Source organism: Pan troglodytes, chromosome 8 (genome assembly GCF_028858775.2).
Source record: "Pan troglodytes isolate AG18354 chromosome 8, NHGRI_mPanTro3-v2.0_pri, whole genome shotgun sequence".
NCBI lineage: Eukaryota > Metazoa > Chordata > Mammalia > Primates > Hominidae > Pan > Pan troglodytes.
In genome coordinates, this window is record NC_072406.2 from 55,824,558 (window position 1) to 55,888,560 (window position 64,003).

At 55.5% G+C, this 64,003-nt stretch overlaps 1 protein-coding gene across 2 annotated transcripts; it reads left to right on the forward strand.

Moving 5' to 3' along the window:
• The first annotated feature begins 6,981 nt into the window (after positions 1-6,981).
• RET (ret proto-oncogene) lies at positions 6,982-60,234 on the forward strand. 2 transcript variants are annotated; one of them, XM_016963075.4, is made up of 20 exons: positions 6,982-7,244; positions 30,244-30,507; positions 32,130-32,417; positions 34,763-35,004; positions 36,173-36,368; positions 38,819-39,018; positions 41,000-41,258; positions 41,901-42,026; positions 42,654-42,764; positions 43,357-43,476; positions 44,281-44,537; positions 46,395-46,542; positions 48,184-48,291; positions 49,351-49,565; positions 49,962-50,084; positions 51,828-51,898; positions 53,557-53,694; positions 54,769-54,868; positions 56,458-56,605; positions 57,995-60,234. In XM_016963075.4, the coding sequence occupies exons 1-20, from the start codon at positions 7,172-7,174 to the stop codon at positions 58,150-58,152; spliced, it is 3,345 nt and encodes a 1,114-aa protein (XP_016818564.4). In that variant the 5' UTR covers positions 6,982-7,171; the 3' UTR covers positions 58,153-60,234. The 2 variants fall into 2 exon arrangements, with proteins under 2 accessions (XP_016818564.4, XP_054515452.2); XM_054659477.2 differs by having other exon boundaries at positions 59,401-59,621.
• Positions 60,235-64,003: the final 3,769 nt, after the last annotated feature.

The window sequence follows — 64,003 nt, forward strand, 5'->3', positions numbered from 1 at the left end:
CATTATTTTAAATTCAATAAAATTAAACATTCAGTTCCTCAGTCGCACTAGCCACATTTTAAGTGCTCAGGCAGCACAAAGTTTAACATGGTCACCGTCGCAGAACCTTCCCCTGGACAGACAGAGCAAGCAGGGAGGGGCCTCTCTGGTTTGTATGAGGGGTCCAGGCATGGCGGGAAGCCCTGGGCAGGCCTCAGCTCAGGTAGCGCACAGGGTGGTGCAGGGGCTGGAGGGGAAGTCCTGAGGGCTCTGCCTGCAACCAGCCCCAGGGCTTCCAAAGCAACAAAGGCCTGTGGGAGAGCCGGAAGGGGTACCAAGTGCCTGGGCCCAGTGCAGTACCTGAGCAAGTACCAAGTGCCTGGACCCTCTGTAGACACAGGGGCTGGAAACCACGCACGACCTGCACCCTGCACCCCACACCCAAGGGCAAGCAGGAGGGAGGAAAGGAGGGTAGCCGGCAGGCAGCTTACAGTTCCCTCCTGTCCCTGCAGCTCACAGCAGCTCCCGAGTGTGGAGCAAGGCAGGCTCCCCTGTGCACCCACAGGCCTGGAGGGCCCTGGCAGATACACACGTCGCCAGAGCCACAGCCACCTCCATCCTGGGCCCATGGCAGCCTGCAGACACCACTGGGGCATTCAGTCACTGGCTTCCTGTTTGTCAGCATCCCAAAGCACCACAGGGTTTTTTGGCTCCAAAAGACCTCCTGGGCCAAAGTGAGCCTCTGAAGGTCCTGCAGGCAGGACCTCTCTCAGAGGACGGAGGGCACACTGCAACTTCCAGGGAGGCCAGCCAGAGGCTGCTGAGAGGATGCTCTCCGGGGAGGGTGAATGCCTGCCTGTTCCTGCTGGGGCACTGCGGGGAAGCCAAGGCTGGCTGGCCTCCCACCACCTCCCGGTGTCTCCAGGGCAGCACTGTCCCCCAGCACCATCTTCTTTGCCCAAGGTCAGCTCCCGGGGCCGCCCAGGCCTGACAACCATCACCTACATCTCTTCTGCCTTGGACCCCTGCACACATGCCTTGAGTTTGGGAGACTGTCCCCTAGATGTACGGGGAATGGAGGGACTTGGTTTTCTTCACTGCAACGTCTCTGTTTCCAAAAATGGTGCCTGGAATATAGCAAGGGCCCAGGAGATGTCTGTCAAATAAATAAGTGGGCTTTTCAAGAAGGATGAAGGGCAATTGTGCAGACTGGGGGAAAGAGAGATTCTCCTACCAGTGTTGGAGCAAAAAACAAATCCTCAGTGGTCATTTTGGGTTTGGCGACTGAAGAGGAGAAATGCTGAGAACACTGGGAGCAGGCGGGGGCACACTTCCTCCCTGGAACCCCGCTGAATGGCAGCTCATGGTGGCCTTGGATGCCAGGGTTCCTCCTTCGAAGTGGCTCCTCTGTGGCCCTTCTGTAGCCCCTCCAGCTCAGACCTGGTTGTAGTTGAGAAGCCCAAGGAGAAGTTGTAAATAGGTTTTGCAATGGCAATGGTGAGCTTAATTTTTCATTGAGCTTACCTCCAGCTGATAACGAATCGGGGGGCGCTCTTTCACTCACAGAAGCAAAACGGAAAAGAAAGGGCTTCCTAGTGACGAGATAATTTGTCAGAAAGTTATGAGTGGGCACGGCAGGGCTGTATAGGAAGTGTGTATTGAACAATACGACACACTGGCTTCTAATTGCTGCTGCCTTTCTGATCAATAATACATGTTTTCAAAAAGCCTTCTGCTTGCATTTACACAATGGACTGTAACTACTGCAAAGATCCATTAAGGCCTATTTTAAAAAGCGCATTCGTAAAAAGTTGTCTAAATCTGCATTACAAGGCAGATTATGAAACTGCCTTGGGAGATGTTTTGTCTAAAAAGCATTCAGCCCGTATCTGCTGGACAGCTGACTCGAGCTCCCACTCTCCACGTTGCTTGGAGCCAGGATGCCTTCTCCAGAGGATGCACCAAGCAAGGCACCGGCAGGCCTGAGGTCCTGTCCACAAACCAGCCGGCCTCTGAGCCCCTCGGGCTGGGGCTGCCTTATGTGAGCCAATCCCCCAGGAGCCTGGGTGGCCGCAGACATTAATCAACCCACCACTCCCGAATGTGTAATTCAAGGTCAGATAAGTGGTCCTCTGCGGCAAATAGGACTCTGGGGTCCCAGGTCCCTCCAGCACTGAGAAGGCTTCTGGTTGCATGGGGAGGGCTCAAAGCCTGTGGCCAAGCCAGGATGCAGAAGACAGGTGTGTGCTCTGGCAAGCCAGTCTCGTTGACCACCAGCCCCACACAGCACACAGGTGCGTGCTGTCACCTGTGCAGGTGGGAAGCCCGGACTGTTTGGGTCCAGGGCCCCGTGGCTTTCTATGCCACCCTAGCACCATCCAGTGACTGCTTGGGCCTCATGGCCTCAGCTCCTACAGCTGACAGGACAGAGGCTGATGACAGCGGCAGCTCGTGCTGATGGCCAGCGTCCCTGGGCTAAGGACTCTGTGCAGACTGACTGTCTGTATCCCCGCGGAACTTGGGGAGAAGGAGCTCTGCCTTCCCACTGAGGCACGGAGACTCTGGGTAACCCGCCAAGGACATGGGGACAAGAGACAGAGCGAAGACACACTCAGAGCCCCCTGCAGCCTTCCCACCATGCTATTGCCCCAGGCCACACCTAGACAGCCCCCTGTAGGAGAGAAAACCCTGGCAGAGGGGCAGGAAACACTGCCACTGTCTGCTGAGCCCACTGATGCATCATTAGGCTTTACCCTCAAGGCAGTGCCCAAGTTATTGCTCTCATGTCACAGAGGATGACACCGAGGCCCAGAGAGGACCACAGAAGCTGCTGAGTGGTGTGGCTAGCCTGGCTCTGGTGCTGAGCGAAAAGGATGGAGATTCCTCCAAGGGAAGGGGAGGAGAAGAGGAGCAGAGGGGAAAGAAGAAAGGAGGGCGAGGGAAGGAAATTCACAAGAGAACAAAGTGTGGGGACATGGAAAACTGAGGTGGGCAAAGTGATAATGATAGGTTAGTGGGAGTAGGTGGGCAGGCTGGTGGGAGGAGGTGGGCTTTCTCTGAACCCCCCAGGGTCTCTGATGGATATGTAGGCCCCTGTTGCTTTTGTTCGGGCACCCGGCTCCTAATCAGGCCCCAGGAAGGATGCAAAAGGGGTCTTCTCCCAGGCCAGGTTGAGGGCTCTTCTGTAAACACCCCTGAGGGCACCTGAGGCCCACAGGCAGGCAGGACCTGCACAGTTAGGTAAAGCCTGTCCTGCACAGCCACACCCTGCAGGCCCAGGCCAGGTGTTCTGTGAGCATGCTCATGGAAGCAGCATATTTGGCATAGGGTGGGCTGGCTGAGCAGCCCCTCTGAGTGCCCTGAGAGCCAGCTGGTGGTCACTGGCTTCCTCCTCGCAGCTGCCCTGGAGGGCACCAACAGCAAGGCCAGGGAGGCAAACCGTGGGGAGCAGTAGACCTGCCCCTCACCTCAATAGCCCGATGGGGGAGCAGAGGGCAGTGGCAGACAGATGGGAAACTGAGGCACCGACCACTTTGCTAACAGTGCACACAGCCAGCCTCAGAGTCTGTGCTTCTAACCACCATGTCACACTGCCTATGGGAGGGACCTGGACCCCTGCCCACGCCCACTCTGAGAGGCCTCGGTCAGCAGTTCCAGGAATGCCACCCAGCCTTCCAGTGTCACCAGGACCGAGCTGCGCTCTTGAATGTGTTTCCCCCTACCTGCAAGTCACGAGACACCCCCAGAGCCAGAGTTTCCTGTCACTGCACTCAGCCTCACTCCAACCAAGCTTCTCAGTGCAGGCAGAGACCCCCATGTCACCTGGGTCAGAGGACACAGAGCATCCCGCCCGCCTCCCGCCAGGCAAACCTGCACAGGCATGGCCCAGATCTCTGTCCATGATGGGCTTGCCCTCCTCCCTCCCTTCCCTGTGCTGCGTTTTGGTGCTTTGGGGTCAGACCTGAGGGGCTCCAGGTAATCTTCACCTGCTCAGAAGCAATGAATGACCTCCAAGTTCTCACATGCTACAGGAAGATGGTGTGAGCCGCCTGCCCACTGAGCATCTTACCCTGCACTGGGGCAGAGCCTTGAAAATACCATCTCCTCACAGTCACCAGGGAAGGACACTGTTTCGGTCCCCATTTGAGAGATGACAAAACTGAAGCTGAGGAGTAATGTATGCAATGTCACACAACTATGAATGGCAAAATTCAAACTCAGGTCTAATCACTCCAAGCAGATGCCTGCACCAGAACCTCTTGGGGAATTTTTTTTTTTTCTTAGAGATAGCGTCTCACTGTGCTGCCCAGGCTGGTCTCGAACTCCTGGCCTCAAGTGATCTTCTTGCCTTGGCCTCCCAAAGTACTGGGATTACAGGTGTGAGCCCTTAGCCTGGCCCCTGAACTTTTTTTTTAACATGGATTTTTAGGGAGCGGGCGACCCAGGATGTGTGTCTTCATAAAAGCTGCCCTGAAGATTCTCCAAGGGGACCTGCGGGCAGGGACAGGAAGCACTGACCACACTGTGATGTGCCCTCCTCCAGCTCCCAGAGAGCCCGCGACCCTCAGCAGGGCAGTGTTGCCAGGGTGCCCGAGCCCAGGCCCAGGAAGGCCCAATGGCTACAACTTATTAAGGGCTTCCTGTTTGTCGGGCACTGGGCTCTACCCTCACATGCACCCCTCTTTCTAGTTTCACCCCTTCTTCTGAAAGGGAGATGTTTATAGCTGGGGAAACTGAGGCTCAGAGAGATGACTAAGGGGAGTCAAGAAAGAGAGGCAGAGCCCCCTGCAGGCCCTCCCCACCCCATGGACTGAGAGAAGCCAGGGCCAGGACTCCTGGGCAGCCAAAGACCGGCACGTCTGCTTTGCACTTCACCCGGCCCCCACCTCCCCTTGTGAGACCTCAGGGGGTGGCCTCGCTTCCCCTCTGCTGGGCAAGGAGCTCCTTCCTGCTGCCTGATGTTCTGGATACTGAGCCTACACCCAGGCAGGGCTGAATCTCCTTTCCCCGCAGTCCCTGAGGCCAGCAGGCTCTGGGCCTCACAACTGTCCTCTGCTGAGTGACCCTATGGTCAGATCCCTGGGCGTGCACGTAGCAGGGAGGTATGCATCTGTGTGCGTGTGTGTCCACGTATGGGAACAGGTGTATGCATGTATGCATGTGTACAGGGTACACCCATGTGAGGGCCCCCCAGACCTTTTTCCAAGGAGTAAATGACACCCTCTCATGGTGTCAGGTGTTCACTCAGGACCCCCAAGGGTGAGGGTGGAGCGAGAGCGTGGAAAGGCCTAAGGTAGGCTAGGCAGGAGCACAGCCCCAGATGGCCCCTTAAGATGGCCACACAGAGCCCAACCAGACATCAATGTCAGCCAAGGGCTGGCCAGGGTGGTCCCCGGGAGGTGCGGGGGTGGGGCTATTTAAGCCTACCACTTCTCTCTTCATTCACCTAGGAGGCAATCACAGGAGCTTGTCTGTAGCCAAAAGATGCCCCCAGCCCCTCCCTACCTATCAGGTCCCTTCCCTGGGCACAGGCCTGAGTGTGTAGCCTAGGTAGCCACTGGCACCAGAAATGGAACCTGTCTGAACCCAAGGGAGCCCCTTGTGGCCAACTCTAGCTCCATAAACTGGAAGGGTGTGGCAGGCAGCCGGAGTCCAGTGGCCCACAGTGTCTCTCCTGGGCTGGCAGGCCTGTGCCCCGGCCACCTACCCCTCAGCAAGCCAGGTCTGGACATCACGGTTGGCTGAGTGCAAGCCAGCCTCTGTCTTGGCAGCTCCCCCTCCTGCCTGTGAGGGTGACTTCACTTTGACTTCATATCTGCAGTGATGTGCAGATCACTTATTCAGCCCTGAGCTCAGCCAGGCAAGAGGGCGGGGTTCTGCACACAGCAAGCAAGGGAGCGGCTGGCTCAAGGGTGCCCTGGGCCCAGGTTCCCTGGCTCTTCCTCCTCAAGGGCCCATGGGCTTCCCTTCTTCCATCCCTCTGCGCCTAAGTGCAGGCCAGACCTCAAAAAGCAGCCGGGGATGGGGCGAGAACAGAGGACTTCCCCACTGAGCCCACATCCAACCTCACCCAGAACCCCTTCTCAGGTCCAGTTGCTGCTCCCTATTAGGGGTAAATGTGTTTATGCGCATCATTTCCATCATTTCTTTGGGGGAAAATTGGATTCTTTCCTCCTCGCTACTCGCTCTCCGACTCTGCCAGCCCATCTCCTGAGAGTTCTCCTGTGTAAGGGATGCAAGGGCCACCAGCACCAGGTCTCTGAAAGGACGCCGGAGCCAGTTTCCGGTTTCCAAGGGTTGGACCAGTACTGGAGGGGGGAATCACAAACTGCCCTTCCAGGACCCTACCCTCTCTACTACCCCAGGATGCTGAAAAAGGCTATTCTGCCTCTCTTCCCCTGCTCAGCTCTTCCCCGCCTCCTGCCTCCGGCCCCAGCAGAGGCCGCGCTCCCACTGCGCCTCCCGCCTCTGAGAAATGGCGCAGCAAGCGCTCCGCGGAGAGCCTGGAGGCGGGGCGCCCTTCTCTGAGTCCGCGGGGTCGCACCCCGAGCCAGTCGGCCAGACCTGCATCCCGCGTAGCATCCCTGCCCTCTCTATGCAGCGGAAAGGGCAAAAGGCAGGGACTGCAAGCGGGCGCGCACCGGGTAGGAAGAGCGGCTCTGCGTAGGTGCGCGGACCCAGGCTCCTGGGTTCCATCCCCGCCGCGCACCTCGGGGTCCGCACCCGGCTCCTGCCGGGCCCTTTTCGGCCGCACCCCGCTCCCGCACCCCGCTCCTCCCCAAGCCCCACCCGGCCCAAGCCGCGCGTCCCGCACTGAGCTCCTACACGCGCCGCGCCCCGGCCGCACCCCGCGCAGCCAAAGCAAGCACTGGAGCCCCGCCCCTGCCCCTGCCCGCACCCCACCCGCCTCCGGCCCCGCCTGGCCCACCCCTGGACCGCCCCCGCACCGCCCCGCCCCGCCCCTACCCGCTCCTCCGGCGCAGCCGGCGCTTGCCTCGCTTCAGTCCCGCGACCGAAGCAGGGCGCGCAGCAGCGCTGAGTGCCCCGGAACGTGCGCCGCGCCCCCAGTGTCCGTCGCGTCCGCCGCGCCCCGGGCGGGGATGGGGCGGCCAGACTGAGCGCCGCACCCGCCATCCAGACCCGCCGGCCCTAGCCGCAGTCCCTCCAGCCGTGGCCCCAGCGCGCACGGGCGATGGCGAAGGCGACGTCCGGTGCCGCGGGGCTGCGGCTGCTGTTGCTGCTGCTGCTGCCGCTGCTAGGCAAAGGTGAGTCCTGCCGGCCGCCGGCTCCCGCAGGGGCCAGGGCGAAGTTGGCGCCGAGCAGCGGAGCGGGCGCGTTCAGAAGCGCCTTTCTGTTTGCCGTGGGCAGCGGGCTGTGCGGTCGCCGGCCACCCGGCCTCGGCTGGGAGCGCAGTGGCTGCGGCGGGCGGCGGGCGGCGGGCAGGGCGCCTCGGGCCGGGCGCCTCGGGCCGGGGCTGGGCGCGTCTCGGGCGGGAGCGGAGCGCGGGCCGGGCCGCGGGGGTCGGTGCTCAGAACCCTAGCCATAGCCGCAGGTCTCAATCTGGCCGCGCCCTGCGCCAAAGCCGCGTCCTGGAGCAAACGGGACAGCCGTTTCGGGGCCGACCTGGCGGACGGGTCAGGGAGCCCCGAAAGCCCGCGATTCGTGCGGAGAGTTATGTTTCGGCAGGAGACGGCTCCGTCCTGGTTTCCTTTTCCCGCTCAGCGTCCGTGCGTTCCTCCCCCAGCTCTGCCGTCCTGGCCAGCCGAGGGATTCGGAGACTGTTTTGAAAAGATTGCTTTTCCCTCGTGCGTTTTTGCCGCCCTGTCTTTAAACACCTAAAAACCGTGGTTTCTGGGGTGGCTCCCCCCGAGGGGCCGCCGTGATCGGCGTCCCACCCGGCAGCCCTGGAGTCGTGTGGCGCTGCCTGGCAGAGATGCTGAAGATGCGGCCACAGGAGGCCCAGGGCTTGGGGTGGGGCAGGGGTTTGCGCCGCCAGCCAGCGTTGGTGCTGGGCCTGGTGAAACCGCAGGTGCCTTAGGATCCCAGCATTAGGTGTGGCCTTGCAAAGATGGTCATCGACCCCACCCAAACTCTGGCAGAGTGAGCCGCAAGGCTGTGGAATCTTTGGCCCCTTGGCACGCGTTTTAGTGTCCCTCAAACTGGCCCTGACTTGATCCCCTCCAAGTGCTTGTGTATGAACCAAGTTTTCCTCTAAGAAGGAAGGAGCCCTGGCCATCCTCCCTCACTCCTTACAAAGGGCTTTCTCTCCCCACAGCCTTCGGGAACAGAAGAAGCCATGGTCAGTCACCCTGTCTCTGGCCCCAGGCCCTGCACAAACTGAGTTTCCAGGCCTGCCTGAGACTTCATTTGTGTGACCTGCGCCTCAGCTCAGCATATGCTGAGGCCAGAGCGGGTCCCCAGTCCACCTGGCGAGGGACAGGGGAGAAGCCCTTGCCTTTCTATCTTTTCTGAGTGTTAGGACTTTGGGGTCCCAGTGCTGCAGGGGGAAGACACGGGGCAGAAGCAAACAAGGCGCTCTGACGCTGTCTTGGGATTCTGGGCTGTGGCTTTGGCTTTGAGGTTGTGGGCAGGGGGCCAGGTGTGAACTGCTGCTGGTGTGCTGGGCAGGGGACTTCCCCACACCCTTCCACAGCCTTGCGTTCAGTTGGGGTGGCCAGTGAGGCTGTGGGGGCCAGGCTCTGGGGGCCGGCTTGTGGCACTCAGCAGGCATGCAGGTAGCTTTCCGTGCCCAGACCCCTGGCCCACAGACAGCTTCCCCAATCCAGAGATGGTGAGCCCCTAGCCCCTGGGATAACCCGGACACCACAGTTGGAGGCACTGGGAGTGAAGAGGCAGCCCCACTCCCTGGAGTAGACAGCTGGGGCCTTTGAAGAGGCTGCAGAGCTCTTTCCCAGGAGCCACAGCTCCGGAGGTTCGAGCCGCACTCTTGGAGCTGCCAAGGACCGCCCCAGTGAGCCCCTCGGTGCTCCCCAACCACCCCAAGGGGACAGCTCGGCCTCGAGCGCCCTCTTGCGGACGCTGCACTTTAGTGGCTGGGCCTGATGACAGGCACAGACCGGGTCTCTAGAGGATGAGGGTTCTTCCACAGCTCACACATGCACACTCACACTGGATCACCAAGACACACTCCTGCCCCTTCTCACAGCACTTGCTGCCAAGGCTGTGGACATGCACAGCGTGGTTCCTTCACACCCTGCCTCACCCACGTCCACACAGGGACCCCAGCCCCTCTCATCACTCATACACACAGGGACGCCACGTGTGTATATAGGGACACACACTCCTCATACCTGCAGGGCATAGCCTGTCAGCCCCAGGTATGCTGGAACCAGAGTGAGAGAACCTCCATCTAAAAGTTACATTCATTTAAAAGTTGCTCTTAAAGGTTTCTGGCATTTCACTGCTCAACACAGATACAGCTGTCCCCGTTGCTTGGATGAGGAAACTGAGTCTCAGCTTCTGGGGTTCCCCCCAGGTCCCAGGCTGACCCTGCACCTCAACCTCCCACAGCTCCTCAGCAAGCCTCTTGTCTCTTGTCTTCCTGGCCTGACTTCTTGGGTCCTGTTTTGCAGCAAGGAAGGACATTCCCTCTCTGCCCCTGGGCCCTGGGGCCTTCTGTTCCCAGCATGGAAGAGCTGGGCACTGTGACTTGGCAGGGCCCGGATCCAAGCTGCCAGACCACCCTCTGCAGAGGGCCTAGGCAGCCCACCTCTGCCTGAAGCACCAGGTATCAGCGCGGGCAGCTCAGGCCAGGGGTACAGCTCCCCCTGCTTCATCCTTTTCCTTCTCCCCTTTCTCTGGCCAGAGGCTTTACCAGGTTCACCTGGGCCTGGCTTGCTTCCTCCTCCACTCCAGCTCACTAACCCTCTCTGGCCTCCAGAAGCTGCCTGCAGCCCTCACTGGTGGGCTGTGCCTGCTGGGGGCCTGCAAGCAGAGAGCAAATGGGGAAGTGCATTGAGCTGATTCACTAAACAGCCTTTATTCTGCAGAATCACCTTAGGGACAGGCTGAGGAAATCACTGTTTCCTTGGTGGTGTGAAGAAAATGGGATGCGATCACCTAGTGGGGAGCTAATAGCCTTTTAGCCAGGGGAGGAGAAAACCAATTAAAAATTATGATATCTGTTAAAATGGAACCTGGGGTGCCAAGGGGAAGGGAAGGCCCGGAAGCTGCCATCTCTCCTGAGACCTTCCCCCTCTGCAGCCTGGCTGAGGACCCTCTAGGTCCCCTCGTCTTAACTGGATAAGGCTAATACCAGCAGTAGCAGCCCATGGGGGCTTACAGTGCACTGCCCCTGTGCTGTGCCTACTCGCTTCATCTTTTCCAACAAGTCTGCAAGGGTCGTGGCCTTGGCCCATTTCACAGGTGAGGAAACAGGTTCTCATAGCCTATGGACTCCAACCGGTAGAGAGGATGCAGGAGCTCCCCAGCCCTGGCCCTCTGGCTTGCTCCAGCCCGTTCTCTGGGCCAGTGGTGTGGGTCCAGGGTGGGGCTAAGGAGGGCTTCCAGGGAGGTTGCCCTGAGCCTGCCCACCCACTGGTGAGTCCCCCCACCTCAGGCTCCAGGTGCCCTCAGGACATCCCAGCCCAGATCCCAGAGTAACGTGTGGCACCATGCACAGACGCTGAGATACTCTCTGGGTCTCGTCAGCTTTAGTTGATGTCTGGGAGTCCTATGGGTCTGGGGAGGAGCACCAGGCATGGCTGTGCCAGCGGAAGGGCCGACTGTGTGTGCTCTGTGGATGGCAGGAAGGCATCTTGCTGCCAGTGGCGGTGCAGATGTTCGGCTGGGACACCAGGCTGTGGCCCTTGCAGCCAACATATGCCTGAGGCCCTGGCATCGGATGGAAGCTACTGCTCTGAAGACAAGGGTGCAGGGATGGGGTTTGGGCATCAGGGATGGGGGTACAGCTGTGTTTCCTCATGCAGGACAGGGCCTTCCTCCTCATTTTTCCCATCCTCCAGGACAGCCTGGGAGAAGAAAGCCAGGGAATAGGGGCAAAGCAGGGTGCAGCCCCCCATGCTCCCTGCTCCCCTCCTCCCCTCCTGCGGAGGCACTTCCTTTCCACTTCAGGAGCCCCTCCCCCAGAAGTGGGCCCCCCCGTCCCCCTTTCCTTCTTTGGAGGCTGCTTCCTGGTGCCAGGTTATGCTCCCTCCCTGTTCTCTGCTGTGCCCTCTATCTCCCCACTCCTCTGCAATTATTTTTCAGCAGAGTGACTTAATAGTAACAATAATAGTAACAATAACAGTAACAATAATAGTAACAACAGCAGGCTGGGAGCACTCCTGAGGGAGCCTCGGCTCCTGCCCTGCTGCTCTAGGGCTGGGAGACTCTCCAGAGCTGTCTCATGGCAGGGAGAGACCGTAGTCAAGGAGACCCTGTGTAGTGACTTCCACATGCGTGTGTGGCAAGGGGCGGGGACTGGGCAGTGACCACCAGGCAGGGAGCACACCTCAGTCATGGTCACAGAGAAGGTGATGATGGCACCAGGGCTGTCTCTCCCTGCCCGTCTGCACCTGGGCCTGCCAGAGCCGTCTTCTGTGCCCCATGGGGTAGGGGAGCACCCCATGGCCCCTGGGAGGCTGCCAGTCAGTGGGACTATGAGGTCAAATGGGGAGGTCCCTTGGGGTCCATGACCCAGGCACTGCACCCCTTGGGGCTGGAAGGGGAGAAGGCCCCAGGCCCACCAGAGCCCCTCTGGCTCCCCCACTAGAACAGCAGCCAGGGCCGGCTCAGGGATTGAGGCGAAGCCTTGGTGATTGATTCTTTGTCCCCTGAGGCAGGCTCTACCTCTCATAGGAGAACTTTGGAGGATGGGCCTTCTCCTGACCAAGGCTCTGGGACACTTGGCAGCCCCTGAGGTCCTGCTTTACCTCTCTGCTTTCTCCCCCCTTCTCTGAGCTCTGGGGCCAGGCCTGGGCACTTGGATTGGCGCTGAGACAATGAGGCCTGAACCTCCATGGAGCTCTGGTCCCGCAGCTGTGTGATCATGGGGGCCTCAGGGACCCCGCTCCCCTCCATTCCCCAAGCCTAGAGGCCATGAAGCCTGTGGGTCCCTGAACTGTCCACCCTGAGACTGCAGGCAGGGCAGGGCTGGGGAAGAGCAGGCAGCAAGCTGTCCTTGTTCCCACAGCTCCTCCTGGCTGGGCTCTTGGCCCCTGAAAAGCCTGGGGCAGGGAGATGGTGCCAGCAGGACCTTAAGGACAGCAGTTCAGGTAGCACCTGGCCCTGGAGGGAGCAGGTGGCCAGCTCCAAGCAAACACCTTTGTTTGCTTTTGCCTCAAGGAGTGGCTCCACAAAGTATAGCAGCCCAGGCACCACCACAGAAAGGTCACCGCTGCACCTGGACAGGTGTGCGCCTACCTGGTGGACCAGCGGGCATAGGCTTTCCTCCCTGATATCAGGGATACCTGGAGGGCCTGGTGCTGGGGTTCTGTGCTCAGGGAAGAGCCTGTGGCCCTACAGCCCCAGGTTCTAGACCCCCTCCCAGATTCGGGTGCTGCAGCTGCGCTTCCACTCCTGGCCCTTGCTCCTCTGTGCTGCTGCTCTCCATGCCCTGCAGGAGCCAGGGTTCCAAGGAAGCACCTGAGGGGCAGTGTGGCCCCAGGGCAGGAGCAGGACAGTGGCCACCAAGCTGTTTCCAGTTCCCTTGTGTGCCTGTGACTCCAGAGGATTCTCGCCCTTGTGTTCCTGAGAGGGAAAAAGGAAACATGTATTTCCTAGAATTTAAGTAATGACTGGGGAGATGTGTGCTCTGGGTGCTGGGACGAGGGTGGGTAAGCTGGGGGTGCAGCATGAGCTGGTGCAGCTCCGGAGGGAGGGAGAGGGCTCATTGGTTTCTTCCTCATACTACTTGTCAGTGCAACTGGCACAGACCCGGCAGCTGTTGCTGGGCTAGGGGCCAGGGGCTTCCTCCTGCTCTGTTCCCCTTCCTGCTCCACCTCCATTGCCTATAGGGCATCTGCCAGCCCCAGGAAGCCTAACACTTAGCCCAAGTGAGGCTCCGGGCCTGGCCCTCCTCACCCAGGGAAACAACGGGGCTCATGGGCGCTTGGTGACATGGGCACATTGCTCTGCCATCGTGAGGGGCCAGCCTGGCTATGGGACCCAGCACCGGTGGGCAGCCCACAGATTGTCTCTGCAGGAGACTCTTCTGGCAGGTCCCATACAGGATGCCCCACAGCACCTTGAAAACTCGTGACCCGGGAAAGCCTCAAATTGTCTTTGCTCCCCTAGCCTCCCCACCACCTGTATCTGCAGGGGCATGTGAGACTGTACTTGGTGACAGGAACGCCCCCCAGTCTCAGGGGCTTAACGCCATCTACTATGTCCTTCTTGTGGCATAGCCTAGCATGGCCCTTACCCACTGGGTGGCCACACCTCCCAGCCCATGTGCCTGGCTGTGTGCACAGGAGGGCACAGAGCTTCGAGAAGCCTGAGGCTTAAGGAGCTTTGAGGCCTGGGAGGGGGCCACCGTCACTTTCCCTGTGTTCCATGGGATCCTGTCACATGGTCGTTCTCACCCCAGGAGGCTTCAAGTACAGAGGACACGGGGATGGGGGCATGCAGGGGTGTACCTGCACACACTTCTGCCTACCGGCTCTCCATCCCTTGTCCTGGTCCACATAGCAGGGGCTGGTGGCGGTCCCAGCAGCTGAGGGGGACGGAGGGGGAAACAGGGTAGCAAATAATTATGGTTTACTCTTTTTTAATTGTGAAATTTATGTAACATAAGTTTAACCATTTATAAGTGAACCATTTGGTGGCATTTAGCGCATTCACAACATTGAACAGGCATTGCCTTAGTTCCAAAAAATTTGCATCACCCCAAAAGGAAACCCCATAACCATTAAACAGCTGCTTCCTGTCCCCGGGCAACCCCCAGCCTGCGTTCTGTCTCTGCGACTTGGCCTGTCCTGGAACATTTCATCTGCATGGACTGTTGTCTGGCTTCACTCAGCATAAGGTCTTCAGGGTTCCTCTAGGCTGTGGCACGCGTCAGCCCCTTCCTGTGAGGGGTAAATAGTGTGCCGTCACCCATTCATCTGGGGATGGACACGTGGGTGCTTTCCACCTTTTGACAGTTATGAAAAATGCTGCCAGGGACATTCCTGTTATAAATACCTGAGTTCGTGCTTTCAGTTCTTTTGGGTACATACCTGGACATGAAATCGCTGGGTAATTCTGTTTTATATTTTGTGGAGCCGCCAAACTGTTTTCCACAGTGGTTGAATTGTGTTACATTCCCAAGGGTTACAATCTATCTACATTCTCACCACCACGCATTATTCTCTGTTATTCTCTGGTTCATGTCTCACTCTGGCCCTGCAGCCAGTGCACAGTGCTAGCTCATTGTGGCTTTGGTTTGCCTTTCCCCGGTGATGGCGTGCTGGGCATCTTTTCCTGTGCATGCTGGCCAGTTGCATGTCTCTTTGGAGAAGCATCTCTTCGAGCCCTCTGCCTGTTGTCTAACTAGATGGCTGTCTTGCCATACAGCTGACTTTGCTGTTGCATCTGCATGAAGAGCTGCAGAGAAGCAGCTTCATCCAGGGCCGTCACTGTCAGTGATTGAGCCCCAGGTCCCTTGTGAGGAGAGTATGGATTCGTCTGATTCCTCACATGGGCATTGAATCACCACTGCCCTCGAGGACCTTGAGGACATTCTTGGAAGACCTGGACTCTGAGGCCACATTGAGCACAAACATCTGGAAACCATGGTGTCACTGCTTGTGCATAAGAAGGGGCCTCTCAGGAACCGCCCTGTGAAGGATGGAGGAAGGGGAAGGTGCAAGGAGCCAGCAGATCCCCACCCCACTGACAAGACGAGACTCAGCAGCAGGGGAACCAGGGCCGCCCTCTCTCGCTCATCCTGAACCCTGACTCTAAAAATAACCAGGCTGATAATCGGATCCGCTGTAAGTTGATTATCATCATTGCCGTGGTGTGATGTCATGCTGCCAGGCCCTGGGGCAGTTTTCTCAGGACAGCGGTGGATGCACCTAGGCAGCTCTGGAGGCCAGCATGGAGCTGGGGGGCCCTGAACCGAGGGTGGCAGGCAGCCTCTGTGGGCTCCTGCAAATCTGCTTGGTGGGGGTGGAACACTGGCATCCATAGGCAGGCACTCTGTGCTCCCAAGGAGGAGTTCCTGTCCCCATTCGCAGCTAGGGACAGAGCCAGGGAAGCCAAGTGCCCAGCCCTGGCAAACAGCGGGGAAGCACAGGGGCATGGGCTAGGCCGCTCTGCCCTGCCTTTCTGCTCCTTCCTGCTGCTGAACTCTCTCCTTTGGACTAGGCCTTTGTCTTCTTGCCTCATCGTCAGTGGCCTGGGAGGACACTTGCAGTCTTAATCCTGTTTTGGCCCCATGTCCCTCACCCCCCAGGGGCCACCTAGGCCAGAGCCTGTCCTGATTTCCATCTCGGCCACCGTCTGCCCCTCGGCCCCTGGTCAGGAGCTCATTCTGTGGATACTCCTGCACAGACATCACGTGGACTCAAAGGGCATGAGGACCTCGGCTGAGAGGAGCTTACACATCAGTGCAAACCTCTCATTTTACACATGGAGAAATTGAGGCCCTGAGGGAGGTGTGAGTTGTCACACATGGGGGTAGTGTCAGGTGAAGACTTGGCACCACTCCCCTGGGCATCCCCTTCCCTGCATGGCATCCCCAGCCTTGGGTTTGGATTCTTCTTCACCCTTGATGTTGAGGTCTTTGCTCCCAGGACCTGGATAACAGCATCCAGATGCAGGTGGTGCCCCCGCATCGGGCTGCCTGGCTGTGACCTGGGGCATCAGGATTGGCAGCTTGTCTGGCCCCAGGTCTGTGCTGGGCTGAAACCTACTGTCTCAGAGGCTCCTGACTCTCTCTCCCTCTGCTCTCCACTGCTCTTGAGAGCAGACCCTCAAGCCATTTTTGTGTCCTCTCTCCAGGGAGAGCCCAGCTTCTACTCTGCAGCCCAATGCAGAAGGGGTGGTAGCTCACGGTGCCTCGGATTCTCTGCATGCCTGTCACTGAACAGAGAAGCCCAGGCCAGACTGCAGCTTAATTCCTAGCCTCTGTGTGGCCTCCAGCAGGGTACCTAAGCTAGTGCTGCCTCATTTTCCTCCTGTGTGAGATGGGAATCCTCATGGTCCCTACCTCTGACAGTTGTTTTGATGCAGTGGGTGATGCAGATGAAGCGCCCGGAGCAGACCTGCTCATGAGGAGCACACCGTGGATTCCTACTGATTAATGTTGAACAGGGATGAGAAGGGGCTGGGGTAGGGCGAAAATGGGCAAGACCGTCTCAGCTTGAGGAACATGAGCTGACAGATTGACTTAAATTTGCACATGGACATGCTCTGAGTCACTGCCTTGCTGAGTGCATGGGGACAGTTGCCCAGGCCAGAGGCACCAGGGTCAAAGCCAGTGGTGATGCCCTGGCCCCGTTACCCCAGGCCAGGGCCAGTGAACAATGTAATCAGCTGGGGCAGACTCTACAGCCCTGCAGCCAAGGGGGCCAGTGACCCTTACACGGTCATCCACAGGCCACTTGGGTGGCCAGTCCTGTTCAGCTAGGCCTTGCCCTAGGAAAGAAATTAACTATAACCTAATTGGCAGTTTCCTTTGCATAGAAGCCGGAAGCAACTGCCAGTGAGGCTGGTGATTAACTCTGCAGCAGCTGGGAAATTGCATTTGGGCAGGAGCGCCCATCATCTTGGCCAGGCCGCTGCAGCTGGTCTGGGTATGGAAGTGTGGGTGGTGGCCATCGTGCAGCTTAGGGCCTGGGCCCCTCAGAGCAGAAGGCTGGGTCTGTGTGCAGAAGGTAGCCTTGGGCTGCCAGGTCCCCCAGTGCCCAGTTGCGGACCTCCTTCTCCCAAACCTCAGCCATGCCTGGACCCCTTCCCCACTCACGGCAGAAGGCTGCATGGCTTTTAGGGGTGTCAGGAGGCTCATGTCCTGGTTGCAGTTCTACCATGGGTGTGCAGCGGGAATTCTGGGCTTCTGTTTTCTGGCATGGGATGGGGTGAATGATATCTCTGTTCTACAGCAGGGGCTCAGACTGGATGTGTGAGAAGAGCCTCAGTTAAGGAGGGCCATGCTCGTGCATGCAGGGATCGTGGTGCCTCCCAGGCCAGGGCCGGGCCCCATCTCTCCTACTCCTCAGCTGCTCTTCCAGCTACTGGCCACCCTGCCTGGCTGGAGGTCCAAGAGGAGAGGTATCTGAGGAGATCCTGCACTCCACACCGGGTCTCCTGCCCAGCATTTTGGAGGAACCAATTCTTAAGTCTGGTACTGAGGCCGCACTGCCATGATGATAACTGGTGTCACCAGGATACCACGGAAGGAGCTGCCCTTGGTGTTTACTGAGCGCCCGGTATATGCACTGAGCTGTCCATCATCTGCAGAGACCAGTGTTTTCTTGATGGTTTTACAGAGAGATGCTTAAACCCAGTGAACTAAGAATGGGACAGGCTGTCAGATTTTTCTCAAAGGAGGTATTGACTTGTTAGCGGGTACAATTAGGCCGAGGAACCAGGGGCTGATACAGTGTGCTCCCGAAGAGGGGCTTCTATGGACTCCAGTTACCAGAGCCTGCCCCAGGATTTTCCTTCACACCTGCTCTTTGTGCCAGGGATCAAGCAGGGTTATAAATACAACAGCGGGCAGGATGAGCCAGTGGTGGCCCTGTGGGTCTTTACAGCCCAAATTTCCTTCCATGGTTAGTATAGGTTAAACCTGGCAAAAAGCTGCTTTCATTTGGAAGTCTCAGGATGCCAGCAAAGTGATGAGAGTGGTAGGGATAGAGGTGAGATGGGGGTGGTGCTGGTGATAGTGATGGTCATGGTGTTGGTGTTGGTGTTGGTAGTGGTGGTATTGGTGATGGTGATAGTGGAGGTAGTGATGATGGTTGTGGTGGAGGTGATGGTAATGTTGATGGTGGAAGTCATGATAGTGAGTGGTGGTTGTGGTGGTGGTGCTGATGGTGAAGACGGTGGTGGTGGACGTGATAGGGATATTGATGGTGGAGGTCATAATGGTGAAGGTGGTGATGGTGGTGGAGGCGATTGTGGTGGTGATGGTGCTGGTGGAGGCAACGGTGATGGTGGTGGTGATGGTGAAGACGGTGGTGGTGGGAATGGTGGTGGTGGAGGCAATGGTGGTGGTGATGGTGGTGGTGGAGGCCATGGTATTAGTGAAGGTGATGGTGAAGGTGGTGGTGGAGGTCATGATGGTGAAGGTGGGGATGGTGGTGGTGGAGGCAGTGGTAGTAGTGGAGGTGATGGTGCTGGTGGTAGTGGTGAGGCAGTGGCGGGTAAGGTGGAGGTAATGGTAGTGGTAGAAGTGACGGTGATGTTGATGGTCATGATGCAGCCATCTTCTGTGAGCATTTGCTTGGTGTCAGCCACTGTTCTGTGAACTTCATGTGCATTAATTCCTTCTAGCTCCCAACACTCCTGTGTGGTGGGAGCTCTGAGTCTCAGTGGGTACAGAGGAGAAACTGAGATACAAATATATGTCCCTTGCTCCAGGCTCATTACCACTGCAACACACACTTTCTCTACATCACCCAGATGGAGTCCACAGCCTTGCCTGGAATCCACAAGCTTGCCCAACCTTCCTCTTCTTCCTAAGTTCATGCCCTCATGGCCCGAGGAGCTGGCCTCCTGTCTCCAGCCAGCATTTACCTCCGGCCCTGTGCTGTTGCTGCTCATCTGAACTGCCTCTACCTCCTGCTGCTTTTCCCCTCCTTTCACTCTGGCTCTGCCCCCAGCCCTCCCGTCCTGCTGGGCACTGGCTCCTGCTTGTGGCTGCAGTCCCTTCCCTTTAGCCTCCACTTGCCTGTCTGTGGCTGTCTCTTGGTCAGGCATCTTTTCAGAACGGGCAGCGTGGGGCAGCCCCCTTGGCCCCTCAGCCTGGGCTAGGCACTCTCCTCCACCCAGTGCTGGGCCCTTTAAACAGGTCAGGCAGCGTCTGCTCAGCAGAAGCGTGTGATGACTTCCCCAGCCGGCTGACCTCAGGGAGGGTGCACATGGGTGCCCCCAGTCAGCTCTCCTGACGTCCCTGCCGGGGTCAGGTGTCCCAGGGTCTCCAGCCTTAGGGTCTAACACATTCATCTCTCCAAAAGTAAGGATTCCTTGCCAGGGAAAGGGCTGACAAGCTGCCTGTTTTCTTGGCCAGCAAGCATCCTCCCCATGAGCCCAGGGCTATGTGTGACCAGCAAGCCGTTAGCATGTGCGTGTCCATCTGTCCTGCCTGGCTGGTGGGCTGCCAGGATAGCCGCTCCTTTTGCTGCCCAAGGAAGTACTCAGGACCCAGTTACTGTCACCTCTCCCGAGGCATGCAGGTGGCGTAGGAAGTGCATGTCCGTTCTTTCTGGACACACCTCAGGACCCCAGGGGACATTGTCAAGAGGCAGAACCAGGGTGCTCCTGCTGTGTACCAGGGCCGACAGCATTGTGTTGGGGAGCCCGCCCCCACGTGCAAGGACACACCACACACTGGGAGGCGTGGAGCACATGTGGCCTGTCCCACCTGCTAACAGGCCGGCCATCGGGGCCCTCCTCTGGCTCATAGGCAGGGCATCTGGAGGAAGCCGTCCCTGCCAAGAGCAGGTTGAGTGTGTGGGCACTGTCTGTCAGCCTCATACTCTTGTTATCATCAGACAAGAACCCTGAGAGTTAAGGGAGGCAAAGGCCAGCAAGGTCAGGACTTGGGGCAGAGATCGGGGCTGGGACAGGAGCTTGTTCAGGACAGTGGGCAGGACTCCCACAGGTGGAGAGGACAGGGATGGCCATGCACCTGGGAGCCCTGGGCCAGGCTGAGCGAGCGAGCACCAGGGCCCGGAGTGAGGGGCTGATGGCAGGGGCATGCAGGCAGCTGCACATACCAGGCTCTGTGTATGAAAGGGAAACTGGACATGTGTGAGTAGGCCCAGGCCTGGCAAATGGCTCAGAGAGACACCTGTGAACAGCTGTGTGTGGTGGCTGCCCTGGGCAGGGGTGAGTCTGAGAGCCCACTGAACCTCCTGAGTCAGAGGTGATGAGAGCCACCCCCAGGTGCAGGGAAGACACAGGGAATTTAGGAAGAGAGCAGGACGCCAGGCAGGGTGCACTTAATCGTCACTTGGAAACCAGTGTCCAGTAGTGGCTGCCCGGGAGCCTCTTGGGTTGGCACTGGGCTCGTGTGAGGAGGAGGCGTGGCAAAGGGAAGGGCTCTGTGACAGAAGGCAGCTGAGACTGGGCCGCCTCTGGGCGCTGCCTCCTCTGCTGAGGCCTCAGATGGGTCCCTGCCTTGCTCAGGGCTGTGTGCTCCATGCTAAGCCTTGTCCTCCTGGGGGCTCAGGCACAACCAGGTGACTCTCAAGCCAGGGCCACATGCGTGCACCATGGGCCCCTCCCACATCCAAAAGCAAAATTATATTCTGCAACTGTGTTGGTATAAGACAAACACAATCCAGGCCACTTTATTATTATTTATTTCTTATTATATTTATTTCATCCTTTTGATTTTAAAATGAATTAAAACAAAAACCTTTTTTGCGCACCCAGGCGCATGCAGCAGTGGTGCCGGTCAGGAGCAGAGGTTCCTCCTCTGCAGGCTCCTGGCCCCCTGGGACCCTGGCACCGAGGGCTGGCCCTAGCGGCCCAGCCCTTGTGAGCCCTCACACCTGCCTAGAGATGGCGCGCTCCCTAGCCAGTCAGGGCGCTCTCGTGCCTGGATGCTGTGGTCTCATGAGTGGACAGCAGCTGAAGTGGGAACTGCAGCAGATACTGGCCGTGCCCAGGTGTGTACCTGCCCCAGGCAGGTGACCAGGGCAGCAGGGCGATGCCAGATGGGGCCAAAAATTTCATGCTTCTGTTTGACCTTGGTTCTAGCTGAAGATTTAGCTGTGTACACATCTTTAAAACTGGAATCCCCCTATAAAAACCAGATGCACAGGCAGCCGAAGAAAGAATGGATGAATTGGGCTACATCAAAATGTAAAACTTTTGTGAACCAAGGCCACAATCAGAAGAGTGAAAACACAGCCCATGGAATGGGAGAAAAACTTGTAATTCATAGATCTGATCAGTGTTAATCCAGAATCTGTAGAGAACTCCTCACACTCAACAACAGCAACAAAAAAACCTGATTCCAAAATGAGCACAGGGGGCCAGGTGCGGTGGCTCACTCCTGTAATCCTAGCACTTTGGGAGGCTCACGCAGGCAGATCACTTGAGGTCAGGAGTTCGAAAGCAGCCTAGCCAACATGGTGAAACCTTGTCTCTACTAAAAATACAAAAAAATTAGCCAGGCGTGGTGGCAGGTGGCTGTAATCCCAGCTACTTGGGAGGCTGAGGCAGGAGAATCGCTTGAACTCAGGAGACAGAGGTTGCAGTTAGCCGAGATCGTGCCACTGCACTCCAGCCTGGGTGACAGAGTGAGACTCCATACAAAAAAAAAAAAAAAACCCAACAACAACAACAACAAAAATGAGCACAGGGCCTGGATGGACATTTCTCCGAATAAGATTTACAGATGGCCCCAAGAAGCACATGAAAAGATTCTCAGCATTGCCACTCATTAGAGAAATACAAATCAAAATCACCATGTGATACCACCTCACACCCATTTGGATGTCTACTATCAAAAAAAAAAAACCAGTGTTGGTAAGGATGTGAAGAAACTGAACCCTTGCGCACTGCTGGAAGGTAAATAGTGTAGCTGCTGTGGGGAACAGCAGAAAGGCTCCTCAAAGGTTAAACCTAGAGCTGACTTCGGCTCCAGCACCTCCACTCTGGATACATACAGGAAAGGAAGCAGGAAGCAGTCAGAATACATTTGTATGTCCCCATTTTCAGCAGCATTATTCATAGTAACCACAAAGAGGAAGTTACCCAAGTGTCCATTGACCAATGAATGGATAAGCAAAATATAATACAGACATACAATGGAATATTACTTGGCTTTAAAAAGGAAAAAAAATTTGCCACATCCTATGCCATGGTTGAACCTCGAGGGCATTATGTCACAGAAGGACAAGCACTGTATGATTCCACTTATATGAGGTCCCTGCATTCGTCAAATTCGTGGAGACAGTAGAATGGAGGATTCCAGGAACTGGGAGAGGAGAGGAGGGGGAGTAATTGTCTCATGGGTACAGAATTTCAGTTTTACAGGATAAAAAGAGTGCTGTGGAAGGATGGTTTGCATGGCAGTGTGAACGCACTTAATGCCACTGAATTGTACACTTAAAAATTTTAAGATGATAAAGTTCATGTGTATTTTACCACAATTTAAAATAACTTTTTAAAACTAGAATCTCTCTTTATGTACACCTCCAAATTTGTTATTTACAGTACAGCCTCCCTTGATCCGTGTTTTTTCCCTAAATGCAAAGTTAGATTATATTCCCAGGCAAAAGCAGCCTCCAGCTGGGACAGAGCCCAGGACCCAGGTTTGTGCAGCATGCTGCAGGTGGTCCTACCCAAGCGAGTCTGGCTGGCAGCTCCAGTGCCCAGGGCTCCTCAGGCACCGATAGATCATTTCCTGAGCTGAAAAGGAGTGGTTTTGTCCTCAGCCTCAGGCTTGTTTGCTCAGCACAGTGGCTGGCCCCACAAGGCTGCTGGTGCACTAGTGGGCACTGCACGTGTGCATAGGGTGCATCCACACAGCTCTGTCCTGCCACTGACAGCCTGCCCGTGGCTCCAGTGCCCGTGAGACCATGTCACAGTATCTCCCCGTCCCCTTACTCCCTTCCCCTTCCCAAATTCTGACCATTTCCCAAATGTGCCCAGCCCTTTCACACTCCTGTTTATGAAACCATTGTACTGGCTCGTTGATTCATTGATTCATTCATTGGTTCATAAATTTATTCATTCAGCTCACAGAAAGTGAGTTGGCAGATGTGGCAGGAAGGTAGGCACCCTGTAAGAGTGAGGAGGAAGTGAGTTGGAGGGCAGAGGGGGCCCTGGGAGCCCTGATGAGGAGCTATGTTTTATTCTGCAAGCAGCGGACAGTTAACACAGGGCTCCACAGAGGGTGCCATGATTCAGTGGACCCTGGCTCCTCTGTGCGAGATTGCCTGTCCTGCCCAGCATGTGGTCCAGGGTTGGACAGGGGTGGCAGAGGGGACTTGGGAGGTGGGGTGAGGGGTGAAAGAGAAAGGGATCTGGGGACTGAGGTGTGTGACCTGGGCAGTGAGGTGGGGCCATACCGTGATGAGATGGGGAAGAGTTGGGGACAATTTGGGGTGAGGAGGGGCCAAACTGAGGCAAAGGAGTGGAGAGAGCAAGGCATGGAGATGCCCAGGCTGCTGATCAGCATGCTGCACACCAGCATAGAGACAGGATTAACAGCCCAGGGCCTGGATATGGCTGGCGAGTGAGCCACTGCCACCATCTGGAGGACAGGGTGCAGAGGAGGAAACCAGCCGAGGGGGTGAGCAGCCTCGGTAGCATCCCAGCGATGCTGGACAGCACCAAAGACAGAGGAGGTCCTGGGAGCAGCTGGGAGAAAGTGGGTTACCCAGGAGGGGCCGGCTTGAGCATGGGCCCTCAGCAGCAGCAGTGAGGCTGAAAGACGGGAGCCAGACCTTATGTAGAGTGGAGGAAAATAGCTGTCCACATGGAATTCTCCACCCAGCAAAAATGGGCCTTCCATGAATGACGTCAAAAAATGAGGCAAGAAGAAGGCCAGGCGCAGGCTCCTGCTGGTGGGGGTGGGACACAGTGGCAGGTGGGGAGGCGGGAGGAGCAGCAGTGTGGCCAAGCATCCAGTTCAGCAGGGCCACGGGCTCCAGGGTGTTTGTTCAGCGTAAATGTTCTGTGAAATGTATTCGTTGTACATGTCAAATATTTGACTATAGTAAGAGAAAACATGAGTGGGAAGTGGGAGGGAAGCGGTGGGGGGGTGGGGGTGGGGTAACAGGTCACATCCTGAGAGGATAACAGTGCTCAGCATGGGGCTGGAGGGACCCCCATAGGGACAGCTGGCCTGGGGAGGCGGGGACCGCCTCTTTCCACCCCCAGCTCCCAGGGAGGAGCCCTGGGGCCTGTTTCCCATTCCCAGGAAGATGATTGCATTAGGAAATCGTCTCTTAAGGAGATTCTGCTGGGCCATAATAAAGCTGTCATCTGCATCATCTGCCACCCATCAAGGGCAGGCGTGGGGCTGGTGTCACATGAGGGGTTCTGCAGGAAGGGCCTGCTCTACACACATGCCCTACGCTGCTTCTAATTCATGCAGTTTTTGGATCATATCGTTGTTATTGTTTTCTTTTTTGGAAGTCCCAAATTTCGGCCCTTGTGCTGCCATCCTAGGGAAGTTTTTCATCGTCTGGAGCTCCATTTGTGTTTCTGTGGCAGGGTCACCATGCCATGGCAAGGGTGACCTCACAGTGCCCCATCAGAGCTGCCAGGTGGTCGGCAGTGGGGGAGTGAGAGACCAAGGGCCACAGCCAGGAGCCTGTGGAGAGCTGGTGAGCCCCTGCCTCCACAGACAGGGCCAGGCCACGCTTAGTATGTGTGCACCAAGCGTGCAGGAAAATGTGTGTGCTTGTGTGTGAAAGTGGGTATATACCAGTATGAGCAAATACATGTGCTTGTTAGAGCCCTATTGGCAGTGTGAGAATGTGTGAGCATATGGGCGAACAAGTGTATAACAGTGTGTGCCCCCGTGGTGTGTAATGGTATGCGTCTGAGAGAATAAGTGTGTGTGAGAGAAGGAATGCATGTGTGCAATGTGTCCGCCTGAGTCTGACCAGGAGACAGCCCCACGTGGTCCCTGAGACAGGAGCAGTAACATCAGAGGCACTAAGCTGTGATGAAAGAGGGATGAATGGGGGTGGGGAGAGCTCTGTGGGGCACCCTCAGCTGCAGGTTGGCACCAGGGAAGGAACCCCTTCCCAGCTGGGGTCAGAGCCTGAGGGAGGAGCTGGATGCTAGGCTGGGGCTGCTGTGCAGGCTCAGGTCTGGCAGGAACTATCCTTAGGGCACGGGAGCTGAGGCTGGGGGCTGCAGGAAGCTGATGGCTAGGCTCAGGTGTGGGCTGCATCAGTGCCGAGGGATTGCATGCTTTGGGTATGCGCTAGGGTGGAGCACATAGCACACCCTGTCTCGTGGACTGCCCGGGCAGCAGGACCTAGAAAAGGCAGGTGTAACAACCAGAGACAGGAGCAACCCCTGGCCTGTCCCAGCATCTCTCCAAAGCCCTCCACCGATGAAGCTTGGTCTTGTGCTGCCTGCAAAGTAGCCTGCTCCAGGCCTGCCTGGGCATGAGAATGTGCACACCTGGACGGAGTGTGTGGATTGACAAGGTGTGTGCACATGCACATGTGGGACGAGGGGGCTCAGGACTGGTCCCCTCTGCATCCAAAGATGAATAATTTAAACAGCCCAGCCAAGTGTGGAACATTGGAAACAGTCTAGCACTTCACTCTGTCAAACACTAGGGCAGACTCTTTCCTGCTGAGCTGGGCAGGGTGGGAGCAGATGGGGTCTTAGGTGGGCGTGCCTCCATCTCTTTTTCTGTCTCCTGCATGCCCTGTGCATGCATACATATACACACACTCATGACACACACTACACAGGCCTTGAAGGTTTCTGAGGTCTCTCTGAATGTGAGCAGCAACTTGGGTCTTTGGCAAGTGTGCTGTGAGCAAGCAGGACCTTCCCCCACCCCATCCTGCATGGTGCCTGGGCACAGCCAGCCTGAGGAACCAGAACCACGGTGGCGGGGGTCATTGAGGGTTGATGTGGGAATCCTCTTGGTTTCTCAGACAAGCGACACTGCCATTTGCACCGTCGGTGGGTGTGGTGTGTGCCAGGCCACCGCTGTGCTGCAGAAGTACAGGGTGGGCCCAGCCCTGGCAACCAAAGCTGTCCAGGCAGACACCTGTGTGCTAGGTTTGGGGGAGGATTCTGTCACCACGTGGCATTTGGGCTTTGAAGGCACGGGGTGGGAAAAGCTTTGTAAGTCCTGCTGGTGACCTTCCCATGGTGCCAGGAGTGGGAGTGGCTGTCACCAGACGTGGGTCTCGACCCATGGGCCTGGCCTTGGTCCACAGGCCAGGCGGCCCTTCTAGGCAGAAAGGCGGCAGCAGGATGGGAAGCCAACCAGCAGGGCACTGGGCCTCCTGGCAGGCTCAGCACCTGCTGGCACCTGACTTCCACCATCACTTTCTTAGCTGTTATCCTAACCCCCAAGACACAAAGCCTCACAGCATGTCCAGCTATTTCACTTGGTCAGGCTTCTCGCCACCCAGCCTTGCTGTTCTTATATGTGAAATGGGCAGTGAAGGGATCTGCACCCAGTGGCTGAGTCTGCAGTGAGAGCCTCATGATGATACACCCCTGTGCAGAGGTGCACGCCTGGCTGCACCTGCACTGGCCGTTCCTCCTCTCCTTAGCATGCCTCCCCCACTCCGAAGCTGGGGAAACTGAGGCCCAGAGGAGGCCAGTGTTCTGCAGAGTCTGCACAGTCCGGTGGTGCCTGATGCCAGCAGCTGTTCCCCAGCTCTCCCCCGTGGCTGACCCACCACGATTGGCTGCATCATTTGTGGGCCCCCTGTTCTAGAATTATGAAGAATTTCAAGACTGTAGCAAAGAGCATTAAACCAAGCGTGAGACCTCTGAGCAGGGCCCACTGGGACTGCCCAGGCTGCACTCCGCTGAGGCAGGTCCTGCACCCACCTCCTTCATTCTCCCACCTTGGACCATGTGTTTTTCCATCTAGAAGTGTCTGTGACAAGCGGGAACCTTAAGACAGCTGTGCCCAGCTGCAGAGACCACCTGGGAGGCATTTTAAGTGCATTTAAGTCTGTTTCTGCTCGCAATCATTGCCTGACCCACAAATCCCTTTTGGCAGCAGGGAGACCAATTGGGATTGGGCCCCCCACGATCCTGTAGGGGTGGGCTCTGCCAGATGGGAGCAGGAAGGCCCGTTCTCTCCTGCACATGTGGGCTTTGTGGTGGGGGCTTTGGGAAGCCCAGGCCTGTCCTACCTCTAGTCCCTGGACCACTAAAGGTGCTTGCACATCATGGAGGCCCCAGAGGAGCACCTGTGGGATTCCCAGACTGGATCTGCTCCTGCGACAGATGGGGTGCCAGGGCCCTACCCACTCTTCTGCAGCCTGGGCATCACCAGAGCCACCCCACGGCCACCCAAGGGCAAATGGTTCTTATTGGGAAGACCAGGGCCAGAGGTGTGTGTCCCAGAGAAAACTAGACCCAGCTGAGCTGCATTGCCTCTCCCCACCTGAGCTCAGTCAACCCCTAGCATCCCCTCTGGGGTAAGAACATGGACCCCACCGCCTGCATGGATAGCCCAGACATAGGATGCCACATGGGACTGGGAGGGGGCTCATCGGGGCCAGGGCATCTGGACCCTCCTCGCCCTGTGAGGCCACTGTGAGTTACAATCTCTCACCCTCTGTCGCCAGAAATGCAGCACCCCCCTCCCACCCCGAGGGCACTGTCATGGGAGCAGTGTTCCTGATGTACAGTGAGCACTTCAAGAGAAGCCTTCTCCTGTTCTATTTTCCCACTGTGGGACTCCAGACGTCTCACCTGTTCTCTTCCAGGCTCCCCTTGGCACTTGATTGTTTCCCCCAGGTGTGTCCTGGAGGAGCCCAGCGGCCCTGGGGGCGTTCTCAACTGCTGCTGCAGGCCCCGCCCTCCGGACCCCTCAGCAACCTCAAGCAGCAACCGTCTGGGTGGGAGCAAACTGATCAAAAAGAGAGATCGATTACATACAAGTGCAGTATTCCTAATGTCTCCTTTGGATGTTGGTATTGTTTGGGCATTCTAGAGTCTATTTGCAGGTTCTTAATGGATTTTAAGCATTTTTTGCCTATGTATCCATCTCTTTAAAAATTCATACTATTTTTTATTGTGGAAAAATATACACAAAAATGATTTACAATGTAACTATTTTTAAGTATACATTTCAGGGACATTAAGTACATTCACATTGTTGTACAGCCATCACCACCTCCATCCCTGAACTTTTCATCTTCCCAAACTTAAACTCTGTCCCTATCAAACACTAACTCCCCATCCTGTCTCCCCCAAGCCCTAGCAATCACCATCCTATGTTCTGTGTCTGTGAATTTGACTACTCTAGGGATCTCACATAAGTGGAATCATGCAGTGTTCATCCTTTTGCAATGGGCTTATTTCACTTAGCATAATGTGCTCAAGGGTTATCAGTGTTATAGCCTGTGTCAGGATTTCCCTCCTTTTTTTTTTTTTTTTTTTTTTTTTTTTTTTGAGACAGGTCTTGTTCTGTTGTCCAGGCTGGAGTGCAAATGGCACAATCTCGGCTCACTACAACCTCCGCCTCGTGGGTTCAAGCCATTCTCCTGGCTTAGCCTCTCAAGTAGCTGAGATTATAGGCGCCCGCCATCATGCCCAGCTAATTTTTGTATTTTTAGTAGAGACGGGGTTTCACCATGTTGGCTAGGCTGATCTTAAACTCCCGACCTTAAGTGATCTGCCCACCTAGGCCTCCGAAAGTATTAGGATTACAGGCGTGAGCCACTGCGCCCGGCCAGATTTCCCTCCTTTCTAAGACTGAATATTCCATTGTATGTATAGACCATGTTTTGTTCATCCATTCATCCATTGATGGCCACTGAGGTTGCTTCCACCTTTTGTCTACCGTGAATAGTGCTGTTGTGAACATGGGTGTGTAAATATCTATTTGAGACTTGGCTTTCAATTCTTTTGCGTATGTACCCAGAAGTGGGATTGGTAGATCACATGGTAATTCAATTTTTAAGTTTTTGGGAACTACCTTCTTGTTTTTCATGATAACTGTATATTATTTTCCATTCTCACCGACAATGTACATGAGTTCCAAAAACTATTTTAAAAGCTTTCCACTGTGGGAAATGTTGGCCACACACAGTCAGCAGCATAGTGCACTGTGCCCCTGCTTGGGCTCACTCGGCCACAGCCGAGGCTAGCATCCTGCCTTCTTCGAGGAAGCTACGCCTCTGTCCACAGCGCCTTCAGTGATTCATTTTTCAGTTATTTAGGTAAAAATTACATAGATAGGCCGGGCACGGTGGCTCATACCTGTAATCCCAGCACTTTGGGAGGCCGAGGCGGGCAGATCACTGGAGGTTGAGAGTTCGAGACCAGCCTGACCAACATGGAGAAACCCCGTCTCTACTAAGAAAATACAAAATTAGCTGGGCATGGTGATGCATGCCTGTAATCCCAGCTACTGGGGAGGCTGAGGCAGGAGAATCGCTTGAACCCGGGAGGTGGAAGTTGTGGTGAGCCAAGATTGCACCATTGCATTCCAGCCTAGGCAATAAGAGCAAAACTCCATCTCAAAAATAAATAAATAAATAAATAAATAAATAAATAAAAATTACATAGATAAGATGCATGGACCTTAGCTGCACAATACTGACAAACGAATATGCCCACGTGATCTGCACCCCTCTCAGGATATGGGACCTTCACATTCCCCAGAAAGTGCCCTGTGGCCCTTCCCAATCTGTCCACCTCCCCCACACCCCCGCCTGCCACAGGCAGCCAGTCTGATCCATTGCCTAACATCCATCCAGAATCGTGCCATGTGCGTTCTCCTCTGCCTGGCTTCCTCACCTTGGCATGGTTTGTGTGTGTGACCCATCCAGGTGTTTGCGTGTATCCATAGTTCATCCTTTTTCATTGCTGGGCAGGATTCTGTGGCATGGCTGCACCATGGTCTGCCTGTCCATCCACCTGCTGAAGGGCCTCTAGGCTCTTGGCTTCTGTGAATCATCCTTCCATTTCCAACTATGGCATTTGATAGACGTATGTTTTCACTTTTCTTGGATGAATGGAGTGGAATTGCAGGGTCATATGGTAGGCGTATGTTTAGATAAAGATTTATGACTTTCCTGTAAAGTGCTTTCTTCATTTTTTGGCAACTGTTGCCTGCCCCACGTGGCTGGCAGTGTCTCCTGCCCTTGAACACTCTGGCTCTGGGTGACCTGTTGAGAAGTCTGTATGGTTCAGGTGCCCTTCCGGCTTGGATGATTGAGAATAGGCTTGTCACTGAGGATACTGCTTCCCCTGTTTCCTTTTCTTTTTCTGTTTTAAAGCAGTTCTTTTCTAGCCCGTGTGTAACTATACAAATAATTGAGTGTTCATGTTCTCAGGAACAGAGATGAAAAACTCCTGCTAAGATCGGAATTTTAAATTAATGATTTTTTTTTTTTTTTTTTTTGTCCTTGAAGAAGCCTTATTCTCACCATCCCTCACTCACTTCCCTACTTCCCACAGTGGCATTGGGCCTCTACTTCTCGAGGGATGCTTACTGGGAGAAGCTGTATGTGGACCAGCCGGCCGGCACGCCCTTGCTGTACGTCCATGCCCTGCGGGACGCCCCTGAGGAGGTGCCCAGCTTCCGCCTGGGCCAGCATCTCTACGGCACATACCGCACACGGCTGCATGAGAACAACTGGATCTGCATCCAGGAGGACACCGGCCTCCTCTACCTTAACCGGAGCCTGGACCATAGCTCCTGGGAGAAGCTCAGTGTCCGCAGTAAGGGAGCCGCCCCAACACCCACCCCGTGCCCCACCCCACCCCTTCCTCAAGCCGCCCTTATCACAGCCGCTGACACTGAAGCTCGGCGTGGCTTCCTCCCCACCGCTGGTGTGGAAGGCGTCAGGGGTTAAGTGAGGCTGGCCTGCCTCTGTGTCCAGCCTGGAGAGAAGCCAGGACAAGCTTCAGGGCTGCGTGAGGCTGTAGGAGTTTGGAGACACACGGGAATCATCCGGGTACACTCTTCTGCCAGACCCGAATCCCTCTTCCAGTGGGGCTAAAAAGGATTAGGAGGTTTCGAGAGAGGGAGTAAGTGGGGCTGGAAAAATCCCAAGGTTTTGATTTAGCAAATGACCTGCAACTCTCTGGAGAAGCGGCAGTTCCCAAGGAAAGCCTGACTTCTTATCGGCAGCTGGCTGCCCTTGTACCTGGCAGGGACTTGGGCCTGTCCCAGGTGGCCAGGGAGGAAAGAGGAGCAGTCAGAGCCAGAGTCACGGCCACATGTGACATTGGTAATGGGAGGGGTGGGGGGGAAGCAGAGCCCCTGTGACAGGAAACGGTGATGCTGCACCTGGTAGCTCCCATCCCTAGCACCCCTGCAGGGCCACGGCTTGCACAGCCCTCACAACCACCCTGAGCCCTGTCTGCTGGTGAGAGGCAAGCCTCAGGCTGTGAATGCAGAGCAGGCATCCCTGCCCTACCCAGGCCTATCTGCCAGGGACAGCCAGGGTGCAGGGGAGGGGGAGGGGACTTGGGTGGGCAACTCCCTCCGGCGCAGCCCAGGCAGTTCCTGGAGGAGGCAGCATCTGAGGTTGGTCGTGGTTCTACGCACTTAGTTGCTGCCCTCTTCATCCTGAGCCTCCAGGGTGGAGCTTGAGGAATGGGAGTCCCTGGGTGGGGGCCAGTGTGGAATTTGCCCTGGGCCTGCATTTCCTAGGAGGCCTAAGCCCTCCAAGGTGGGGAGAGGCTTCATGCACAGCCAGTTCCTGTGGAGGAAGAAACCACAGGGTAATTTAATAGGGAGAGTTTGTGTAAAGAATTAATTACAACAGGGGATTGGAGCAATGAGGGACAGGCTAGCAAAAAGCAAAGAGAATGCCAGAGAATATGGGAAGAGCAGCTCTGAGGAGCAGCCGCCCACCTAGGGCTGAGATGGAGGCTGGGAAAGCCCTCGCAGCCCAGCTGAAATGGCTATGGCGCTTCGGTTATGGAACTTGCCGGAAATGCCCCCTCTAGGCATTGGGGAAGTATGTCTGCGGCCACTCCAAACCTCCTGAGGAGGGTGTGGCGGGGGGGTGCTGGTCACCCCTTACTGGAGAAGTTGCCACCATCAGAGTTGGGGAGCCTTAGACCCAGTGCTCAACACACCTCCCTGAGGAAGGGGCCTCTAAGCCGAGAACTGAATGATGAGAGCTAGGCCTGTGGGGCATTGGTGCTCTGGGCAGCAGGGCTGTGCAGCAGAGGTAAGGAGGTGGCAGGCGGAGCTGGAACACCAGTCTGAGCCTTGTGGACCTTGGTGGGGACCAGGGTTTACACCAGCCCTGGAGCTCCTGCCTCCTCCCCATTCCCGACTGCCTGGCAGGTGTGGCCGATGCCCCCACAGACCTGACTTCTCTCTGCAGACCGCGGCTTTCCCCTGCTCACCGTCTACCTCAAGGTCTTCCTGTCACCCACATCCCTTCGTGAGGGCGAGTGCCAGTGGCCAGGCTGTGCCCGCGTATACTTCTCCTTCTTCAACACCTCCTTTCCAGCCTGCAGCTCCCTCAAGCCCCGGGAGCTCTGCTTCCCAGAGACAAGGCCCTCCTTCCGCATTCGGGAGAACCGACCCCCAGGCACCTTCCACCAGTTCCGCCTGCTGCCTGTGCAGTTCTTGTGCCCCAACATCAGCGTGGCCTACAGGCTCCTGGAGGGTGAGTGCCGACCTTGTGGGGCCGCCCCACAGTGCCTGCTACTGCTGGTCTTGCTCTGCGAGCCCTTGACACAAGCCATCTGGTTTATTCTTCACCTTCATGCCATCAGTTCATTCAATATTCCAGAAGTACCTCTTGCACGCCTGCCAGGGGCCAGGTACTGTTCTAGGAGCTAAGGATATAACAACGAACACAACGGGTTGGAATCTTGCCTACCTGCAGCTTTCATTCTTGTGGGGCAGACAGAGCATCTGAGCATGCCAAGGAAATCAGGTGGCTTCTGGAAGGAGCTAGCTGGGGAGGAAACTGGGAAGAGGGAAACGCTGAGGAGGAGGGGAACAGACGAGGAGACCTCCATTCCTCCATTGTAAATTGGGTGGTCAGGGTGGGGGCTAGCAGAGCAAAGGTGGGAGGGTGCCGGGTAGGCAGGCCTAGCCCCTTGGAGGGCACCACAGTGTGACCCTCGTGTGCCTGGAGTGCACTGAGCGACAGGGAAGAGCTGAGGCTGATGGGGCAGAATAGTTCCTGGGGCAGGGGGCAGGTCTGGGAGCGGCTTGCAGGGCTTTCTCCGGAGGAACATGGGGAGCTATGGAAGACTTTGGAGGGAGGGAGTGCTGGCAGGACCTGACTTAGTTTTAAAAGGATTAGTCAGACTACTGTGTTAGGAATGGTTTGGGGTGGGAAGGTTCAGGGGCGAAGCTGGGAGACAATCAGAAGGCTACAGGAGAAACCTCTGAACAGGAGGATGTGGGGTGTGATGCCGGGATACGGGTGGAAGCCAAGGCATGGCGAGAAGCAGGCAGCTGCAGCCAGTCAGAGGGTGGGATGAGCTGGATCCCAGTGGAGAGGGGAGAAGGCAGCTGACCAGGTGCAGGGAGGCCCCATTTGACCATCAGAAAGTCAGGAAGTGGGGCTCAACCAGGTCACAGAGGCTGCACCGCTGGCAAGTGTGTCCTAAATTCACACTAACTTTATCACACAAACATGGCAAGAATATTAAAATCTCAGTAAAGGAAGAAAAGCCATCACTTATGCTTCCCCAGATTCCTTTCATTCTCTGGGGCAGGGATAGATGTCTGAACCAGATGGTTGATGGAGCACTTGGTTTTTTGCATGCTGCCCTTTTTCACTAAAAATTATGTGATTAAATTTAGTTTAGTGGGGGGTTTTTTGTAATCACACTCAACAGAGGAAAGCATTATATGATAAGCATTTCCCACATACGTAATTCATGCGCAAGGCATGGTTCTGCCTGGGAGGCTTGTGGAGTTGCCCCCGCCTCCTTGGGGTGGGTTGTGGGGTCTTCAGCGGTGACCTTCCGCCTTCAGCATGCCCCCTTTTCTGGATTATTTCTGGAGGACAAATCCGAGGTCAGGCTCGTTGAAGACTGTGTTGTGGTTCCTGGCCCTGCTTCAGGGGCGATGTAGTCTAGCGCGAGCTGCCGTGCAGGGCACGGAGCATGCGCTTTTGTCTCGACATCCGGCCTTCAGAGGATGACCAGCCTGGCGACGCACTGGACAAGGAGGTGTAGAGTGGAGATGCACACTAGGCGGTCGGAAATCATTATGCGTTAATGTCACATCATACCCCAGATGTCCACTGTGTTTGTTTTCAAGTGGTAGAATCGTGGCTTTCTCACGTTCTCTAAAATGAACACATATTGCTTCCATAATTGAAAAAAAAAAAAAAACCTAACAGTTTTTAAAAAGCAGCCAAGGTCACCAATATGGTGAAAGGCCGTCCCTACTAAAAATACAAAAATTAGCCGGGCATGGTGGCGGGCGCCTGTAGTCCCAGCTACTCGGGAGGCTGAGGCAGGAGAATCGCCTGAACCCGGGAGTTGGAGGTTGCAGTGAGCCGAGATCGCGCCACTGCACTCCAGCCTGGGCAACACAGCGAGACTCCGTCAAAAACAAAAAAAAAGCAGCCAAGGCCAGTAGCTGGCTCTCTAGGGCTGCAGTGCAGCTTGGGCTGAGCCAAAGCCACCCTTCCCCACACAAGGCCACTCCTGATCAAGGCCAGGTGGGCGGAGGGGTGTCCCAGTCCCTACTGGTTGATCAGGGTGCCTGGTCCTGGCTCTTCTCAACCAGCACGAGTGAGGACGCAGCTGCAGCAGGACATAAGCACGGTCATCGCTGCAAACTGCAAACTCGTAAGCACAGTCATCGCTGCAAACTGCAAACTCGTGCTCCGAGCGCTGCCCTCCCCTGTGGAGCGGAGGATGGGAGGCCTGGGGCCGCGGCGGTGTGCGCCCCGCTCTGACCGCAGAGCCCCCTTCCCGAGAAAAGCGGCTGGCCCGGTCCCGGCTGGTGATCACGCGGGGCCCCTGTCTGCTTGGTGCGCAGGTGAGGGTCTGCCCTTCCGCTGCGCCCCGGACAGCCTGGAGGTGAGCACGCGCTGGGCCCTGGACCGCGAGCAGCGGGAGAAGTACGAGCTGGTGGCCGTGTGCACCGTGCACGCCGGCGCGCGCGAGGAGGTGGTGATGGTGCCCTTCCCGGTGACCGTGTACGACGAGGACGACTCGGCGCCCACCTTCCCCGCGGGCGTCGACACCGCCAGCGCCGTGGTGGAGTTCAAGCGGAAGGAGGTGCTTGTCCGCGCGTGCTGTGGTCTACCCAGTGTCTGTCTCCGGCCGCAGTTCGTTTCTCGGTCGGTTTAGTGTCCGTGTAGCCACCCAACCGTGTGGCCGACCATTCGCGCTTTCATTTGTCCTTCGCCTCCGTCTGCGCCGTCTGTCCTAGGGGGAGGGGAAGGGGGAGTCCTGCCAGCACCCAGCTGGGCCTTGCCTCGGGAGGCAAGGACCAGGACGAGGCCCGAGGGCTCGCGTCTGGGGCATACTTGTGCCGCTGCAGGCGGGCGCGGCGCGCTGCCCGGGCGGGGAGCATCTGCCGGGAGGGCACTCCCTCCCACCAGCAGTTAGCCCCCAACGGGAGGGCCCTTGAGTGACCAGGAGCAGAGCCGGGGATTGGAGAGGGACGGGAAGGCGGATCACCTCCGGCGCCGCCCGCCCCGCCCTTCTCCGGCTCGCGCTGGTGGAGCGCGACCGCCACCTGCTGGGCCTCGGCCTTCCTGCAGCCGGCCCACCCAGCAGGGGCCGTGGGAGAGCGGGCGTGGGGACTGAGGTAGTACGTTGCCTTGTTCCGCTTCTCTGGGCACACCACGTGCAGGTTTGGCAGGGAAAGGAGGTCTGGTCGAAAGCACAATTTGTGAGTAAAGGCTATGTGGGCCTCCCTGGGGTGACAGCAGAGGCCTGGTGGGCAGAGCCATCCCAGGTGCCCAGCGGCTTTCCTCACAACCCCCTCCAGCCTGGGGTAGGAGGATGCTTGGAGCAGAGCGCTCTGATGTACACCTGGCCTCGGATCTCGGCTCTGCCGTCTGTTCCTGTGTGACCTTGACCTGACCTTCACCCTGTGGGGCCCAGCTTCCTCAGGGGAGAGTGGAGGTGCTCATCCTGCTCTCTGGGGACCTGGATGGGACCTGCCAGCAGGGTGCCTGGGCATCGGCTGTAATTCTCCTTATAAGAGGTCTGCATTGTACCTGTTACACAGGCGAGGCTCAGTGGCTCAGGGAAGGCTGGCCAGTGACCCCGTGGGAACTTGAACCCAGATCAGACTGTCCCCAGACCTGGCTCTGACAACACACATCTGGTCCACCTATGGGCTGTGTGGGACGTGCAGCATCCTAAGGTCTCTGGTTTTGGGGGGTCTGAGGGGCCCATCTCGCCTGCACTGACCAACGCCCTCTGCATCCTGCAGGACACCGTGGTGGCCACGCTGCGTGTCTTCGATGCAGACGTGGTACCTGCATCAGGGGAGCTGGTGAGGCGGTACACAAGCACGCTGCTCCCCGGGGACACCTGGGCCCAGCAGACCTTCCGGGTGGAGCACTGGCCCAACGAGACCTCGGTCCAGGCCAACGGCAGCTTCGTGCGGGCGACCGTACATGACTATAGTAAGAGGGGCTGGTGGCATGGCCTGGCTAGGCCCCCAGGAAATGAGGTGCTCGCTCTTCATGGGCAAGCAGCACCCTACACACATGCACACCTGGCATGGCCCTCTGTGGCCCAAGCCACTTCCCCTCCACCCTCTGCCCAGCACTTCCTGTGTCTCTGCCAGGCCTGCCCTCCAGCCACCAGCAGGGCTTTCACCATGGGACCTCTCTCCCTGAGCTGCTCCATGGCCGACCCTGGCAGGGCCCCACCACACCCCCCTGCTGACCTCACCAGGGCTCACCACCAACTGCAAACACACATGTCACCTGAGGCTTTCCTCCAGCCCCTGGCACTCCATCGTTGCCCCTAAGGCGTCCCAAGTGCTTACGGATTATTGCTCCAGCCTCAGCAGCTCTCTGCTAAACAGGCTGGTGTACGGAAGCAGCCCCGAGCCAGGTCAGGGCTTCTGAGCCCATTATCCTGCCTGACTGCTGACATGCCACCATGCTTACCTGCTTGCAGGGCACCTTTCAGCAGCGGCCTTGCTTCCTGCCTCCCTCCGCCACCTCCTGCAGATTTCTCCTGGGATCGCCTTCCAAATAAACCACCTGCATTTGGGGTCTGTGTCTGGTGGAACCCCAGGCCATGGGTCCTTCGCCCCTTTCTGCCTGGCCTGGTCCTGTTCATTCCTCAGTCCTCCCCACCTCACCAAGCCTATGGAGGCCCCACTTGTCAGAGGGGAGACAGCCTCCTTGCCCTGGCACTGAACACCCTGTGTGCCAGAGTGCCCCTCCCATCATTGTTTCCACCACATGAGATCCACAGTGGCAGCACGCGGCAGGTACACCGATGGCATGACTTCCAGGGCTTGGCCTGCGGGGTCATTGGGTCTGCTGGAGGTTCCTGCAGTGGAGGGTAGTTCTGCCATGCTCTGGGGGAGCTGTCTGGAGGGCTCTAGTGTGTCCTTCCCAGGGCCTTGGTAATGTAGACCTTTAACCCCCCATGTCTCACACACACACACACACACACACACACACCCTGTTACCCAAAAAACAAAACTCTGTAAAACATTTTAAAGAGGTTTATTCTGAGCCAAGATGAGTGACCACAGCCTGGAGAAAACACAAACCCAAGAAGCCTTGAGTAAGTGGTCCCCAGGTCCAAGGTGGTGGAGTTACAGTTTGCTTTTATACATTTTAGGGAGACAGGAGTTACAAGCAAGGACATAAATCAACACATGGAAGGTATACATTGGTTTGGCCCCAAAATGCAGGGTATCTTAAAACAGGGGCTTACAGGTTAGAGGTAGATGCAGAGATTCTTTAATTTACAGTTGGTTGAAAGAGTTAAGCTTTGCCTAAAGACTTCAGGTCAGTACAAAGGAATGTTAAGGAGGCCTGCTATGTGTCGCCTGATGCTATACAGGGTCAGGATGGAAAGTAAACCATGTTATACCTGGGTAACTTTAAAAAAAAAAAAGGTTTTTAACAAGATTTTATGGACCAGGCATAGTGGCTCACGCCTGTAATCCCAGCACTTTAGGGAGACCGAGGCGGGTGGATTGTTTGAGTCCAGGAGTTCGAGACCAGCCTAGGCAACATGGTGAAACCCTGTCTCTACAAAAAAAAAAAAAAAATACAAAAAATTAGCCAGGCGTGGTGGCACATGCCTGGATTCCAGGAACCTGGGAGGCTGAGGTGGGAGGATGGCTGGAGCCTGGGAGGTCGAGGCTGCAATGAGATGCAACAGAGCAAGACTCTGTCTCAAAAAAGAAAACCAATGTTATGGTTTGTAGGGTGTTTCTTAACCCTTGCCTGGCATGGCCTTAGGTCCTGTTTATAATTTGGTATCTTACTGCCACAAAGAGTCCGATCTGTCAGTCTTATGATCTCTGTTTTAATGTTAATGCTAGTCAGTTGTGTCCAAACTCCAGCAGGAAGAGGGCCTAATAAGGCAAGTCCACCCTGCCTTCCTGTCATGGCCCAGAATTCTGTTTTTAAGGTTTTTCTGGTGTCCCTTGGCCAAGAGGGGATCTATTCAGTTGGTCCGGGGACTCAAGATTTTAGTTTCAGTTTACAACTCTATACACAAACACCCCATACACACAGGCACAAATACCCTATGCACAGACACCACACACATGCATACTACACACTTACACATACCACACACACGCATACCATGCAAGCATATCATACACACAGACACCCCATACAATGCGTGCACATGCACACACACACAGGCTGCCTCAAATTGAGAAGGGTTCCCTGGACTTTCAGTTCAGTAAATCCCAACATTTGAACATTGGTGCTAACTTAGGACCAGCCCCAGGCCTGTCGCATGGCACTGTATGTGTGAAAGTGCGTGTTTGCACCAGTGTGTGTGCAGGGCTGTGTCTGGGAAGAGGTGTGCTACACATGAGGAAGCAGCCAGAGCAGCTCGGTGGTCATTGTTGTGCCCCTACCTGCAGGGCTGGTTCTCAACCGGAACCTCTCCATCTCGGAGAACCGCACCATGCAGCTGGTGGTGCTGGTCAATGACTCAGACTTCCAGGGCCCAGGAGCGGGCGTCCTCTTGCTCCACTTCAACGTGTCGGTGCTGCCGGTCAGCCTGCATCTGCCCAGTACCTACTCCCTCTCCGTGAGCAGGAGGGCTCGCCGATTTGCCCAGGTGAGCCCATACCTATTGCCTGTCTGGGGAAGATTGAAGGGCCAAGGGACATGGGGGCACAGGGAGGCAGGTGACACTGCCTCTTGGCCCAACCAGCACAGAGTAGACTGGGTGGAGTCCTGAGCCCAGGGCCAGGAGGTACAGCTGTGTGCACAGAAGAGGCCTGGGAGAGCTCACAGTGGGCAGGGCTGGGGGCTCCTTGGGCCTCTCTTTTTTTTCCCTTTCCATTCTTGGTATCTTTAAAATGTATTTTCAAAAATGCAAGAGCAATGCTGGGTAAATCTGCATATGGTGACTCGGAAGAATCTTCCTGGTGGATTGGTGAGAGTGGCTTGCAGAGATGTTGGTCCCACGTGACTCCCTTTGTGCAAAAGCAGATCTTCCCTGACAGAGATCTGCAAGTGTGCAGAGATCACAGTGCTGTCCACAGTGGTGCCCTCAGGGGGAGGCAGGAAACGCTTCCACTTTTTACTCTTTGTAACTAGGTTTGCTAGAAAGCGTATATTTATATTTGTCTTTGGAAAATAATGATTAGAAATAGAAGAAATAAAAGTAATAAATATTCATTAAAGAAGATGAGGCATGAGGCATGAGGCGTGATCCCTTCTACCCATAGGCGCCAGTGTTGCACATCGTGGTGTTCTTTCTGGGATGTTTCTCGTAAGCACTTATTAAGTTGACTTGAAACTGCAGCACGCATGTTCTCACATGCCGCTCTCCCTTGCAGAGCAGCCCGTGGCACCTCCTCTTCAGGGGCCATCTGCCAGTTCTTTCGGGTGGTTCTGTGCCCGCATCAGCTCCTGGCAGCCACCCGTGTCCAGCCCACGAGGGAGCCCACCCTTGGACATATCTAAGCTCCCTGACCACCTCCTTGGCCTTTAATGGGAGTGGGATCAGAGACAGAGGGGTGACAAGACAGAGGGCCCCGGGGGGTCTCATGGGGGGCGGGGCAAGAGCAGGCATTGCTGAAGTTGGGTCACCTGCCCTCTGTCAGGAGCAACGGGGGCCTGAATCCCAGTCCAGCCTCAGCCTTACTGTGGTCTCACCCTTCTCCCCAGTTTGTAAAGCTGTGAATTAGGGACAGGAACCCTGAACAATTTTGAGAGTCACATGAGAATTTGGAAGTGGGCTTTGTAGGGGAAAGTGAGGAGGCCCAGGAGGCTGGTTTTTGCTGTGGTCACGTGTGGGCCTGGGAGAGCCCAGCCCTGCTCTGGCCCGCCCCCGTCTCGCCATCTGTGGAACTTTTGGTTTCAAGCAACTGCAAGAGTTGCCAAGAGGTTGAAAGAATTCAGCTGCCTGACTCCAGGACCTGGCATCCCCAGGAGAGGCCCCTCTTTCCCAGGGGCTCTGGTCAAAGTCCCAGAGCCTGGCATCCCCAGGAGAAGAGGCCCCTCTTTCCCAGAGGCTCTGCTCAAAGTCCCAGGGAGGCCCCCTGGTCCTGCATGGGCTGGGGCAACCATGCTCCTGAGTCTTGTGGCTGGGGTTCAGTGCTCTGACCAGGGGACACCAGGGCAGGGTGGACCTCTAAACCCTGTGCACTGAGGGAGGAGTGAGGGGTCCCCAGAGCACTGCTGGGGCAGCTGGGAGCAGCCAGGGAGGAGCCTGGGAGACATTCTGGCAGCCTTGGTGTCTGAGTGAGGGAGGAAAGGGGAGTAAAGGGTTGAGTCAGGGCCTGCCTGGGGCTTTTCCTGCCACCAAACTGAACCTCGAGGCCCTGGGTTGCCTTGACCTCCAGCTCCCAGGAACAGGGGCAGCTGGTAACATGTGGCCTGAGTGGAGCGGGGCGGGGCAGGGCAGGGCCAGGGCAGGTGGGTGGGTATGCAGGCTCTGAGGGGTGGAGGACAGGGTGCTCGGGGGGGCTGCTGTCTCCAGGCCCAGTTGGGGGCTGTTCCAGGACTTAGGCTGTGTGGGAATCTCTACCCTCAGGCCATTACAGGCCGGTCCAGCTGCCTGGCTAAGGTGTTCCCCTGTGCCCCCCTAGATCGGGAAAGTCTGTGTGGAAAACTGCCAGGCGTTCAGTGGCATCAACGTCCAGTACGAGCTGCATTCCTCTGGCGCCAACTGCAGCACGCTAGGGGTGGTCACCTCAGCCGAGGACACCTCGGGGATCCTGTTTGTGAATGACACCAAGGCCCTGCGGCGGCCCAAGTGTGCCGAACTTCACTACATGGTGGTGGCCACCGACCAGCAGACCTCCAGACAGGCCCAGGGCCAGCTGCTTGTAACGGTGGAGGGGTCATGTGAGTGCCTGCTCCAGGGAGGGAGGGTCGGGGTCCTGGGGGCTTCTGGAGCCTGGGCCTCCTGCCCTTTGAGAAAAGCAGTACAGCTGCAAGGCTTAGCTGGGGAGTGGGGAAGGCATGGACCAGCTTCACCCTGAGTGACCCAGCAGTAAATGGTTGCTCCTTCCAGATAACATACAGGACCTTGGTTAAATTTGAATTTTGGGTAAACAACAAGCAGTTTTTTGGTATAGGTGTGTTCCATGCAACTTTTGCAGCTTCTCGAAAGACACACCTCTAGGTCCATCCATGCCCTCTTAGGAACATGCTGACACAGCTGCCATTCATGCCATTCATTGTGTATCTGAAATGTAGGTCCCACAGGGCGTCCTGGGCATCGTTGGCCGAATCTGGCTGCCCTCACATCCTTCCTCCTGTACTTACCCCAGCCCAGGTGACCCCTGCTTTGTGACCATGATGTCCTGTACCCTGCCCTGCGCCCTGTGCTCCTGGCACTGTCTTTGCTGCCCTGGGTCTGTCACTCCGGTCCCCTTGGTCTCCATCCGTGGGCAGCTCAGCTGGTGCTGTTCCCTGTCCTTGGGCACTAGCTGGACGCTGGGCCCAGGCCAGCCCCCTGTGACCCTGCTTGTCTGCCACCTGCAGATGTGGCCGAGGAGGCGGGCTGCCCCCTGTCCTGTGCAGTCAGCAAGAGACGGCTGGAGTGTGAGGAGTGTGGCGGCCTGGGCTCCCCAACAGGCAGGTGTGAGTGGAGGCAAGGAGATGGCAAAGGTAGGCCCTGGAAACGCCCGAGGGAGGCCTGCAGGGGCGACGGCACCGGTGGAAATGGGGTCCTGGGGCCCTGCCAGCCTGGGGTGGCTCTCCCTGCTCCAGGTCTGCTTCTGGCACCTCATCCCCCATGTGGCTCTCGATGCCAGCATAGCAGGCAGCAGTGCAGGGCTTGGGAGAGGGCTTGTGAGTACAGTGAATGGTCCCCAGGCCGGATTCACTCTGGACTTGGGAAGGTCTGAACCAAAGTTGGGATGTGCTGGGGACAGAATGGCCTTTTCTGGGAGGTCCTCGGCCAGGGGATGTGGTGTGGGCAGGGGACTCATTGTCTGCATCAGCCAGAGGCCAGCCTGGGTGTGCCCACCACCATGAGGGGCCCTCACCATGCAGCCCTGAGAGGGTCCTGGCCTCTTTGCTGTAAGGGCCACCTGTGTGAGGAACCCCCCATACCTCCTCTCCCATAAGCCATGGCTCCCCAGGATGCTTCCGCTGGCAAGGCTCTGTATATGGTGTTTCCCTACTCAGGCCTCCAATTGCTCCTCCCTAGAGGGGCAGGATCTGCCTAGGAGGTGGTGGGGGCGTGTGGCGGGCCTCCCACATGGGTGACAGCCTGCTGTGTGTCCTGTGCAGGGATCACCAGGAACTTCTCCACTTGCTCTCCCAGCACCAAGACCTGCCCTGACGGCCACTGCGATGTTGTGGAGACCCAAGACATCAACATTTGCCCTCAGGACTGCCTCCGTAAGCAGGGTTTAATCAGGGCATGGGAACAGGTAGGAGATAGTAGAGGAAACCTGGATCCCACAGGCACTTCAGCCAGAGTTGCCAGGGCTGTCAGTTTTATGCATCAAGCTGAGCCTCCTGTGCATTTCAGCATCACCCTAGCCATGGGGAGGGAGCAGGCAGGGTCAGGGACAGGGGGAAGGCAGGGACCCACAGACTGTCCAGGCCCCTGCTGAGGTCCCAGAAGTCGGCACACACAGATTTCAGAAGCAGAGAATGGTCAGTAGGGACACTGACAGGGAAAGTGCGGCCCTGAGCCAGACGAGGGACACTGCAATGTGCGGGTCAGGCCACCAGGCTCCAGTTTTGGAGGCAGAGTCCTTTGTTCAGATGAAATGTTAGGAGGGGGCCTGGCTTCACCCATGGCTTCAGAAAGGCACTGTGACCAAGCCCTGCCCGGCTAAGCCAAGCTGCTGGGCCCCTGGCCTACCTGGGCCTATGCTTGCGACACCAGTTGGGGAGGGGGCTCCTTGGGACACTGCCCTCGAAATATGGGCGCCTGGGGTGGTCAGGCGCCCCAGGAGGCTGAGTGGGCTACGTCTGCCCTCAGGGGGCAGCATTGTCGGGGGACACGAGCCTGGGGAGCCCCGGGGGATTAAAGCTGGCTATGGCACCTGCAACTGCTTCCCTGAGGAGGAGAAGTGCTTCTGCGAGCCCGAAGACATCCAGGGTGAGTGGGTGGCGGCCGGGACCACCACCACCTCCCAGCCCCACAGAGGTCTCAACAGCACATCTGAGGTCCCAACAAGGGAGGAAATTGCTGGGAGGCGAGTGGGCCCCATGAAACTTCCCTCCCTCCCTCTGGGCCTCTGTTACTCCACCCAGGAGAGGGGCCAGGGCCCCTGTAAAGTGTCTTCTGGCCATAAGTTCTATGATGGACAGGCCAGAAAAGCAGTTCTTCCACCAAACAACTTGTCAGCCTGACAAGTCACTGTCCCTGTGACCATGCAGCTGGGACCCACCCAGGAACACATTTCAAGGTCAGCAGGTATGGTGGGTTGCACAGCCACACTGACGACACTCAGGGGTGCTGTTCTGCCTGAGCATAGGGACACGTTTCTGTCATTGAGTTTTCTGGTATTATATAGCCCTACGTCCCTAGCCACTTAGCATTTTCATAAAGAAAATGCCAAAGACATTTGGAACAGAGGAAAATTTTGACCTCCCCTGCCAGCCCTCCAGTGCCAGCTGGTGTAATGAGCATAGCCTCTGCTGTGTGACCTTGGCAGGCTGCTCAGCCTCTCTGAGCCTCTGTCTCCATCTGTAAGAGGGCAATAGTGGTCTAGGAGGGGGCAGTAAATGGCAGTACCCATGCTCGATGGGGTGTTCTCAGGCCTTCCCACACCTCCACGGCCACTTCCCAGCTGGCGCGGACACGGCAGGCTGGAGAGCCATGAGGCAGAGCATACGCAGCCTGTACCCAGTGGTGCCGAGCCTCTGGCGGTGCCGAGCCTCACACCACCCCCACCCACAGATCCACTGTGCGACGAGCTGTGCCGTACGGTGATCGCAGCCGCCGTCCTCTTCTCCTTCATCGTCTCGGTGCTGCTGTCTGCCTTCTGCATCCACCGCTACCACAAGTTTGCCCACAAGCCACCCATCCCCTCAGCTGAGATGACCTTCCGGAGGCCCGCCCAGGCCTTCCCGGTCAGCTACTCCTCTTCCGGTGCCCGCCGGCCCTCGCTGGACTCCATGGAGAACCAGGTCTCTGTGGATGCCTTCAAGATCCCGGTGAGGGTCCCTGCGGGACAGGGAAGATCCCCTGCCCTCCCCAGCTGCCTTCCAGGGAGGGAGGCCAGCTGGGGAGACAGAGGCCATCCTGTGAGGGGCTGCCAACGCTGGGCAGACGAGGCCTGTGTTCTGCCCCCATTTCCCTAGGGCGCTGTGTGGGGACAGTCTGTGGGGTGGGACTATGATGAGGTGCCGTTCCCATCCAGGTGAGAGGCAGTGGTCAGGGTCACAGCATCGGGCAGGGGAGCAGCAGTGTGGATGGAGGGGCACTGAAGTCAGAGGGGGGTGCCTTTCTGGGGAGCCTGGCCTGCAGGTCTGCATGTGCTACTCAGAGCCTCCAGGCTGTGCCGAGTATCCTGGAGCCTCCTTGTCCCGGCCAGGCCTGCTGTGTGGTGCCTCTGCCCTCTTCTGGTGGTGGCCTGCCCCTTCAGTGTTCCTACTAGCACTGTCCAGGGCGCTGGAAGCCAAGCCCAGTTCTGGAAGTAACAGAGGCTCAGAGCCAAGGGTGTGAGTGAACGGTGAGCCACGCAGCTTATGGTGGCGTGAATAGCTCCTCGGCAGGAGCCTCCAGGGAGGAAGCTGAGCACCCAGTGGCCACAGGGCCCTGGCAGTTCCCATCTCAGGCTGGGAGGTGGCCTGGGATTCCTGGGAGGGGCCATATCCCACAGTGCAGCTCAGCCTGAGGCCTCGGCCCTGGAGCCTCCGTTCAGGCAACACCCAGCCCTCGGTAAGGGTGTGGGCCAAGGAGGCCTTCCCAGATGTGGCCACTGCCGCTTCCCCACCAGCTTTCCTAATTGGTGGTCCCCATCCTGGCCTGGCTGCAGCTTAGCCTCATGGCAGAGCTCTAGGATGAGCCACCAGAGTCCTTCATAAACCCAGTGGGTTTGTGTGAGGCTGCCCAGGAAGGCCGCACTGGTCTGGGCTGCTGCTGGCAGAGACCACCACCCTAACCCCAGTCAGCTCCAGAGTCACACTCATCAGCACCAGGTCTTGGACCCATGACTCAACCTCAATATTTGAGAGGATCAGGTTGATGTCGCCCTCATGTGCTTACTGCAGTCTCTGGAGTGTGGTAAACGGGTTTCCAGTGCCAGCTGTGGAGGTGACAGCGGCAGGGAAGCCATGGCAGTATCGACACTGACCTTGACTGTGGGTTCCCAGGGAATGTGGGGCCAGACCAGGACAGCCCAGGAGCAGGAGACCTGGGGTGACGGATGCCCAGAGCTGGCACATCAAGGGAGGGTTCCTGAATCATGGCAGGCTTTGGCCTCCCTGGTCGAAGTTCAAGTACTGGGGGCCAGGGTGGGGGTCTGGGAAGGCATCTGGAGCAGTCCCAAGTGGGCCCAATGTGTGGATAGAACTTTGGTGGGAGGGCAGGGTGGTAGTGCCAGCAGGCAGGGTGAGCGGGTGCGTGAGGGCCAGTGGCAGCCCTGGAGGAGCAGTGCTTCCACACTCTGAGGCGGAACATGGTGGCGCCTTTCTTTGCAGGGGTGGCTATGTAGAGAAGTTGTCCTGGACACTTCCACTGTAGCCGGAGGTCCTGGGCTGGGCCTGGTGCTCATTTAGTCCTGGGGCAGGGGTCAGGGGAGACAGTAGACCAGGAACCAGAGAGGGTCGAAGTACTGAGTCCAAGCCATGCTGTGACCACACCTGTCATGTAGCAGCTTTCAGGGGCCTGGCTGTGGGGTCCTGCCCAGGGCAGAGACAGGCAGCGTTGCCGCTGGCTCAGATGACAGCCGGTTCTCTGCACATTGGAACTTGTCCATGCGGCCTCCTTTAAGGGTCTTGCCTTCTTCCTCCCCTGTCATCCTCACACTTTTCCCCCCTCTTCTCCCCCTTCCCTCATTTCCAACATAGGAGGATCCAAAGTGGGAATTCCCTCGGAAGAACTTGGTTCTTGGAAAAACTCTAGGAGAAGGCGAATTTGGAAAAGTGGTCAAGGCAACGGCCTTCCGTCTGAAAGGCAGAGCAGGGTACACCACGGTGGCCGTGAAGATGCTGAAAGGTACCTGCCAGGCACAGGCACAGTGCCCCTGGGGGAGTCTCCGGGGCGGGGGGCGGGTGAGGCCCCTCCTGCCCAGCATGGGACCCTGAAGAGCCCCCATTGCTGTTCTAGAGCGGCTGCAGTTGGGGGACCCCTACCATGGGCCACTTGGGCCTAGAGAAGCAGAGCGAGGACTTTGCTCTCCCTGGAAGTCTCTAGAGGTGTTGCTGTGCCAGTGCCACTGAAGATCTAAGCTTTAAACATTTAAAAAGCCCTTTGATTTTGAGCTGACAGCTGTCTTCACTCCAGTCTGCCCCATTCATTCCTCTCAGCCCAGTGTCTCCTGGGGTCCTGGTGAAGAGACCACCAGTAAGGACTGGCCCTCAATCTCAAGAGACCCCCATGGGCCTGTCTGGCCTGCATGCCCAGTCATGCCACAAGTTTGGCTCTCGATGGGCACATGCACCTACCCACACAGGCATGCGACTGCACTGAGTAGCCCCCTCTTCTGTGGCCAGGCCCCAGCCCTGTGAACAGCCAGGCTGAATGGCGGTGAGGGAGAGTGGTTGGTGTACATAACAATTATCTGCAGTAGTCGGGGGCTGCACAGCACAGGGTGCTTCCAGATGCCTACCCAGCCCCAGACTGGGTTCACCTCCAAGCCAGTAAAACCCCGGACTCTCCAGGGGCACAGGGAGACCCTTGGATTTCCATTGCAGCCATGCACAGCCCCAGGCCACCCACACCTGGTCCAAAGGGTCCTGGGGCCCCAAATCCCAACTGTCCTCTCCCTTCCAGACAACCTTTCAGGACAGAGGAGGTGGCACGGCACAGCTGGGCAGTGGGACAGCTGACCTGGGAGGGATGGCTTAGCCATGTGTTCTGACTCTTGGAATACCTTCAGGCCCAGGCACCTGCTGGGCATTCCAGCACAGCTCTGGCCACCATCGGGACGCATATGCTGGGCAGGTGATCCCTGTGGTGCCTCGTCCTGTTTCCATCATGCCTCTACAGTTAGACTCTCTGGGGAATCATGCTGTTCATTAAGAATAAGCCAGAATGTCAGGTGTGCAGTGCACTGGTAACACTGCTTTATCTCAAGTGCTAATGTGGGTCTTCTTGGTAACTAACGGAGTGTGAGCTGCTGACGTGTGTGTGACGGATACATCAGCAGCACAGGAGATGCCTGGGCTCCAGGCTGGCCATCTCAGACAGGAGCGGGAAATGGGGAGCCTGGTCGCGGTGTGTGGACCTCCTTCATGGCTCTCCACCTTCTCCAGGGCCTCTCCCCACAAGTGGGTGTGTGGGTACCCCTCACCTTTCCAGAAGGATTAATGCGGGGAATTTCTGTGGACAACTGTCTTCTAAAGACAACGACTACAGGAACATAATGCCACATACACAGGTGGCCCAGCCCTGGGACACTCTGGGGAAAGATCTGGCATGTGTGGTTGCTGGCTCCTCAGGGTGCTTATTCCTCAGGGTGGATGAGGCCCCTGTCCACTGACCCCAAAGGCTGGGAGAAGCCTCAAGCAGCATCGTCTTTGCAGGCCTCTCTGTCTGAACTTGGGCAAGGCGATGCAGGTCCATCCTGACCTGGTATGGTCATGGAAGGGGCTTCCAGGAGCGATCGTTTGCAACCTGCTCTGTGCTGCATTTCAGAGAACGCCTCCCCGAGTGAGCTGCGAGACCTGCTGTCAGAGTTCAACCTCCTGAAGCAGGTCAACCACCCACATGTCATCAAATTGTATGGGGCCTGCAGCCAGGATGGTAAGGCCAGCTGCAGGGTGAGGTGGGCAGCCACTGCACCCAGGCTGGGGGCTCCATACAGCCCTGTTCTCCCTCTTTCTCCCTTTCCCTACTGCTCCTGCCCTGTTTCCTATTCTCCCTCTTTCCGGAAGCCTGGCTCAGGCCCCAGCCTGGAGCTTGTGTCTAGCTGAGTCCACGGGCTGAGTGGTCACTTTCCATCAGAGGGGCCCCGTGCTAGCGGCACTCCCTGGGCCCACAGGGCTACTCAGAGGTCTCTGGTGTGACATTGCCATGTGTCCTCACCCAGTTCGGGGCTGGGCCCATGGGGCAGGGAGCTCTAGGAATGGACAGTGCATCCTGGGTACTAGGGTACCCTGGGTACCACAGGGCACCACAGGGCACTAGGTGTGCTGTGACCTCAGGTGACCCCAGCCCGCCCTGCATGGCAGGAACATTGTCACCATTTCTCAGATAAAGACCCAGGAGACCAGCCTGGTTTGTTGGTTTTCCAAACCACCATGCTGCTCAGGGGCTTCCCAGCATGCGTGTGTGGGTGTGTGCGAGAGGGATAGGGAACCCAAACACCGGGAGTGCGCAGCAGGCACTGTGGTCGGCATCAGTAGAGTTGGAGGCTGGGCCTGGGGCAGGACGGGCGGGAACAGGGAGCAGGCTGTGTGCAGAGCCCAGCGCCAGGCAGGAACCCTTGCATCTGCGCAGGCCTCTGCCTCCATCAGCATCCCCAGCCTGCACTGGGCCAGGACCCAGGAGGCAAAAAGGCGTGGCGTCCTAGCATCAGGGAGGGGTGCCTCCCAGGGCAGTGTCGCCTGCCTCAGGCACCTCGAGAAGGAGGCACCCACACGAGCAGCAGGAGGCAGAGAGCAAGTGGTTCAAGAGAAAGCTGAGGCTTCAAGGTCTCCGCTCTCCACAGAGCTGCAGCGGTGCTGCCTGAGGCAGGGATGTGTCCACCCCCTTACTCACTGGGTGGCCGGGCCTGGGGGCCCTGCGGCCTCCCACCCCTGGCTCCTGGAAGACCCAAGCTGCCTGACCCGCACGCCCAGGGCCCCCTCTCTCCGCCCCCAGGCCCGCTCCTCCTCATCGTGGAGTACGCCAAATACGGCTCCCTGCGGGGCTTCCTCCGCGAGAGCCGCAAAGTGGGGCCTGGCTACCTGGGCAGTGGAGGCAGCCGCAACTCCAGCTCCCTGGACCACCCGGATGAGCGGGCCCTCACCATGGGCGACCTCATCTCATTTGCCTGGCAGATCTCACGGGGGATGCAGTATCTGGCCGAGATGAAGGTGCGTGCATATGGCTCTGCACCCAGCCAGCCCCGGCCAGGCCACATCCTGACCCACCACGCCCCTGCCACCCACATCCTGGCCTGCCACGCCCCTGCCATGCCACGCTCTAGCCCACCATGCCCCTGCCACCCACACCCTGGCCTGCCACTCCCCCACCATGCCACACTCTAGCCCACCATGCCCCTGCCATGGCATGCCATGCTATGGCTCACCACGCCCCTGCCATGCCACACCCTGACTCCACCACGCCCCTGCCATGCCACACCCCCGGCCCAGGTCTCACCAGGCCGCTACCCGGGCCACACACCACCCCTCTGCTGGTCACACCAGGCTGAGCCAGTGACCGCTGCTGCCTGGCCATGGCCTGACGACTCGTGCTATTTTTCCTCACAGCTCGTTCATCGGGACTTGGCAGCCAGAAACATCCTGGTAGCTGAGGGGCGGAAGATGAAGATTTCGGATTTCGGCTTGTCCCGAGATGTTTATGAAGAGGATTCCTACGTGAAGAGGAGCAAGGTGCCCAGTCCCGGGGATGAGGCGGGGCTCCCAGGGATCCCAGGTGCACCATGGGGCAGGCAGTGCCCTTGGGAAGCCTAGGAAAGATACCGAAGATTAGTGGAGCTCTAAGCTTTTTATAGCCCTCACCCCAAATCTTTCTGACCCTGGGTCCCCAAGGACCCAATTAGAACTCCGCTCAGCCTCTGCCATGTCCTTCTCCTCCAGGGCCTCCAGGGCACCCCTCCCCGGCAGCACACTGACCCGAGGCCCTTGCCGCACTTTTCAGAGGCCACCTCATGCTGCGGAACTAACAGTCCTCTTCTGCAGAATAAAGGTCACCGTTCTGATATGACCTTAGCTCTTTTCTCAAAGAAGGGTGGGATGAAATTAGCAGGATCGTCATTCTTTGCAAAAAGGAATGAACTGCTTTACAAGTGAGGCTTCTCCCGCACAGGGGCCTTGGACACTGGGCTGGGTGAGTTTAGAGGCATAGGAACCCCCTGGACAGGATCCAGAAACGCAGCCCAGCTTTGTCCAAGTCTATGAAACAGGCAGTGGGCACCCTTGGGGACACCTGGTTCCCTACCATGGTCCTAGTCCCGGGACAACTGCCTTGGCCCTCTTAGTTTTTCTGCCCATGTCAGCCCCTCTCCTGCAGCCTCCCAGTGGCAGCCCAGGCAGGGCAAGTTCAGGGTGCTGCTCAAAGGCCATGCCGCCCAGACGTTCAGAGCAGACCCTGCTCAAAAAAGAAGAAGAAGAAGAAAAGAAAACCACAAAAGGCGACTTCCTATGATTCAGCTTTGCTCTGAGGGGTCTGGAGAAGCCATTTGTGTTGCCAGGGGTTGTGAGCTGTTCCGTTTCTTCTGGGGTTTCCCTTGTGACAGCAGATCTCAGAACTGCTGTGGGGGGAAGTGGTAGGGGCTGGCCCCTGCCCTGTGGAGGGTGTGGACAGAGCCTTCCTGTTGATGCACTGGTCCTCCAGGGAGAGAAGCTGAAGGCATTCTTATACAAGACGTGCAGGCTACACTGTCACACACTGCTGCCAAGACAGCCACACTGCACTAAGGACATAAATCCCTCATGTGTTTAAGTAAAAGAAGTGACAGTAAGATTGTGTTACAACCCAAGGTACACATTTTAAAAATGGACTTGCACCTTCAGGCTTGTCTGTGGAGAAGCTGTTTCTCAAGTCACCCTGGAAAGGATTTGTTAGGTCAGACCCCAGCACTGATGAGGGATGTAGGGGGCTGGGGGCACTCATTCAGAGATGCTAAAAGCACCCTGCAATACAATAAGAGAGAAAAAACAGCCTCCCCCAAGGCACACAGACAAATCCCTTCCCTCAAGGCTCCTTCAGTGTGGTAGCTGCTGGCAAAGTGCCCAACATGGAAATGCTAGATGTTGGTTTCCCAAACACATTGGCCCTCAGAACCCCAGGGGAGATCTTGCAGGGGGAGTTCCAGGCCCATGCATAGGGAAGCACTGCTCTGCACCACCGGCAGGCCTGTGGCATGTGACAAGCTGGCCCTGTGTGGCTGTGGGTGGGCAGCTGACTCCCGCCAGCATCTCAGCAATCCACAGGAGGTTCAGGCTGGAGCTCCAGCCCCTTCAAAGATGTGTGTGGCCAGCTCTGTGCCCAGGAGTGTCTACAACACTCTTCTGGTTACTGAAAGCTCAGGGATAGGGCCTGGCCTTCTCCTTTACCCCTCCTTCCTAGAGAGTTAGAGTAACTTCAATGTCTTTATTCCATCTCCTCTTTAGGGTCGGATTCCAGTTAAATGGATGGCAATTGAATCCCTTTTTGATCATATCTACACCACGCAAAGTGATGTGTAAGTGTGGGTGTTGCTCTCTTGGGGTGGAGGTTACAGAAACACCCTTATACATATAGTGGGGCCACGACGCCCGTCTATGCAGCTTGGCCAGGGAATTGCACTGGCCCTGAGCACCTGTCTGCAGTGCTAGCCCTCTGCAATGACCCCCTCACTGAGGGGCCTTCATGATGTGTTCGTGAGGCAAATGGCTGGGCCAGGCCGGGCTGCAGTTCTGAAATCTCCGGTAGAGCATGAGAGCCGAGCAGGTGGCCAGTAACCCAGCCTCCCCCGCCCTTGCTAGTCCCATGCCTCCCTCTGGGTCCCTTGGTGACTCAGGCCCAGCCCAGCAGTTACCCTCCTGTGGTCCTGAGTAGGGCTTTGGGCTTAGGCAGAGCACCCAGTGACTTGCCCCCACCCACAAGTGGAGCTTGGGGACTCCACCTGAAGATGGCCTTGTGTGAGTTTATAGATTGGTGTGCCCCAAACTGCTCAAAGGTGGAAGCCAAAATCTCATTCTTCCAGGTCCAATGACAAGAGCTGATCACTTTTAAAACACAGGATTCTTGCCTCTAAAGTGTTCTACAGTCAGCAGAGGTGTGATGTGCATCTCTTTTTTTGTGGGGGGAGGGGATAGGGTCTCACTCTGTCACCCAGGTTGGAGTGCAGTGGCGCAATCCTGGCTCACTGCAACCTCCACCTCCTGGGTTCAAGCGATTCCTGTGCCTCAGCCTCCTGAGTAGCTGGGATTACAGGCACGTGCCACTTCGCCTGGCTCATTTTTTTGTATTTTTTGGTAGGGACAGGGTTTCACCATGTTGGTCACACTGGTCTTGAATCCTGACCTCAAATGATCCGCCCACCTCAGCCTCCCAAAGTGCTGGGATTACAGGCGTGAGCCACCACGCCTGGCCAACATGTGCATCTTAAATACTGTGGGCTGTGAATAAGCAATTGGACAACAGCTTTCCGATTATATAAGCTGACTGTAGGCTAGTTGGAAAAGGCAGAGAAAAGCATAAAGAAGAGACTGAATGTCACTGGACCACACCGCCCAGTGACCTCTGGCTGCCCTCTGGTGTGCTCCGTGGTGTGCACATGTATACTTTTTATTGCCCTAAATGGGCTCATGCGATGCTGTTTTGTGATATGATTTTGTTCCCATTGCAAAGCGAGTTTTCCTTCACAGTTAAAATGTTTTTCTATAGCTTTTTTTCCTTCTAAGATTTTATGAAATTTTCCAAGCACATAGAAATGGCAAAAGAACTATACAAGGCACTCTGAGTCTGGTGGTCTGCATTCTCACCACTTTAAGTGTGAGAATCTTAAGAATTATTAAGATTAATTCATGATATTAATTAATTAATGTATCATTAATTCATTAATCATGAATTCATCTTAAGCCTCATGTGTCCCTTGTGCGTGTGGCTGCTCTGATGGGAGTGGCTTGGGGAAGGACTTCAGCTTCATGGAGTAGGGGCCAGGCAGGCAGGCTGCCCTTCCCCACCTTCATGCTACATCCATCTGAGCAGCCAGACCCAGGCTGACATCTGTGAGCATCTGTGCTTGAAGCCGACAGGGTCAGCAGGTGCTTGGTGGTGGGGGTGGATATCTGGGCCCCCCGGAGGGCTCTGTGAGGGCCAGGTGGAGCCACTCACTGGTCCTTTCACTCTCTGCAGATGGTCTTTTGGTGTCCTGCTGTGGGAGATTGTGACCCTAGGGGGAAACCCCTATCCTGGGATTCCTCCTGAGCGGCTCTTCAACCTTCTGAAGACCGGCCACCGGATGGAAAGGCCAGACAACTGCAGCGAGGAGATGTGAGCGGAGACTGGCTTTGGCCCAGCCTCACTTGGGAAGGGAGGGGACATCTGTGTGCATTCCCTCCCCATCCAGAGCAGCCCCAGGAGAAACCAGGAGAAGTGGGGGGTGGGGAGTGGGCAGGGCAGAGGTTAGAGAGCCATCCTTGGGTGTGGCAGTAGATGCTGGGGGTCCTACCCCGCTGAGGGCTGGTGGGCTTCCTAGGGGGTCTTATAAAAATGAGTGAGAGCAGAGACTGGTGCAATGCAAGCTCAAGGGCTGAGAGCTGTCCCAGCAGGACACTTGGGGAGGAGAAGGTAATTCCAGATGGCCCAGGTGGCACGTGTTAAGGGGTGCCTGAGTGGAGGTGCAGAGCCAGGCAGGGGCAGCCTGGGCTGCAACCTGAGAGGTTGAAACCTTTACACTCTCAGGGGAGATGGTCTTAGAAACCAGGCTGAGAACAGATGAGAAAGGGCTGCCCAGAGGCAGAGATGCATGGTACATGCATTCCACAGAGTGTGCACACTGCTGGGGCGTGGAGGGGGCATGCTGGGCCGAGAAGCCAGGTACCACCTCCCTGGGCCCCCAGCTGGTGGCCAGCTGGAGCGCTGTGGTCTGCCTGGGTACCCAGGCAAGCAAGGACGGTGCAGGACAGACGTGTGATTGCCAAAGGTTCTTGTTTGTCTGTCTCCACACCTAAAAGCCCTCAATCAATTCATCCTTCTTGAGAGTTTTAAGGACTGGCACTTCTCACTTAGCTGCCAGAGCAAGCATAGTATCCAGTGAGCTGTTTACCAGTGTCTTTGCAAGGGAAGTAAAAATGAATCTCCCTTGGAGGGAAGGGAAGCTTGTAGGATTCTGGACCACAGCTCTGAGAGACCTGAGCACAGTGGCCCATGGGCTGGGATCCTGCAACAGGCCATGCCCCAGTCCCACGAGGCTCAGAGATGTCAGCGATGCAGAAATAGCTTTGGAGTTGGAGACAGAGCACACTGGGCCCAGGGTACAGGGCAGGGTGCGATGGCTGTGGTGGGCTGTCCTTCTGAGACCTGGCCCTGCTTGGATCATATTGGCCTGTCTGCTCTTCCCACCAGGTACCGCCTGATGCTGCAATGCTGGAAGCAGGAGCCGGACAAAAGGCCAGTGTTTGCGGACATCAGCAAAGACCTGGAGAAGATGATGGTTAAGAGCAGAGTGAGTGCCTGGGGCCAATTCCCACAAGCTGAAAGTGGCTTGGGGAGACTCCAGCCTCACCCCAGGGCAGTAGTTTTAGCCCTCAGAGTTCCCAGTGTGGGGCCACAGTGGGATTGTGCAGAGAGAGACAGTCGTGCTCTCCCCCGCATGCAGACAGCAGATTGAACCCTTCTCAGGCCAGGCCGCTTGGGCTTCTTTTCAAGTCATGAAGAAACCAAGATTCTTGACATTTAGGAAAAGCTCTCTACAGACAGGCATGGGAGGAAAACATTCCAAAGCCAAAAAGAAATAGTTTTCCATAATGGAAAATGAGAAAGTTGAGTTAAAGCAAGTGCCCAAAATTCAGATGCCCAGAGGGGGGTCTGGCTGGAGGAGGGCAGTGAGTAAGGAGCAGTGGAGACTGTGGCAAACAGCCAGCCCCCTCCAAAGGGTTCCTTGCTGGAGTACCTGTGGCCTGCAGAAAAAGGAGCCAGGAATGGGCCGGGTCTTCTGAATTTTATGAGGTTTATGTTGTCTCCCAGTTTTTATTGTTAACAATTCATTTAAATTTCCCAGAGCCGAACGTAGGCCAAACAAAGCATATCGGGGGGTGGCCAGAGTCAGCCTGTGTGCCTGGAAGTACAGTTTGTGAGGTCTACACATTTTCAACCAATATTCATCAGGCAGCTGCTAGGACCCATACTATGTCTCAGAGGCTGGGAATGCAAATAAACAAGACCAGCACAGCCCTGCCCTCACGGGGTTTACACACAGGCCTTGTCTTAACATTGGCACATTTACTGAGTTGTCACTTCTTCCGACTTGGATAGCGGGATGCAGGAGCTAGGACCCCATAGGAAAACTTCACATCACTGTCTCGCTTGGATGAAAACTTCAAGTCCTAAGAATGCAGGGTTGTTCAAAACAGAAGCGATCACTGGTGCTGGCCTTCCTAGAACAGTGCTGAGAAACAGCCGGGAAAACGCTGGGCCCCTCTGTGCACATTCAAGCTGGGCATTGAAAGGAGCAGATGCCAGTGGCCCCTCGTGCTGGGGAGCCCGTGCCTGTAGCAGGGTCCTGTGCACCCTGACAGCACTGTCAGATTTCAGAACTCAGCCCTGACGTGACGTTCTAGATGGCAGGGGTCCTTGGGGAAAGCTGGAAAACATCCAGCAGGCTGGGGCTGCGTCCTGGCATGTGGCTGCAGTGGGCTCCCCCAGAGCCCAAGGGTTTGTCAGCGGGCTGGTTCCGTGCCGCCCATCTCCGGGTTGGGCCAGGGGCAGCTAGATGAGGCGTTCCCCAGGGCTGCCCTCCAGGCCCTGGAGATAAGACGCTGAGGGAGCACATTTCTTTCCCCAGGGAGGTGACTTTCCAGGGGAAGAGACAGAATAGACAACACCCAGGGGAGTGATGGGGACCTCAGAGCAGGACCAGGCCAGCCAGGAGTCCTGGGAGCTCTATGCAGCCTGGCCCTGGTCTCTTGGAGAGGTCAGGAGATTGGTGCGAGGTGGAGACACAGCCAGAGCCTCTGCCCTGAGGGTGGCAGGGGGCCTGAGTTGTATCTAGTTGTGGCACATGGCTTGGAGTGACCGGCCATCTCTGTCTTCCAGGACTACTTGGACCTTGCGGCGTCCACTCCGTCTGACTCCCTGCTTTATGACGACGGCCTCTCAGAGGAGGAGACACCGCTGGTGGACTGTAATAATGCCCCCCTCCCTCGAGCCCTCCCTTCCACATGGATTGAAAACAAACTCTATGGTAGAATTTCCCATGCATTTACTAGATTCTAGCACCGCTGTCCCCTCTGCACTATCCTTCCTCTCTGTGATGCTTTTTAAAAATGTTTCTGGTCTGAACAAAACCAAAGTCTGCTCTGAACCTTTTTATTTGTAAATGTCTGACTTTGCATCCAGTTTACATTTAGGCATTTTTGCAACTATGTTTTTCTAAAAGGATGTGAAAATAAGTGTAATTACCACACTGCCCAGCAACTTAGGATGGTAGAGGAAAAAACAGATCAGGGCGGAACTCTCAGGGGAGACCAAGAACAGGTTGAATAAGGCGCTTCTGGGGTGGGAATCAAGTCATAGTACTTCTACTTTAACTAAGTGGATAAATATACAAATCTGGGGAGGTATTCAGTTGAGAAAGGAGCCACCAGCACCACTCAGCCTGCACTGGGAGCACAGCCAGGTTCCCCCAGACCCCTCCTGGGCAGGCAGGTGCCTCTCAGAGGCCACCTGGCACTGGCGAGCAGCCACTGGCCAAGCCTCAGCCCCAGTCCCAGCCGCATCTCCTCCATCAGGGGTAGCGAGGTTGCAGGAGCTGGCTGGCCCTGGGAGGACGCACCCCCACTGCTGTTTTCACATCCTTTGCCTTACCCACCTTCAGGACGGTTGTCACTTATGAAGTCAGTGCTAAAGCTGGAGCAGTTGCTTTTTGAAAGAACATGGTCTGTGGTGCTGTGGTCTTACAATGGACAGTAAATATGGTTCTTGCCAAAACTCCTTCTTTTGTCTTCGATTAAATACTTGAAATTTTTTCTGTTTCCTAACTTCATCATTGATTGTTTGAAATCTTGGAGTTTCAAGCATTTTTTTCAAGCTGAGACGGTTCCTTTTGCATGCCTCCTGACTCACTGACTCCTCACTGGCTTTGTGTCTAGTGCCACACTCCATTTGTGCTGACGATGCTATGAGGCTGGCCCGCGTGCGCCCTCGATTTGGAAGGTCCTCTTCTCCGTTGTAGGCTCAGACAACAGACGAGTGCCTCCTTTACGTTAGAGAATGTTTTATAGAACGTTTCCACTGCAGTAAGCCATTGAGTGCAGCAGTGTGCTGTTGCCCTACACTGCCTTAGAAAAAGAGTTAAGCAGTTCGACAAATATACATCAGATTAGAGAGTCTCAAGTTCATAAAAGTCAAAATTGGTAGTGTCTGTTAAGTTACATTTACCAAGAGAGCACATGATATTTCCCCTAACTATAACAGTGTTTTTGGAAACCTGGAGCACAAAACCATTAATATAATTGGCACAGAAACCACGAGTTTGGTTTGAACATCAAAGGGAGTTTTGCCAAGGCCTTACTGTCTGCACTTGAAGTTTGGGTTCTTCAGTGCAGAACAAATGATCTGTTTTCATTTTTAGGCATGTCAGACCCGAACTGGCCTGGAGAGAGTCCTGTACCACTCACGAGAGCTGATGGCACTAACACTGGGTTTCCAAGATATGCAAATGATAGTGTATATGCTAACTGGATGCTTTCACCCTCAGCGGCAAAATTAATGGACACGTTTGATAGTTAACATTTCTTTGTGAAAGGTAATGGACTCACAAGGGGAAGAAACATGCTGAGAATGGAAAGTCTACCGGCCCTTTCTTTGTGAACGTCACATTGGCCGAGCCGTGTTCAGTTCCCAGGTGGCAGACTCGTTTTTGGTAGTTTGTTTTAACTTCCAAGGTGGTTTTACTTCTGATAGCCGGTGATTTTCCCTCCTAGCAGACATGCCACACCGGGTAAGAGCTCTGAGTCTTAGTGGTTAAGCATTCCTTTCTCTTCAGTGCCCAGCAGCACCCAGTGTTGGTCTGTGTCCATCAGTGACCACCAACATTCTGTGTTCACATGTGCGGGTCCAACACTTACTACCTGGTGTATGAAATTGGACCTGAACTGTTGGATTTTTCTAGTTGCAGCCAAATAAGGCAAAAAAATTTAAACATGAAGCACACACACAAAAAAGGCAGTAGGAAAAATGCTGGCCCTGATGACCTGTCCTTATTCAGAATGAGAGCCTGCGGCGGGGGCCTGGGGGTAGTGTCAATGCCCCTCCAGGGCTGGAGGGGAAGAGGGGACCCGAGGATGGGCCTGGGCTCAGCATTCGAGATCTTGAGAATGATTTTTTTTAAATCATGCAACCTTTCCTTAGGAAGACATTTGGTTTTCATCATGATTAAGATGATTCCTAGATTTAGCACAATGGAGAAATTCCATGCCATCTTTACTATGTGGATGGTGGTATCAGGGAAGAGGGCTCACAAGACACATTTGTCCCCCGGGCCCACCACATCATCCTCACGTGTTCGGTACTGAGCAGCCACTACCCCTGATGAGAACAGTATGAAGAAAGGGGGCTGTTGGAGTCCCAGAATTGCTGACAGCAGAGGCTTTGCTGCTGTGAATCCCACCTGCCACCAGCCTGCAGCACACCCCACAGCCAAGTAGAGGCGAAAGCAGTGGCTCATCCTACCTGTTAGGAGCAGGTAGGGCTTGTACTCACTTTAATTTGAATCTTATCAACTTACTTATAAAGGGACAGGCTAGCTAGCTGTGTTAGAAGTAGCAATGACAATGACCAAGGACTGCTACACCTCTGATTACAATTCTGATGTGAAAAAGATGGTGTTTGGCTCTTATAGAGCCTGTGTGAAAGGCCCATGGATCAGCTCTTCCTGTGTTTGTAATTTAATGCTGCTACAAGATGTTTCTGTTTCTTAGATTCTGACCATGACTCATAAGCTTCTGGTCATTCTTCATTGCTTGTTTGTGGTCACAGATGCACAACACTCCTCCAGTCTTGTGGGGGCAGCTTTTGGGAAGTCTCAGCAGCTCTTCTGGCTGTGTTGTCAGCACTGTAACTTCGCAGAAAAGAGTCGGATTACCAAAACACTGCCTGCTCTTCAGACTTAAAGCACTGATAGGACTTAAAATAGTCTCATTCAAATACTGTATTTTATATAGGCATTTCACAAAAACAGCAAAATTGTGGCATTGTGTGAGGCCAAGGCTTGGATGCGTGTGTAATAGAGCCTTATGGTGTGTGCGCACACACCCAGAGGGAGAGTTTGAAAAATGCTTATTGGACACGTAACCTGGCTCTAATTTGGGCTGTTTTTCAGATACACTGTGATAAGTTCTTTTACAAATATCTATAGACATGGTAAACTTTTGGTTTTCAGATATGCTTAATGATAGTCTTACTAAATGCAGAAATAAGAATAAACTTTCTCAAATTATTAAAAATGCCTACACAGTAAGTGTGAATTGCTGCAACAGGTTTGTTCTCAGGAGGGTAAGAACTCCAGGTCTAAACAGCTGACCCAGTGATGGGGAATTTATCCTTGACCAATTTATCCTTGACCAATAACCTAATTGTCTATTCCTGAGTTATAAAAGTCCCCATCCTTATTAGCTCTACTGGAATTTTCATACACGTATATGCAGAAATTACTAAGTATTAAGTATTACTGAGTATTAAGTAGTAATCTGTCAGTTATTAAAATTTGTAAAATCTATTTATGAAAGGTCATTAAACCAGATCGTGTTCCTTTTTTTGTAATCAAGGTGACTAAGAAAATCAGTTGTGTAAATAAAATCGTGTATCATAAAATGTGTAAACTTTTTTTCTTTTTAACATTCTAGTTGGAAACAACAGATTTCTGATTTTGTAGTTTCCATACAATATTTAAAACATCACAAAGAATTCTATCATGATAACCACTGAGGCATCAATAGTGGTCGAGGACTAGGGGCTCCGGAGATATCGCTGGCTTATCTGGTACATTTGCGTGTGAATAGGCACATTGATAGAAACTGAAAAACTCAGCTAACTCCACTGTTCAAGGAATCCCTTCCTTAAAGGTGTCCATCCCTAGAACAAAGCAGCAGCCAGTGTCAAGTTTAGGTCTTCACAGTTCTCTAGCAATTTGCTTGTTGCTGATCTTTTGAAGTTGGCCTTAGAGCTGTGGGAGACGGAATACAAAATGCCGAGTCCTGAGGAAGGCCATTAGAAGTGTGAGGGAAAATACTGTCCTGAACCACCATGAAGCCTGACATACTCACTACTTCTGTTTATGTCTTCCCCGAGGAATTCTCTGAGCTTCTCATGCCGGGCGTGGAGCTGATGGGTCAGTGGGCAAACGGGAGTTGTTGTCAACATCAGTCTCATCTGCGATTGCATTGTGTCAGATGCCAACGGCCTGTGTCACACACATACACGTGTGTATACGTGGGCCTTTGCACGCCTCGCCAGGTGGTGTACATGCAGGCCTTTGCACGCCTCACCCAGTGCCCGCCCCAGGCCCATGAGGCCCCGCCTCCCAGCCGTGGGTGTCTGTGTCTGCTCACCGCTTCCTCCTTCAGCCTGGACCACGGGCTGGAAGTGAACGTAATCTCCAGAGCCAGCTGTTTGCTGTAGCCTTTACCTCTGAAAGTAGAAATCTACGCCAAGAAAAGTTAATACTAAAAGCCACCCCTAATGTAGACTCTACATTAGGACTATTTGTGTATGTTTGCTGTTTTATTTTCCCCTAAAAACACATTTTCTGCCAACCTTCACGAAGGATTTCTTCCCACCACGAGGCCAGCTTATGTGGGCAGAAATCTAGTTGAATGTGCCTGAGAACAGGGCTTGAACAAATACTTCATACACAAAAGAAATTTTGAAGGGAAAGCATAATTTCTAACATATAAAGAAAGCCTCTCCCGCAGGCAGGTGGAGCAGTTAGCGGTGCCTCTGCCTCGGGTGCGTTCATGCATAGTGTCTGGCACACCTTGTTTTATTGCTCTTTGCTTTATTGCGTTTTTCACAAATTGAAGTTTTGTGGCAACGCTGAGTCGTCGAGAAAGTCTATCAGGGCCATTCTTCCAACAGCCCACACTCACTTCATGTCTCTCTATCAGTACTGTTAAGCAATAAAGAATCTTTAAACCAAGGTATGTACATTGTTTTTTAGACATAGTTCTGTCACACACTTAACAGACTCCAGTACAGTGTAAAGTGTAACTTTTATATGCACTGGGAAACCAAGAGACTTGTGTGGCTCACTTATTTGGGATCTTCAATCTTCTTTGCTTTACCGGGGTGGTCTGGAACAGTATCTCTGAGGTTCGCCTGTGTTTAGTGGTCCTCACAACTGGGGGGTGGTTCTAGGAAGTCCTAGGGAATCCTAACCTCTGTGGCCCTGAAAAAGCAGAAAGGTGGGTCTTCAGGGTGCATGCAGCAGTGTGCGTGGCCCCACACATCTTCCACATGAAGATGCTCCAGGTGCAAGTCCTAGGCTTGTGCGCCTGCAGGGAAAGCACCCTCTCTGCCAGGGCTCCTGCTGTGGCCCTGTCCCTTCTCCATGGCAGCAGCCTTGACCGAAACTGTGTAGAGTCTCCCACCTCTTCAGGGAGCTGGGACTCAGGAAGGATCGTCTTAGCTGAGGTCATAAGAACCTGCATGTAGAGAACTTTTCAGCGTGGGGCCACTACTGTGTCCTGCTGCTGAGGCCAGGTAGTGGCCGTCTGAGGGCTGCAAGGGCAGGCTGCTCCCAGGAGTTAAGGAGGCAAACACTCTGAACACCCTGGAGAAATCACAGTTTATCTTTGCAACTACAAATTTGAGTGCTGTGTCAAGTGACCAGGTATTTTTGCAGATGTCTCTGAGGTGTTAAATCACAGGACCTGGCCAAGCAAGATCTCTCAGCTGGACCCCGGGCAGGGGATCCTTTATAGGGGCACATCTCACTGTGGGGGCTGCAGAAATGTGAAGGTCATCATGGAGGGAGCTTGCGGTCTGAAACTACCCCAGCCACTGTGACTACCACACTGGGAGAGATCATAGACCTGCATCCTCTCAGATGACACTGAGCAGTTCAAGCTAAAAATGTGCTGGTAAGCAAGGTAAGTGAATTCTAAAGCTAAAAAAAAATCATTTTTCATTTTCTGAGAAGGAAACAAGTTTGATATTTCATACACAGACAATATTTACCATGCAGACTGTCAATTTCTTGAATAAAAATATGAAATTCATTTAAAACATTCAAGTTTTTGTGTATTTTTCTCAATGTAAACAGAAGAGCAACCTGTTTCTTGGCTGCTCGATTGTCTCACCTGCACATCAATCCTTTTCTATACTCTCCCATGGAAGAAGGGGTCTCTAGGGGCAAGAGACTTTGGTCAGAGGACTGCAGGGAGCCAGGCAGCACCCATGTCTTGGAGCCTCCCCTCTCCCTAGGGCGTGTGCCTTGCTCCATATTTTGTGCCTTTCTTCTGGGAGTTTTCAAGAGCTTGAGAATTTTCCTGGAGACTCTGGCCACAGGGCCTGAAGCTCTTAGATTGCTCAGAACCCCATGGTAAAGGAGCACACTGAGGGTTTGGGGGACTTCAGTGTCTGGGAAGAAAAGTAAGATCATAGCAAATGATTTCTAAAAATAAGAATGACACCAAGGATGGAAGAGCTGTAGTGTCTCACAAGACAGTCACTGGAAAAAGTAGAGGAAGTGTGGTTGGACACTATTTTTAAAGAGATATTCACACAATTCCTCCAATCTTTAACTTTGTAGAAATAAGCAAAGGCTACCCATATGAGAACCCACAGGAGCCACTGGTTCTGAACTTGCTATAGCAAGAGAGTCAGCCAGGATCACTTACTTTTGGCAGACACTCAAAAGCAGGCAGAGGAGTGGGAAAGCCTTATAGTAAAAAATAAAAGGTGGGGAGGGTGAGGAGAAGCCTTCAGGGATGCTGTGATTGGGGCTTGTTGGCCTGGGGAAGCCGGAGGCAGCTAACCAGGAGGAGGGCCTCTTATGTGATTGGTTTGGGGGACACAGGTGGCTTTCTCTGTTTAGTTCAGTGGGCAAAAAATAGGGAAGCTTGCAGTTCCTGACCAAGTCCTAACCATTCTGGGATAATTGTTACAGAGGCTGTGGTTTGGCTTCCTGGCTAGTTCTGCAGAGAATCTGATTCAAATCCTCTGGCCGTATGTGGTCTGGCCATTGTCTGTTTGCATGTTCAGTCTCTTAGTCCCCCTTGTTGGTCATTTTCTTGTTTGTAAAACGTTGGCCAACTCAAGGAAGTCTAGAGATCCAGCTCTTCACTGCTCAGAGATTATTCAGTTGTCTCTCTGGTCAACTGTATTGTGAGATCTTGATCCTTCTGTTGTTATAGCATCACAGTGCTCATTTGACAAGAATGGGATGCAGTGGAACAACATCAGGACCACTATGACAGAAACAAGAGCAACCGTCCCTGTGAGACGCTTTGAACGCAAACCTCAGCTGACCAATGCAGGCCAAGAGCAAATCCCACATAGGCCATGAGGATCAACCTTAGAAAGCCAAATAGCTTTTGCCTCAAGGTGATGTGTGACCTGTTCTACCTTCTCTTGTTTCACT

What these genes read in the sequence shown, in the direction of transcription:
- RET (XM_016963075.4), top strand. Translation starts at nt 7,172, where the DNA reads ATGGCGAAGGCGACGTCCGGTGCCGCGGGGCTGCGGCTGCTGTTGCTG. An exon ending in GCTGCCGCTGCTAGGCAAAG is followed by an intron (nt 7,245 to 30,243) that starts GTGAGTCCTGCC and finishes TACTTCCCACAG; the next exon opens with TGGCATTGGGCCTCTACTTC. An exon ending in GATTGAAAACAAACTCTATG is followed by an intron (nt 56,606 to 57,994) that starts GTAGAATTTCCC and finishes TTTCATTTTTAG; the next exon opens with GCATGTCAGACCCGAACTGG.